The sequence below is a fragment of the Eucyclogobius newberryi genome, unplaced genomic scaffold (genome assembly GCF_026437365.1).
Source record: "Eucyclogobius newberryi isolate DKJ021-1_F unplaced genomic scaffold, fEucNew1.0.hap1 SCAF_3, whole genome shotgun sequence".
NCBI lineage: Eukaryota > Metazoa > Chordata > Actinopteri > Gobiiformes > Gobiidae > Eucyclogobius > Eucyclogobius newberryi.
This window is the reverse complement of record NW_027315945.1, coordinates 8,706,901-8,778,989: the sequence shown is the minus strand read 5'-3', so window position 1 is coordinate 8,778,989 and position 72,089 is coordinate 8,706,901. Positions and strand designations below refer to the sequence as shown.

The following is a 72,089-nucleotide window of genomic DNA, read 5'->3' as shown; positions in this document are numbered from 1 at the left end:
TGGATTTTTCCAGATGCAACACGTCTTGGTTTTGTCCTGGACATGAGTGAGTTTGACCCCTTTGAATTTGACATCCTCGGGGTTCTCAGAAGCCTGTTCTAGTCTGAAGACCGTCGTCGCCCTGCGGACATGCGCAGCTCCGCACGCTCTCCCGTTTTCAGACGCGGCGATCAGCAGGACCTTGTAAAGTCAACACAACATCCTACATTGTGTCATGCCGTTGTTGTCGACCGATTGACGAGTGATCAGTGCTTTTTTAGGCGTTTTGGTTATACAATTGAACAACATTTTTTGTATCGCAAAAGCTGCGAACAACAGCAGTTTTTTGTGACGAATGCATCGCATTTGAGAGAAATTGCATCGCATTTTGCGATGTGATACCGCTTATTCTGAGCCCTGCAGTATTATAGCATAGAAAAACGTTTGATGTTGCTGGCAATTTTTTTAAACAACCAGGGTTTCCCAAGAGAGTTTTCTGTAGGGCTGGGTATTGCCAAGACCCTCGCGATACGATACATATCCCGATACAGGGTCACGATACGTATCCCGATACGTATCGCCCGATACGTATCCCGATACTTATCGTGACCCCTGTATTGGACGATACGTATCCCGATACGTATCGTCCAGTACAGGGGTCACGATACGTATCGCCCGATACAGGGGTCACGATACGTATCGCCCGATACAGGGGTCACGATACGTATCGCCCGATACAGGGGTCACGATACGTATCCCGATACAGGGGTCACGATACGTATCCCGATACAGGGGTCACGATAAGTAACCCGATACAGGGGTCAGGATAAGTATCCCGATACAGGGGTCAGGATAAGTATCCCGATACAGGGGTCACGATAAGTATCCCAATACATGGATATTCCGATGCAATTCCCTTATTATTACGATACATTTCCCAATACATTTTTGAAAAAATGGTCTTAAAAATTTACCAAATGGGTAAGGCCGCAGTTATTTTTTTACTAGGTTTACGGATTTTTAAATGAAATATATTGAACAGGTGGACGAAATATAAATATAATTTCCATTCCAAGATTTTTTCTTCTGCGTTTGCCCAAAACGGACCATGGAAGGAGAGCGAGGAGACGCGGCGCGCAGGTGAGTGAAACAGTAGATTTAGCGTGTTTTGCATTGGTAGAACTGATGCTTCTAAGTGTGCAGCCTTAAAGGTTGAATGGACGATATTTTTGGCCCAAGTCAACAATGAGTGAATGGACTACGCCCATTCACTCATTGTTGACTATTTCTGTCATAGCAGGAGTAAGTATGCATGATCCATGCCTTCGGCATGGGCTAGTTCACTGTACTTGCCAGGGGCGACGGGGTACCAAACATGTTTGGTCAGACAGTTGCAACGCTGGTCAGACAGTTGCAACTGCAGTTTGCCCTGCTGGGGCTCGGGCCTAAAAACGGTACATTGGGAAACGGATATTAGAAAAAATAAATAAAAATAATAATCATATTGTGTTGCAAGTCGATGTTTGGCGAGTGTACCTGCCTAGTTTTTTTAAATAGTGCTGCGTTGGATTGTAGATAGTCATTCAAGATTATTAACCTAGAGCTCAAAGTAAACACAAACAGAGCCTAGCATAAGCTGCCATGTCCCGGTGACTTGTAGCCAATCCAAACCTCTCACTCCTTTGTGATTACTAAGCACATAGTTCAAATATGTTCAAATCTGTTCCAGCAGGCACACACCGAAACGTTTAACCAGCACACCCAGAGGCGAGGGCTTCTGGCCTTCAGGCAGTCCTATCAGCAACACCCACCAGTAATCTAATTCATTCCACAGTACACTCACATGGAATACGTTTGCACACAACATAACGCCTAAAATGGGATTAGCGTGCAAAGAAAAGTAAAACTAATATATTAAAGGGTGTTACATACAGCACTGATGTGTTCTTAAATTTTCCCATTTTAATTTTAAGCATAGCACTAAAACAGAATCACATCTATGTTATATTCCTGTGTAGAAAGAACGTCTTTAAGCAAGGGCAGCAACAATCAATCGGAATATCTGTGACTGGTTGACTTTTAAAATGAAAGTATTTTTGATCATTGTAATCATTATCTGGACAATGCAAACCCTAAAACACAGACGAAAGAATAAACCATTTCTGATTTTCATCCTAATACACTTTATTATCCAAGTATTATCCTTCGTCTAAAAGCCTTCAGTCAGCTTATTCCAACATTGAAATGTATTTGATTAAAAATATATATCTACACAAATCTCAATGTACAATCAAAATAATCATTTGACTAGTCGTCTACTAAAATAATTTAAAGTTTCAGCCCTTAAGCTTGGTCTCTCTCAGTTATTCTGTAATGGACTTGAATAATTTGCTATAATAGTAGGTTTGTTTGGACTGAACTGCGGACTGTGCATGTTAAAGAACATGGGACACACAAACACGTCACACAGTAATCTAGGACTAATTTCCACCTTTTTCACTCCAAACACACACTCACACAGCTAGTAAAGTGTCAATAATGCCAGAGCAGAGGGCAAACACATGGACACTTGTCTCCATATTGCTTGATCAGGAGTGTGTTTTATTGCTCAAAAACATGCATTTTATTTTATTTTATTTACAGACCTATATCTTGACCTGGTGCTTGTCCAAAGTGATAGTTTAATGCCATAGTGGGGAACATTCTAGACTAAGGAATATAATCAGCATGGAGAAAAACATTTTCCTCCACTAGAAAGGTTACATTGTGGACCGGTAAAATTAAACCCTGATTCCTCCATGCCTTTTTAAAGCAATGTATCCCCCCACTGAACTTTTTGATTTGTACATTTGAATGTTAGTTTTCTTTCCTTGCTTGCTCCCTGAAGCAGAGGCACTATTCCCCATGTGGACCTCATCTCGGGAGCCTCTGTAGTTAAAAATACACCTCACGGTAAACATGTCCCAGCCAACAAAGCATTCTGCAATGCTCCAGAAGAGACTTTGATCCATTGTTTTCTCACTTTTAGAAGAAACTAAACCCAACTTCCAGAGGTATAGCCTGCATCTATGAGCGCTGTGTGCCTGCGTGCAGGGGTTACATGGCACGCAGCTCTGAGCCAGATTTGGCACGGCCCAATCGCAGTTTAATCCTGGATTGAGCTGATATGGTTCTCAATGAGCAGGCTTTGTGTCCGGGCCCCAGTGCTCCACGCCTGCAATAGTCAACTGCCAGTCAAGTGCAAAAGCTGGGCAAGATGTGTCAAATAGGTGAGAACCCTCAACACAGACAACACGAGTCCTGTATTACTAGGGCAGCTGCTGGATTTCCCCCGCACTCTTTTCTATGTTTTTATGTGTTTGAATTTAGATTTTAATGTTTTTGTGCAATTCTGCTCTACAAATAAACTTGACTATAGGGCTGTAGTCGACTAAAGAAATTCTTGGTTGACAAAACAAATGCCCTATCGATCGATTAGTTGAATATTATTGTCAGCATTCTGAAAATTAAACTCATGATGTACTACAAAATCAGCTAATTCACTCCATATCCAATGTGATAAATGGAACCATGAATGTTGCAATCTACCAACAAATCCTGAAGGAGAACGTCCGGCCATCTGTTTGTGACCTCAGGCTGAAGCGAACTTGGGTTCTGCTGCAGGACAATGATCTAGAACACCAGCAGGTAAACCTTTCAATGAGGTCTAGTCAAAGTCATGACCTGAATCCTATTGAGATGCTGTGGCATGACCTTAAAAAGGCCTCATGCTCAAAAACCCTCCAATGTGATTGAATTACAACAATTTTGCAAAGATGAGAGGACCACCACAGCGCTGTAATAGAGACTCACTGCAAGTTATTGCAAACGCTTGATAGCAGTTGTTGTTGCTAAGGGAGGCTCAACCAGTTATTAGGTTTAGGGGGCAATTACTTTTTCACAAAGGGCCACTCAGGTTTGGATTTTGTTTTCCCTTAATAAAAAAAAACATTTATTCTAAAACTGCATTTTGTTTTTCCTTGGGTTGACTTTGACTAATATTTCAATTTGTTTGGTGATCTGAAACTTAAAGGTTGAATGGACGATTTTTTTGGCCCAAATTTTAGTCTTATTTCCTCGTGGCGTGGACTGCCAATTTGTCCTGCCACGTATCAATCATAAAACGCACCTACCGCTCACCTGCAGCCGCGTGTGGCTCGTCCCCCGAGAGCAGCACGGTTCCGCGTGTCTAAGCGCATTGATCTATCATAATATAGTTCTCTCAGTGTACGGGACAAAATGAAGACGGAGAAAGACAGTTCGAGTTGACTCATAAAAGACGGAAATCTACGGGAGACGAGAGATGCGATGCGATCCGTTGCGCTAATAAACAATGTAAAAAGAGTGTTTATTTTTCAGTGTTGTATCAGTCCGCACGGGGGAGTGCGCATGCGCACATCCGCCAGCGTTCTCAAATCGCCGAAAAAATCGTCCATTGAGCCTTTAAGAAAAAAATAAGAAATCAGAAAGGGGACAAACACTTTTTCCACACAGCTGTATGTACAATAGTATGCTGGTGCATGAAAGAGTGTGTTGTGAGAGTGAATGCGGGACAACCAATGGAAAGCATGCATTTCATGCATGTTCATTAACATGCACTGTCCTGACCAAATAAACAAACAAACATAAATGAAAATGTAAATAAGCTTGTACACTGTCATACTTTTTTTTTCACTCCATATCTCATTTCTTCTGCTGTGCCATATAAATCATTTTATCCTAAATAAAATAATTACCAGATTATTATTTTCCGGACTACAAGTAAGTTTTGGTCGGGGTGCGACTTATACTCCAGAGTGACTTATGTGATATTATTTATTTTCACACTGGCAACCGCATGCCACATGTTGATTATTTTCACACCGACAACGTAGAAGCGACGCAGAAGAAGAATCTGCACTTCCTCTGGAGTTTGTGGAGTTGTTTAGAAGTGACACAGAGGAAGAAGAATTCAATGAATTTAGTAATTTGGGGTAATACTGATGCTTTGGTAAACTTGTTAGCATGTTCTTTATGCTATAGTTATCTGAACTGTTAATATGTTACGTTAACATACCAGACACTTTCGACAGTTCGTTGTCTATGCATCATGTTCTCTAATCTATTACTACAGTATTTTAAATTGCATTTCAAGAATAAATGTCTGTTATTTTTCTTGGATTTTATCAAATAAATTTCCCCAAAAATGCTACTTAAACTCCAGTGTTTTTTTCTTCTCCATTATGCGTTTTTTTGACTGGTGCGACTTGTAGTCCGGAAAATATGGTTGTCAATAAATACAAACTTTGGTAGACTAAAACACCATCAACCGATTAATTGACTAAAACATCTAAAGGATTACAGCCCTACTTGACTTGCTTTGCATTGCCTTATTCTTTAAAAAGGTGCCAGTTGAGAACCAAAAGAGGTAGTGAAAACTGGCACCAAAGACTGATTAGTTTATGAACATTATAATTGTGTTTTGTCATTCTATGTAATAATTGATTAATATTATGAAAAGATACAAGTAACAAGTATTCTCCAAACAAATCTAAATTTAATAAAACTAGCACTATGAATTACTGACGTGGAATACTGCTGAAAATTGTACTGTTACTAAAATTATATTACTCAAGTAAAAGTACGAGTACAGGAAATTACTAGTACACGAGAGTAAACAAATATTTGGGGGAAACTAGTACTTAATGAAGACTAATTTGTAAAGTAAATATCTGCACATAATATTCATAATTGAAATGAATGTTATGGGACGGCTAAAACATTAAATAATGTACAAAATCTGATATTTTTAGTAAACCAAAATAACCGATTCAGTCTGACTCAATAAAAGTACATTCGACAAAATGTTACACATTCTTCTCTAAACACATTTCACACTACTGACAATAAAAAGTAAAGTAATTACAGTGATAATACCATACAATCAGATTTTGATAACATGACCAGTGGCCTTTCTGTGCAGAGATAGCATGCTTCTCCCCGTGTCTCCTTTACACACAATAGGTCAAATCCTCCAGCTACAGTGACCTAAGAGTGGAACAAGATCTGGAGACGGGACCCACGTTTTGGACGGCTAGCCCCGGCTGCATCGAAGGATGGGTTAAATGCAGAGAAAAAAATTCCCTATGGAGGACCAAAAAAGGCTAATGTAATCTATAGTGCCCATACACAAAAAGAGCAATAGATTTCGTCATCATAAACGAAAACATGATTGACTTTGAATCCGCTTTTCATGTTGCAGAAAGGGATGGAGAAAATATTTTGCAACTTTGTCATACAAAGTATCACGTTAGAAAATATTTACAGTCCATAAACCACTAACCACAACACAAATGGATCTAATATGGCTATTCTGAATTCTGAATGACTGCTCTCCATAACTCCCAGAGTACCAGCAGAAGAAGCCCATGCACCACTGTTATACACAATCCTTTGAGAACCAAAGCACAAGTTAAGTTGTATGTCATTTTGCAATTCAGAATTCCGATTGAAATATTGTATTTTTTTTAAGTTGTATAATTTTTTTAATCCATGCAAACTGAAAAAATGAAACCCCAATTGACAGATTAACAGAATGATCTTTAAGTTTATTCACTCAAAAACACACCATGAACTTTTCTCACTCACCTCTTCTCTTCACTTCCTAAAATGCCCAGTTTGAAGGCATTTTCTGACCTGAGAGACTCCATTGGCGGCTTCCCTCTAGGTGCCTCCGACCAGCGCGTGGAGAAGGCTACTATCCATAGTTGCATAATGGTAGAAACGTGCTTGGGAGCTGAAGCTAGCAGCCTAAAGGCAAACACGGTGACAAACCCTGTGTGCGCGAATGACAGGAGCTTTACAACCACAGCCGAGAGGAGTCGCAGGGAAATGTTCAGTCAATGAGTAACTGCTAGAATCAGGCACAAGTACTGGCTGTTATAAGGTTCATTTGAATAAAGGTTATGACACAATTTGAAAAAAGAGAGCTGATAACAACAAAAAAAGACATGTTGTTAAAAGACGCACTGTGCCTGCTTGTCCTTCATGGACCTGTTGTTTTGCCTGAGATGTTCCAGTATGGCATTAAATATTTGCTTCTCCATATACAAGCAGGTTAAAGTCATAGTTTCAGGTTAGATCTGTGGAGAGGCGAGCTAGCTCACAGTAAGAATGTACGGTTTCAAGGTATTTTGGAAAGGTGAAAAAACGTTGCCTAGGATGTTCAATCGTACAGTATTACACATCTATAAAGCATTGACTGATTTCACATTGAAGTGTGAAATGTTATGCAGTGAACAATATAAAAACAAACAAACTCACACTTAGTTGTTATAGCTAAACCAGTCACTGACTTAATCATAAAAAAATGAATTGATGCGCAGTATACTTTTTCATTTGCACAAGTGAACACTTATAATAGATTGTTTGTACCTTAACAGAGGGTCAAATGATTGACATCCTTAAACGCCACAGTGCCACTTTTGTTGACCTGTATATAACAAGTTATTTCAAAATGTGCTATTAGTGTGTTAAGGAAACAGATTGTCATGAAATACATCTGTATTGCTTGTGTTATTAAAGGTTTCCAATTCCAAGAAACCAATGCATTTTGTTGTTTTATGATGCATCATTGTTGGGCAATCTGAGGTAAGAAATTTGTCTTGCATTAATACAGTGACTGTGACAGCGTCACACAAAGACAATGACATTACAGACAAACAGAACATGTATGACATCTAACAACAATCTACTCCCATTAAGACATCAATGATGTATATGTGTATTTTAAAGATTAAGGTCCTCGTTTAGTTTTAGAAGGTCTCAACTAGTCCAAGAGTTGATCTTTAAAGGGGAAGTATGTGGTCAAGGACACAACAACGGTGTATACACAAAAGGATATGTGTGTACAATATTTGTGTACAATGTGATACAATATTTTTGTGACATTTTAATACACATGACACATAATGACAAATTACAATAAATTAAACACTAAAACCTTAAATTACTAAATTGCTAAATTACAAGTCAGTCACGACTTGATAAAAACATGAGCCAGAGTAACATAAGACTTAGTAACATTATGACTAAAATCTACATATTTATATTCTTGCTACAGTTGATCATTGAGCCAATATTGCATCTGTATTTTATACGATATATTGTGAAGCCCTACATTTTATCAATCATTTCTTGTTGTGCTCTATAATGATCAATGGCTTGGGTTCACATAGCTACTGATGTGCTAGCTTTAGCTTACTGAATCTACTGAACCCTGCATCTATGATTTAGCTACATCCAGCTAAACAAGCCTTCCATGTTTGGCAACAAACACTGCACTGACATTGTATTCTATATAAAATAATATACTTTAACTTAAGATAGCTTGAAGAATACACATTAAACAAGTCAATATAATATGCTAAAAGTAGCTATAGCATAAATTGAGTTTAAAGAACGGCTCATTGACTCTATTACTGATCTATTAGTGTTTTTACCCGGCAAAGCATGAAAACTAGGTTAAAATAGCGTGAAAATATCCATAGCATTGTAATATCGATGGATGATGCAAACGTTCCCATGCTGTCACTGCCATGCTAACTTAACATGCTAACAGCAGCTTCATTATTTGTAGCCAGCGAGCACTTGCCTGGATAAACTTTCAGAAGTTCCACACGATCAGCGGCTGGAAATGTCCTGTCCGGAGGTGTGGACTTGTCCCTGGGCAGTTAGACTCCAGCGGCTCACACAGTAACGTAATAATGTCATGCAGGAGAAAATCCCTTCCAAACCCGACTCAAAATCCTGCCTGTGTGAAACCTCTCCACTCCGACCCCTTACCTCCCACTGCACTGGGATCGTAGCAGCAGGACGCCATCTAGTGGGAATAAAGGGTGAAAGCGCAACTAGATTCTTGAGTCATTTTATCTCAGTTTGTTCAGGTGAAATGTTGCTTAAAGTCTATATATAATCTTCAAGCAGTCCTTATTGCACAGTTTTTTAAATGTTTAAGATGAATGGCAGTGTCCAAATCTGGGGAACAGGACAACAGACCCTGTATCAACTCCTCTGTACCTAGATATTATTTATTACCGTGTGAGAATTTTTTTTTAAATGCTATTTTGCTAAAATATGTTTACACGTCATCTACATTTTGTTTGGTCATTTATTTATAAGAAGCTATATGCAAATTATACATTATGCTAATTAAACAATAATCAGTGTGGGTTTTTTGAGTACTATATTTATATTATTTAGCAAAAAAGCATGCCAAAGAAGCAAAAAGAAATACCATAAATATTAGAAAATGACTTTTATTTTGTAAAAGGCAATACTAAGAGATTTTAATTTTCTTGACTTATTATTCACTTGTTCCATTGTTATGTCTCTTCCAAAATTAGAACACATTTTATTTTTGCTATAGAACTGCACTTGATGTTCCACGGGGAAAAAATGAGGCTCCTTTGTCGTGAACCTTGTACTGAAACAGTTTTTTGAGTGTGTTCTGTGCATCAGCCTGCTGCTTTCTCCAGCACAACTCCATCTGCAAAAGTAAATTTGATCATGTTTAGCAGCCGAAAGATCCTTTTTACACAAGAGATTTACCGTTACTTCTATTTGAATAAAAGGTCTGTTTCAATTCACCTGTCCATGGATGTCCCTGCAGTAGCCTGTGGGGAGACCCTGTACATGAAGGGCGAGCGAGCACTGGTGAGTCAGGCCTTTCAGGAGCAAATCGGTACCTTCTGTATCTCCGTCATCCTCCTCTTCATCACAGTGCAGTAACATCACCACGTTTCCCTAAAGTGGTAAACAAACCATTCACAGAGATGAGTGTATCACTCTGGATTACTTAAAGGTGCACTATGTCACGTCTGGTAGAGGGACCACCACCTGTTTGTCACCATGGAGAGGTTATTGCTATGCCTGGAATGTTTCACCGAACGGCATTAAACTCATCTTGCATTTATTCAATTATAGTTGTTTCTATTGCTGAAAAACTATCTTGAAAAACAAGTATTCAAACAGTGAGTAGTCACCTCCACAGATCTGACCTCTAACCGGGCCTGGTGGCATCACCTGACTGTCTCCGTGGCGATAGGTATGTTAAATGCCAAAGCTTGGAACATTTTAAGTAAAGCCTCTATATACACCTTTAAACTCACTTTAAGAATGAATAAAACATAGCACAACTGTTCTTTTTTTAAGATGTGCACCTGGGTATTGCATTAATGGGGATCTTCTAGTTAATCAGGTGGAGCAATATAATAATACAGAATAATAATATTACAATAATTGATCATCTTCAAAGTTCTTTATGCCACTGACACAATAACCAAAAGGCCAGATATTTCCATAAAATCCTTTTCCAAATGTATGAAGAAAAAATGAAGATGGCACCATGGACAGATTCCCTGGCATTTTTGTCACCAACTACAAGCTCAAAGCCCTCACTCTGCTGACGACCGAAAAGTGTAACAACTCAACATCTTTAATTCACCCACAGATGACACTCCAGGCCTACCCTGGACCAAGCTGCAGGACAAGCTCTCCAAGCTCAACGTGCCTGACTCAGGTGGATCACTGACTTCCTGACGGAACGGAGGCAGTGCATGCGGCAGGAACACTCGAACTACGGTACACAGGATCTCCACAGAGCACAAATTGCTACACCTCCAGCCACAACTCAGTAAAACTGATCAAGTTTGCAGACGACACCACCCTCATCTGGCTCATCTTGGACGGTGATGAGTCTGCCTACAGGAGGGAAGTGGAGCGGTAACAACCTGGAGCTCAACGCCCAGAAGACAGCGAAGATGATCGTGGACTTCAGGAAAGTCAAAGCCCCCCAACACCCCTCCAGACTGAGCTCCCTCATCAAGAAGGCCCAGCAGAGGATGTATTTCCTGCGGCAGCTGAGGAAAGCCAAGCTGCAAGTGCAGATGAAGGTGCAGTTCTACACGGCCATCATTGAGTCCATCCTCACCTCCTCCATCACCGTGTGGTACGCTGGAGCCACAGCCAGGGACGGACAGAGACTGCTGCAGACTTCCATCTCTGCAGGACCTGTACGTCTCCAGGACTCTGGGACGAGCAGGTTGGATTACAGTCGACCCTTCTCACCCTAGACACTGATCATTTGAGCCACTCCCCTCAGGCAGGAGACTACGGTCCATCGGGACCAGAACCTCCCACCACAAGAACAGTTTATTTATCTCTGCCTTTGGACTCATGAACACCTTAAATCACTCATGTCAAGTACACTTTGTCTAAAACGATACATACTGACACCCAAAAAATATTGTAACTGTGGTGATATGCTTGTATATCACCACAATTACAATTACATTTTTTTTCCCCCTCCATCCCTTGTTGGGAAATGGGAGGTTTTGTCTATGGGAGTTTTTGTTTATAAGAGATCTTCTACTGAGAGTGTTTTTCAAACTTCCTATAAGTGATCTGTTCTTTTCTTCTGTATCTACCTCTGTATCTACCTGCCTTGCATCAATGAAATTTCCCCATGTGGGACAATAAAGGAATATCTCATCTTATATCTTATCTTATATCCGACTTTTTTCCTGTAAATAAGCAAATGCTCCCCGCAGAGATTAAACTGTAAAAGCAGCACTTTGTGAAAATAATAATAATAATAATAAAACCCCTGCCGACTGTATGCACCAAAAACAATGGCTCTCTCATGAATCCAGAAGTAAAAGCAGAAAGCAGTGCTCTGATTGATTACACTTTGACGATCTGTCACAGTTTCACTTTGCTGTTCCATACACATCCCCGAAACAAGTTGCCGAAGGATTTGTGAGAGTTATTCGATAGATTTAAATACCAACTTCCCACTTTTGCAATTTGAAAATCAGGTCGCCCAGCTGTAACTGTGGGCTCTGGTGTATGACATGACGCTGTACCTGAAGCCTGGAGCAGACTGTGGCCCTGCAGTAGTGGCTGAAGTCCAGGACAGCACCCACACTCACACCCAGACTGAGCAGGACACTGAGGTCATCCACGAGTAGCACCGGGGGCCCCCACTCCACGGCCCCCTCACTGATGTCAGGAGCACCCACGGGACCCCTGCAACTGGTCTGCACAAACTGAAACAGATTCTGGAGGCCATCTGTGGGATCCCTGTGGTACAAAAGAAAAACATGACTAAAGCTTAAAATGTCAGCCTCTGTTAGAAAATGAGTAAAAATCAATAAAAATATCCTCAAAGTGGTACAACTTTGATACTAAATGTAAGGGCAGCAACTAAAAAAAGGTTGGGAATCAATTAATCTAGCTATTATTCTTTAGATTGATCAATTAGTTGTTTGGATTGAGAAAAGTCTGTGAATATGAGATTTTGAATACGTTGACCGAAATGAAGCTAAAGTAAAGTGGCATATTGTAAGCTCCATTTGCTTAATTAGCTTACATACAGTATAATAGGATAGGATAGGATATTCCTTTATTGTCCCACATGGGGAAATTTCATTGGTGCAACGCATAACAACAATGATTATAAGATCTCTGAATTAGTTGATGACCAGTCGATGACAGAAATGTGGGCAATACGGCTTTGATCATTTGAAACAAGAATAAGAATCACAACCAAGCGATTCTCTGTCCAACCTGAGAAAGTGAAGCGCATCACTTCCTGCATGGCCTGCTTGTGGAATTAGATGTGGCAAAGACTCCTGCAGAGCCTCCAGAAACACCAGCTGCCCTTTCTCCTTCGCTTGGATCAGGCTTACACCCTGAAGGGGGGAAAAATAAATACATTAAAAAAAAATAAACATTACATTATGCAGGATTAACTAGTTATGTTTTTCATTTTCAAATGTTATGATGGGATAATCATGGTTATTCACATGTTTATATGGTTCTACAGACAAAACAATAAAAAAAAAAAAAAAAAGAAGATTTGATAAAGTTTAAGCACCCTTCCAAACATGATATATATCTAATTTACATTATAGGAATCAAAGTGGGACATTCTTGTTGTAATGGTTTGGTTAAAAAAGTAAAGAACTACTACTACAATAACTGTCAAAGGGCTGTAAATACCGATTATTTTTGTGGTTGACAAGGCTGCGATTATTTATATTATACATCTAGGTACTTAAGTATAAGTATAACATAAATAGCTCATCAATGACCTAGTAATAGAAATAGGTCCGTGGACTTCCTGTTCCAAACTGCAGAACACTGACATTTCACTGTAACAAGTAAGTGGATTTTCATTTACACGTTTTAGAACCCTCATAGAACTGAGTGAATCCGTAACCGCGGCTGAAAACATATGTTTCTTGCACGAGTACAGACACGTTACAATTATTAAAAGACAACTCACTCTTTTTAATAGTCACGATTAGTCAATTCATCACTGCAGCCCTAGAAACGGCTTAATCTAGTTACATACCAATCTCTGGCTGACTGCGTGGTAATGACTGAAGGACTGCACCAGGCCTAGAAAACACACTTTACAGCGAGCTAGAAGAGACAGACACATAATAACAGTTAAAATATATATAAATATATATATATATATATATATATATATATATATATATATATATATATATATATATATATATTAACAAAATAACAAAATATAGACGGGGTCTAAGAGTTTTTTTTCTATTAAGAGTGTTATCTGGTCTTTTCTTCTGTAAAATTTCCCCATGTGTGGACAAATAAAGGCTTATCTTATCTAATATTTGTAATTATCTGTAGATGCAAGCGTATTTGTCCAATTATAATCCTTCAAATTTGCACAACTTTCTTTTTTTTTAGGGTGGAAGGTCTGTTACCTGCTTGTTCTTATGGAGATGTTATTTCTTTGATTAGAATGTTCCGCAGTACGACATTAAACTTATCTAGACGACCCTGTTCACAATAAGAATGCATGTTTTTCCAAGGGATTTTTGAGCAATAAAAATATAAATAATTAAATACATTTAAAGTCCACTTGTAGAACTTTAAACATTTTGAAAACAAATGCATTCTTAATTACACAATGGAGAAAAATTTAAGTAAATTGTACTGTGATTTCAATAGAGAAATTGGCATCAACTTCACACTACATAATTTACAATGAACAATCAAGATGGTTTTGTCAAATGAAAACCACTCAGATACATGTAGAGCGTTAGTTTGGAGGCATTCGTTATTATTTTTACGTTTTACTGGACAATTACCTACAAAAAGGATTAATTTATTTCATATGCAAGTTTATTACACTTACTTTTGTCAAGCTTAAATACAATTCTGAACTGAGAGTCTTTTTCTTGTGATAATAAAGCAAAATATCTGGTATTTTCCCCGGAAGTTACAAAGACTTAAAAACATCAGCATTTAGATTTGATATGTAGGTTAGTTTACAAACATTATACTCCAGTTGCCTCCATTCGATTATATTCCATTCAATATTATACATACATACATAACTTACCTCGAAGATAAAATGAGAGAAAGTGGTGGATGAGAAACGAGGCATTGCATCTTTTTTCTGAGATTATGATGAACTCTTCCTAAAACACAGTTTTCATTTTGATGAGCAGATTGTATTTGTAAACAGAGGCAATGCTAAATGCTAACAGCTAACACTACAGCTACAACCAGACATGCTTTAGTGACTTCATAGCTTTTATTCATTTTCTGTATAAACGCGGTATTTAAAGTCTAGTAGTGTTTAAAAAGTTAGTTACCTGCGAGAACTTGTCCGGGAAAGAGTTCAGGATGCTGTTGAGCTCTGCAAACATAGCTAACGCTAGTTACAAGAAAGCAGTCCCATTTAACATGAGTAGTGATCAAACAACATGTAAAGCTGAAAATGTGTGTAATGTAGGTATATTCATTTTACATATCTTTAAAATCTATAGAGAGAACGGATCGTTTCAAGGCAAATGGCAAATCAGTTTGGCCATGTGTGACACATGCAGTATAATAAAACCTAGAGAGGTGTGGATTATGTTGTTGTGGCGATTGCAGCGGCCATCTTGTGATTGTAAAAGCATCAAAATGTAACATTGTTTACAATAATGTATAAATAGGACAAGAAATGTATCGATCAAAAGGATTTAAATGAACATAGTGGTGTTTAGTGGTCCTAATAATACAAGGAACGTCACCAGCCATTTCCCCCTGAATTATGAAAGTTAATATTCACCGGAAAACACTGAACTGGCCAATATTTTTTTCTCAGAAATGGCCTGTTTGTGTCAATACACCATACGGACAAGAGTTCTGATTATTATTCTGTTTCTTTCATGCCATTTACTATAAAGTGTTGGTAGAACATGTACGTTAGATAAAGTACAAATATGAAAAATCCAATTATCTAGGTACTTATGAGAAAATTGTAGCCATAAAATTGCAGCTAAAATCTGTATTTTCTTCTTCTTTATTTTTCAGTACAATTTTACATCAGTGATGATGTCATAACTTCAGAGGGGGGCAAGTGCTATAAAGTCTAACTACAGTAGGTGGGGGTAATGTAACACTTAGATACCAACGGCCATAAAACACCAAAGAAGAAAAAGAAGAAATATTCAAAGGAGAATTCACAAATGCTGAACCCGGAGCTGAACCTGATTTCTCTTCGTGAAATAACTCATTGTATTGCAACAGAAATCTGCATTTAATATATAGTATATATATAATAATATATATTATTATATTCATTATTTTAGCTGCTCACCATCTACATTAAATATTGGAATGTTGTGTTAATTGCCATGACAATTGTCTCTAGTGTTCAATCTACTACCAAAGAAAATGTATGGAACAAAACACAGATGAGTTACTATGATGGTCATACATGTAATATTCAAGACTAAAATTATATTCAAAGCAATTATAGGTTTTAAAATAAAGTAATAGGATCTGAATGTTAATTTTATTAAATAAGGTTCAAAACTGAAAAGAAAAAAATTGCCGTGGATGTTTTATATTAGGTTCATGGCACTAGTGGGCTCTCTTTACAGACGATCTTTGGGCTGCAGTGTATTTCCTCGCTGGCGTGTTAAGTGGACAAAGGTCGGTACTTGACGTCCTCTTCTGGTGACAGTGAACAGTGCATGACCAAACAGTAGTGTGGGCATAAGGGAATAATCTATCAGGGACCCCTTATCTGTATGAAAATATCCCAACGAGCCCCCATCGTTTTCCACAATGTCATTACAATAACATTAAGAAGTTAAAACCAATTTTAAAGACATTTTAAGATGAAGATACATTTTTCATAGTGGTTATGTTATAAGTGTAGTTGTTTCCATCGAAAACAACAACACAAAACATATGTTTTGTATGTGTATCACAATAAATAGTTTGACCACTAGGAGTCCCCACTTTGAGAACCATTGATTTATGCTGTGGATTGTAGTTTTATTTTGGCAACTTGTTTTATTTTTTATTTTACATCATATATCAAAATAACAAACATGGCATCATAAAGATGTGCATATAGAACAAAGTGCAAAGAGAGCAAAGTACAAAGAGATCAAGGGGGTTCAAATTGAGCTCGAGTCCAGAGAGTCCAAGGGGATTTCACACATATGGGAGTACATTGTTTGGACTTTAGGTCCATTCATACATTTCAAAGATTTAACATATCATTTTAGCTCATTTTTAAAGAAAGCAAAGTTGGGGTCACACTTTAGGATTTTACATTTGTGGATAAAGAATTTAGCAATACATAAAATTGAATTTATACAGAGTTCCCCTTTTTTACATTTAATTAACATACCAAATATTATGTCATCCCTAGTTAATGAAAATGATGATGATGGAAATATGGAATTGATCCAATTTTGTATTTCCAGCCAGAAAAAATTGACTGCTGCGCAATACAAAAAAGATGATCAGTGCTTTCAATGTCCTCCTCACAGAAACTACAAGTGTTTTCTTGAATTTTTAATCATAACTGAAGTAATTCTTTGGAGGGTAGATCCATCCATCCATTTTCTGCCGCTTTATCCGGGGCCGGGTCGCGGGGGCAGCAGTCTGAGCAGGGATTCCCAGACTTCCTTCTCCCCAAACACTTCCTCTAACTCCTCCGGGGGGATCCCGAGGCGTTCCCAGGCCAGCCGAGAGACATAGTCTCTCCAGCGTGTCCTGGGTCTTCCCCGGGGCCTCTTCCCGGTGGGACATGCCTGAAACACCTCCCGAGGGAGGCGCCCAGGAGGCATCCGGAACAGATGCCCGAGCCACCTCAGCTGGCTCCTCTCGACGTGGAGGAGCAGCGGCTCTACTTCGAGCTCCCCCCGTGTGGCCGAGCTCCTCACCTTATCTCTAAGGGAAGCGCCCAGCCACATGGCGGAGGAAACTCATTTCGACCGCTTGTATCCGCGATCTTGTTCTTTCGGTCATTACCCAAAGCTCATGACCATAGGTGAGGGTAGGAACGTAGACCGACCGGTAAATAGAGAGCTTTGCCTTTCGGCTCAGCTCCCTCTTTACCACAACGGTCCGATGCACCGATCCGCCTGTCGATCTCACGCTCCATCCTTCCCTCACTCGTGAACAAGACCCCGAGATACTTGAACTCCTCCACTTGGGGCAAGGACTCCCCACCCACCTGAAGAGGGCAAGCCACCTTTTTCCGGTCGAGAACCATGGCCTCGGATTTGGAGGTGCTGATTCTCATCCCAGCCGCTTCACACTCGGCTGCAAACCGTCCCAGTGCATGTTGCAGGTCCGGGTTTGATGGAGCCATCAGGACAACATCGTCTGCAAACAGCAGAGATGGAATCCTTTGGTCCCCAAACCGGACCCCCTCCGATCCCTGACTGCGCCTAGAAATTCTGTCCATAAAAACTATGAACAGAACCGGTGACAAAGGGCAGCCCTGGCGGAGTCCAACATGCACCGGGAATAGGTCTGACTTACTGCCGGCAATGTGAACACAGCTCCTGCTCCGGTCATACAGGGACAGGACAGCCCTGAGCAAAGGGCCCCGGACCCCGTACTCCCGGAGCACCCCCCAAAGGACACCCCGAGGGACACGGTCGAAAGCCTTCTCCAGATCCACAAAGCACATGTGGACTGGTTGGGCAAACTCCCATGAACCCTCGAGCACCCGATGGAGGGTATAGAGCTGGTCCAGTGTTCCACGACCGGGACGAAAACCACTCTGCTCCTCCTGAATCCGAGGTTCGACTATCGGTCGGATTCTCCTCTCCAGTACCTTGGAATAGACCTTACCCGGGAGGCTGAGGAGTGTGATCCCTCTGTAGTTGGAACACACCCTCCGGTCCCCCTTCTTGAACAGAGAGTCCAGAGGCACGGTCCCCGACCGCCACGCGATGTTGCAGGGACGTGTCAACCAAGACAGCCCTACAACATCCAGATACTTTAGGTACTCAGGACGGATCTCATCCACCCCCGGAGCCCTGCCACCGAGGAGTTTGCGAACAACCTCAGTGACTTCAGCTTGGGTGATGGATGAGCCAGCCTCCGAGTCCCCGGTCTCTACTTCCTCTTCGGAAGACGTGACTGAGGGATTAAGGAGGTCCTCAAAGTATTCCTTCCACCGTCCGACGACATCCCCAGTTGAGGTCAGCAGGCCTCCACCCGCACCGTAAACGGTGTTGGTGAGACACCGCTTCCCCCTCCTGAGGCGCCGGACGGTTTGCCAGAATTTCTTTGGTGCCGACCGATAGTCCTCCTCCATGGCCTCCCCAAACTCCTCCCAGGCCCGGGTTTTTGCCTCTGCGACAGCACGAGCCGCAGCTCGCTTTGCCTGCCAATACCTGTCGATGACCTCCGGAGACCCACAAGCCAGAGTGGCCTGATAGGCCTCCTTCTTCAGTCTGACGGCATCCCTTACTTCCGGTGTCCACCACCGGGTTCGGGGGTTGCCGCCACGACAGGCACCGGAGACCTTGCGACCACAGCTCCGAGCAGCCGCATCAACAATGGAGGCGGAGAACATGGTCCACTCGGACTCAATGTCCCCAACCTCCCCCGGGACATGGGAGAAGCTCTCCCGGAGGTACGAGTTGAATACCCTACTGGAAGGGTAGATATTGTTCATTATTTTATAATGTGTTTCTTTTACTTTAGGAGCGACAGGAACATGTACATAGTGCTAAGTTTTATTACGGTCTTTTTATTGAATTTATTAATAATATTTTTTTTATTTTGCAGACCTGAGTTTGTTCACATAAGCACTTTCTAATAAAAAGCTACTAATTTTTTTGTCTATAATCAAGATTCCTTGTATTTAAATGGTTGGTAAATATGGGTTTATGGTTTGGTTTGCAAAAGTATTACTTGATTTAAAAAAAACAAGTTCTTCAGGGAGGGCTTTGAGTAGACGCTTTGAGTTCGCTTTGAATCATGTTTTATGCGAATTGATTGTAAATTTCCATCATCGTTCATGAGGTGTGCTATAGACCAAATATTTCTTTCAAACCAGTCTTTGTAAAATAATGATTTGTTACAATTTAGAATATATCTGTTATTCCAGATTATTGTAGAATGCGGAGAGAGGTTATGAACATATAACATTCTCCAGTACCATAAAGAGTTAACATGTTTAATCCAGTTGATCTTTAGGGTTGCATTAAGGCATTCTAAAAACATGCAAAGGTCGTTGGAGAGTAAACAGACATTTTGAATTATTTATTTAAGGTACTTTAAATGGGTAGACACAACGGGAACACAGGGTTAGAAGAGAACAGATAGTCCTTTGTCAAAGCCTCCCCACATGTGTTTTATTCAGGGTATTATTTTCTTTTGCAGAAATAAGTCTTTCATAATCAGGATGATCATTTGCTATATGGGTAATAGGCTAACCAGCAGGTAGCAGCAAAGCCACGTACAACAAAGATGACAAAAATAAATACAATTTTATCATATTAAAAGCAGCATAATGATATAATCTGAGACTTTTACTCTACTATCTATCCATTTTACTATTCAATTTCAAGCACATTTTGCCATAAACATTTCTGAAATAGCAGTAAAAGGGTGTGAGACTTTATTTAAGAGAAGAGTGCTGACTTTACTGTCTGTCTTTGCTTTGAATGAGTAATACCTAGAGTTTTAAATTTGCTGTTTGACTTCTTGTCTGTCAGTAGAAATGAACAAAGTGAAATTTATTTGTTAAATGGTCACATTTATATAGCGCTTTTAGCGTCAAGGTACTCAAAGCGCTTTACACCAATTCACATTCACAGGGGTGAGTTGAGTTAAGTGTCTTGCCCAAGGACACAACAGCAGTATTCACATGAGGCAGCTGCGATCGCACCACCAACCTGCGCCTAGGCCAGTGGATCTGACCGCTCGGGGAGTCGAACCACTGACCTTTGGATCAGAAGACGAGCGCTCTACCACTGAGCTACTGCCACCCCCAATTTGTTCAACAATGTTGTTGAAAACAACATAAGGTTCAACAATGTTGTTGAACAAATTGGGAACAACAATCATGCTTTTCATCTCCAAAAGCATGATTGTTGTTCGTTGAAAGGACTTTAAGAGGACCAAAAGATTATGATATTGTGAAAAGATATTTGCGCCAAAACAAAACAACATAAGGTTCAACATTTGTGAATTTATATTTTGGATATTTCTTTCAAAAATAATGAAATAAAAAGGCCCTTGCCCACCATTTGAAATTATGACATAATTGAATTCTAGAATGTGAACGCAACCTTGATCCCCAGTGTTGCCAGGTCTACAAAAATGATGCTGCTCCTTCTCTCACTGGAAGAACAAATAATAAATTCTTTCTCCATTTCCTTCATAATTACCGGTGCTGTAAAGGCAACTGGGCCTTGGAACACAACACATGGTTATACCACATGAAGGAAGGTATGTGTTGGCGCTCCCTGTACACTCCCATTTATTCCAAAAAGGTTTGCTGCTGCTGCTGCTGCTGCTGCTGTTGTATTCAAAATTGGATATGAAGATGAAATCTGACACATATTTTCAGCAATAAACTAATAAAATAATTGCTGCCTGTGGTTGTATTTGGGCTGTGGAAATAATTTAGAACAATTATAGCATAATATTGAAAAAAATAACTGAACGTGAGTGACCCCACTCACAGCAAAGGGCACACTCTGGATCTGTTAATCACAAAGTGGGATAATATATCAAACGTTAATGTGGTCGATGTTGCTCTGTCTGATCATTTCTATGTCTTCTTTGATCTGCTTGTCACTCCTAAACCACCAGCTGACGCAGTCCTTGTTCAGAGGAGACACATAAATGACAGTACGCATTTATGGAAATGATCAAGTTTGAAAATGTCCCATGTTCGAATGTCAATGATTTGTTGAACTTTGTTTTTGTTGAAAGTGTTTTGAATGTTCTGGACAACATTGCCCCTACGAAGGTTAAAGTGGTTAGGAATAAGTAGACGGCTCCATGGAGACTGGATTCAGTCAGGTCACAGAATAGAGAATACCGCCGAGCGGAGCGAAAATGTCAACGCTCCAAGTTCATTATGAAATATACACAGGGAAAAATTCTGCATACTACCAATTATTATGTAGAACAAGCAAAATTGATTTCTCAGAAATAATTGGAAATAGTAATAACTCCTGCACAAACCCTCCTGCTCAAATGCCGCCGGAACTCATTTCCACGTCCAAGTGCAATGAGTTTGCCACATTCTTCAAGGACAAGGTCCAGAACATTAAGAACACCATCAATCCCACAGTGCAAATACTAATTCAAAGGCCAGTTAAACACAAGCTGACTCAGTTTGTACGTGTGGCTGAAAAAACTGTCCAAGAGACCATCACCAGCCTGAGTTCTTCTACTGCCCGGGTCATCGTGGCTGCTTTCCCGGAGCCTGCGCATGTCCCGGAGCCTGCATGGGTCCTGGAGCCTGTACGGGACGTGGCAGCCCCTGATGAACATGCCCCTGATGATGCCATTCCAGGGATAAACCAGTATTTGGGTGATTTAGGCGAGAGTGCTAAACCAAGTCTTAGAAACATGGGGGTTGTCTTTGACAAAGACATGTCTTTAGAGCACCACTCTAAGCTGTTGACTAGTAACTGTTCCTTTCAGTTGAGATAAATCTCTAAACTCTCTAAATGGTGTCTCAAAATTATCTGGAACTCATAATTCATGCTTTTGTCTCTTCACGTTTAGACTATTGTAACAGTTTGTTTTCCTGTTTAAACAAGAAGGAACTCAAGGGGGCCCACATTTCACCCATTCTTAAAGCCCTTCACTGGCTGCCGGTCTCCTACCGGATACAGTTTAAAACTCTAGTCCTGACTTTTAGAGCTTTGCATGGTCAGGTCCCTCTGTACATCAGCGATCTGATCACACCGTACACTCCCCCTCGCTCACTGAGGTCTTTGGATCAGAACCTGCTGTTGTTTACTCGCACTCGTTTTCGGACCAGAGGAGATGGATCCTTCAGGCTGTTGCGCCCAGACTCTGGAATGATCTTCCGTTCTCCCTACGGTCACTGGACTCTGTTGTTGCTTTTAAGGGTCAGCTCAAAACCTTCTTATTTAGTCAAGCCTTTTAATTGCATTTGCTTTAGGGACTGATTTGACTGTATATTGTTGTATGTGTATTGCTCACTGTAAGTTTTTTGTGTTTTTATTGTTTTATTCTGTGTTTTTGTAAAGCACTTTGTGACTTCTGTCTGTGAAAGGTGCTATACAAATAAAATTCACCTACATACTTACTTGCTGCCTTGACATGTTACCCACTACTAGACTTTTAAAGTCTGTGCTGAGTAGTTTGTTGACTCCACTCACTGAAATAGTCAACATGACACTTAAATCTGAAACATTCCCAACAGCCTCTTCTGTTCAATCTGTACATGCTGCCGTTGGGACAGCTCATACGAAACAGTGTTGTGTCCTATCACAATTATGCAGACGACACTCAGATCTATGTTTCACTGGCAGCAGGTGAATATGGACCAGTCAATTCACTCTGTCATTGAGTAGACAGATCAGTGAGTGGTTGCAAAACAACTTTCTTCAGCTGAACTCAGACAAGACTGAAGTCATGGTCTTTGTAAGTAAGTAAGTAAGTACATTTTATTTATATAGCACCTTTCACAGACAGAGTCACAAAGTGCTTCACAAAACACAGAATAAAACAATAAAAACACACAAAAATTACAGTGAGCAATACATATACAACACTATACAGTAAAGTCCCTAAAACAAGTGCATTTAAAAGGCTTGACTAAATAAAAAGGTTTTAAGCTGACCCTTAAAAGCAGTAACTGAGTCCGGTGACCATAGGGAGAACGGGAGATCGTTCCAGAGTCTGGGGGCAACAGCCTGGAAGGATCGGTCTCCTCTGGTCTGAAAACGGGTACGAGGAACCAACAACAGTTTCTGGTCCAAGGACCTTAGTGAGCGAGAGGGAGTGTATGGTTCTATCAGATCGCTGATGTACAGAGGGACCTGTACCCCAAAGCTCTAAAAGTCAAAACAAGAATTTTAAACTATATCCGGTAGGAGACCGGCAGCCAGTGAAGGGCTTTAAGAATGGGTGAAATGTGGGCCCTTCTATTTGTGCGGGTCAAGATCCTCGCTGCAGAGTTCTGGACCAGCTGCAGACGAGAGAGTTCCTTCTTGTTAAGACAGGAAAACAAACTATTACAATAGTCTAAACGTGAAGACACAAATGCATGAATTATAACTTCCAGGTCATTTTGAGACACCATTTTCCTGAGCTTAGAGATTTTCCTCAACTGAAAGAAACAGTTCCTCGTCAACAGCTTAGAGTGGTGCTCTAAAGACATGTCTTTGTCAAAGATAACACCCAAATGTCTAAGATTTAGTTTTGCAGTCTGGCCTAAAACACCCAAGTACTGGTTTATCCCTGTAATGGCATCATCAGGGGAAATAATCAAAGTCTGTTTTGTCAGCGTTTAGCTGCAAGAAGTTTTGACTCAGCCATTGTTTTATTTGCACTAGACAACTGACCAAGGAGTTCAGCTTCTGGATCTCAGAAGGTTTAAAAGAGCAATAGAGCTGAATATTGTCAGCGAACAGGTGATAGGACACATCACTAAACTCTTTAATGATCATTCCCAGGGGAATTATATAAAGCAGAAATAGGATGGGACCCAAAACGGAGCCCTGAGGAATTCCACACAACAGATCAGCTGAATCAGACATTATTTGGTTTGCAGCAACACTAAAGCTCCGACTGGATAAATATGAGGAAAACCAATGAAGAACTGACCCTGATAGTCCAATCAGGTCCCTCAGTCTGTTCAACAGGATATGATGGTCGACAGTGTCAAAGGCTGCAGACAGATCCAACAGAACTAAAACCGTGCATTTTCCAGAATCAGCAGACATCATAATGTCACTGGACACTTTCAACAATGCGGTTTCCGTAGAATGATGTTTGCGGAAACCAGATTGAAAAGAGTTGTGAATGTTAGATTGATCAAGGAAATCTGACAATTGTTCAGAGACCACCTTCTCAAGGATCTTGGACATGAACGGGAGCTTTGATATGGGTCTGAAACTTTTGGGGTCTGTCAGGTCCAAGTTTGTTTTTTTCAGTAATGGCTCAACTATGGCATGTTTAAATGGACCAGGAAACACACCAGTAGAAAGAGAGAGATTTCCCATTTTGGTAACCCAGGGGCCAATAACATCAAACACTTTGAGGAAGAGCCTGCAGGGAAGGGCATCTGATGTACAAGAAGAGGGTTTCATCTTGGTCACCAGAGCTGAGATGTCTCCTAGAGTAACAGGCTTAAAAGACCAGTTTTGGGAAAACAGGCTCCACAGAAACAGGTTTATCACACAAAAGGAGTGGGATTTGGTCTTTGATCATCTTGATCTTATCGATAAAGAACCTGAGGATTTTTTGCTGTCAGCTTTGCAGGAAACAGGAGTACCTGCAGCTGCAGGACAAACAATAGAATTTATAGTGTCAAACAACACTTTGGGGTTTTTCTTGTTGGATGTTATTAGCTGGCGGAAGAAATCAGCTCTGGAACTTTCCATCATTTCATTGTAAGATGACACAAGATCTCTGAGGTGTGACCTTTGACCTCAAGACTGGAGGTTTTCCACAGACGCTCAGTTTTCCGACATAGTCTCTTTAGGTTTAGGATATCTTCATTTATCCAAGGACAAGCTTTTTTCTGTGATGACAAAGTGGATTTTACAGGTGCCACCTGATCTAAAATGGATAAACATTGGCTGTTAAAGGAATGAATGAAACTGTCCACATCAAGACAATTCATAAACAAATGAGGATCGCTCATATGGACATCCTCCACACAGAGGTTAGCAACACTCAGGCCAAGTGAAAACACCAGGTCTAAAGTGTGTCCCTTTTGGTGAGTGGGACCTGAAACATGCTGCTCAAAGTTAAATGTTTCAGTCAAGGTTAAAAGATCCTTTGCAGGGCATGATGAGCCATCGACCCAAATGTTAAAATCCCCAAGAATTAAAACATTTTCCAGCTTTATAATAGAAGATAAATAGTCACTAAAGTCAGCAGCAGGACCAGGGGGCCGGTAGACTAAAACACAGTAAAAAGGACTTGAAGAACCAACCTTAATCATCTGTGATTCAAAGGAAGTGAAAGTGTGCGAGTCGATGACTTTACACATGTGACGGTCTTTGGCCCACAAAAACAAAGAGAAAGTGTTAGCAATCAACTCCCGTCTATCTCTCTAAAACCTGTAAACAAGGTAAAAAATGTTAGGAGTAATAATGGACTCAGACCTGAATTTCAACCGCTACATCAATTCAATAACATCAAAAAATTAAAAAATATATTGTCCCAACCAGACTTGGAGAGACTTATCCACGCATTTGTCTCCAGCAGACTAGACTACTGTAACAGCCTGCTCACTGGCCTCTCCAAACAAGCTGTAAAATGGCTGCAGTTAATTCAGAACACTACTGCTCGGGTCCTGACTAGAACCAGGAAGTATGAGCACATTAGTCCTGTTCTCAGGTCTCTGCACAGGTGTGGCTCAGAGAATAGACTTTAAAACAGCTGTGATGTAAGAATGTAATGTCTTTGTCTGATGCCATAAAACTTAGGTCAACATGTGTGTAACATCCGGGTCACACATATTATGGTATGGCTCTGCATGTGTCGTGGCTACGATAGGGATATGATGTTTAGGTGGATGTCTTCCACATGAATTCCAATTTATGGGTTAAATTAATAATTATTGACTGTATTAGTTTCCAACAACGCCACCCTTGATTGGTGCCAGGGACACATACACAGGTAAGGCAAGCGCAAATTCTGTGGACCAGGAGACTCAGATATAGGAAAACAAGTTCACAATGTATTAAATTTAAGGACAGAATAAATAAAACATTTGTATTTTTACTAATAAAACCACTACTACTTTCACTACTACTACTTTTTGCACTTGGAGGGAAGTTCTGGGTTTGGGGTCGGAGGAGAGACCCGCGGGGTTACCAATCCTATAATGTACAATACATGCGTTCTCACTTCCGGCAAATTACCAGTACATCCGGGAACTTGTACCCGCCGCCATTTTGACCGGGTGACGATTGCAACAGCTGGACAGCACGTCATTTTCTATGTCATACTGAGCGCGGCCTAATGAGCTACGAATATTATAATTCTTTAGACGATGACGGCAGAAAAAGGTACATGACAAAGCTGTCATTCCTTGGTCTGATACCAGTGGAATGTCCCTATAGAATGCCGCAGGGTTTTTGGAAGGACAGCCCGACTGACTGGCCTGATGTGGATTGGCCCAGTATCTACGACTATTTGATTGAAAGCCCCTGGAATTTTCACCCAGCAATCCAAGTTTCTGACTATCCAATACGCGAACATTGCATCCAAAAACAACGCAGTATTTTGTCATTTTGGTGATTATAGTAGCCGTGCGGTTGTAAAGTACTATGCCGCGCTCAGTATGATGTAGAAAATGACGTGCTGTCCAGCTGTTGCAAGCGTCACCCGGTCAAAATGGCGGTGGGTACAAGTTCCCGGATGTACTGGTAATTTGCCGGAAGTGAGAACGCATGTATAGTTTGGGAAATTAACTCTCATATGGATGTCCAGAACCGAGCGCAACATGCGAGGGAGAGAGGAAAAGAGATACACACCAGTGCTCGAATCTGTGCACTATGCGCGCCGCGACTGGAAGGAATCCCGGCGCACAAAGCCTGCACGTAACGTCACGCACTACAAACAGTGCTAAATTAGAGCGAGTTTGATTACAATATAAATCTATGGAAGCGAGACAGCTTACCGGGGCGTTAAACCTGGGGAGCGTGCTGCACAAGTCATACAGCAAGGTGAGCGCACGATGCGCAAACCAACCTGGTTAACACGCTGGTGTGATCGCTGGCTTTAAGCCTAAACTTTGGGGTGTTTTTGAGGCGATCAGAACGAATGCTCCGGTCCTCGTGCCGCTTGCACTACTCCCAGTTGGCGGGTGACGTCAGAGGCGAGAAGGGCCAGCGCAGGTGCACACATGCAGACATCCCTGTGAAAACAGACAGACAGCTGCGGATCCAAGGATGTCTCGCATGCGGTGGAACATTGAGTGGGTTTTTCTGCAATATGTTTAGACTGGTTTTGTGCATACGTGGCACCTGCTATGCCTTAATAAGCTTAACTCAATGTGTGCTATGGTCAGACCAGGGAGGGAAAGACGAAAACTGTCAGGGAGACCTTTTTGGCTGTGCACGGCTAAAATAAAGAACCACTTTTGAACAAGACAACTTGGTTATATTTCGCCTCATTTTCTCTGTCATTGTTACAGTATAGTTTTTTCCACAACACAGCTCCACTTCTCCCCATGGCCTTGCATCAAAATACATCTCAGACTTGAGATGCCATTATGAACCATCTCGGACTCTGAGGACCTCAGGGACCGGCCTCCTGCTGGTCCCGAAGTTGTGAGGTAGGCCCCCACCCCGGCTGTGTTTAAATCTAAGCTAAAGACTGTTTAGTTTAGCCTATGACTCTATGACTGAAATACTTTTATCTGGTTTTTAATATTTTAAATACCGCATTCATTTGTTTTTAAGTTTTAATTTATTTAGTTTGACATTCACTGTTTTATATTCTTATAAACTGCACTGTGTTTTTATTTATTTTTCTAGATTTGTCTTAACATTGTAAAGCAATTTGAATTGCGCTTTGTACCAATTGTGCTCTATAAAAAAGTGTGATTGATTTGCATAGCAGACAATTTTATGTTCCGTCCCATCAATTGTAGCACTGTAAATTGTTTTTGATTGTCTAATATATTAGGCCAATGGTTCCAAATATAAAGCAAACAGGATCAAAGGATCAAAACAGGATCGAAGGTTGGAGGGGGAACCATTTTTAAACAAAGAAAAAAAGGCTCTTTGGTACCGTTTTTGGAACCTTTTCATTGGAACATTTCCATGGCTAAGCTTGTACCCCACCGTTAATATTGTAAGGGTAAGGGGGCATTAAGTTGAGGTATGCTGTGCTCATTTTCTGGATTTACTCCCCTAAATAATATCTATTTATATTTAATTTATGTTATATAGACCCGTTTTAACTCTAGATCTAGATTGATAATAAAAGTCGGTTCACTGATCCAGCCAGTTCAGACAGTCTTATTCATTGTTTGTAGGGCTGTGAAAGTATCTGCCATAGAGGGGTCATGGGTCCTCGACCGAGATCTTCTTGCCCTCATTGAAGGCGAATGCCCTCCTGAAGCCTGCCTTCTTTCCTTAATTTATTGCCTTTTAGACCACAGGCCACAGCTGGTTTCTGGCGTTGTGTCAGGTCCTCGGAGAGCGTCATGTTCCTCTCTTTGTGGATCGCTCCTGTGCAGGCGTCTCTTCACCCACCGGAAGATGATGTGGTGGCTGGATCGTGCATCTTCCGAGTGGGGTGCCAACCGGTGTGCCACGTCCAGGGTGAGAGGCAGCTGGCCTGTGACGGCTGGGGAAATCATCCCGTTCCAGGAACCCTGAGCTGTGGAGGTTCAGTCTCCTAGAATAGGCGTCTAGCTCGTTGTACTTGTTACGGAGGGTAAGATTCTCCTTTTACAGATGGTCCACTTTAGACAAATTGAAAATTGTCCAATTGCTTCCCCATAGCATCCGCGCTATTGGAAAGGGATTGAATTTTCCTGCTGTTTTTGTCCACTGATTTTTCAAACTAGCCCAACTCCTCCCAGCATCCTCCTCCCAACATTTTGTATTGCTGCAAGCAAAGCCATCGCTGGGGACAGCCTCTTCAACTCTTAGCAGCATTTTGAATTTTTTAGCCGGTCTCCTCCGAACGTCAGCCACAGGGGCTTCGGTTCTGCCCAAGTTTCACTTAGTATTTGGTTCATGATGCGTATTTGCTCGTAAAAAACTGTGCAAGCATTTGAGTGCATATCCAGGACAGCTTTCCCAACGAAATAAATCACTTTCCGAAATGGTCATTAAGGGTCATTAAGCAGGCTGGCATTAAACCTCAATTGTGAGTTTTTTCATCTTTCCTCCAAGTCTACAGTAATGTAGATAGGAGCATGATCACTGCCTATATCTGCCTCATTGATTTTGGATTAGTCTTTATTGAAGATTAAGAAATAATCTATTCTGGAATAAATTGCATGCATCAGTCCTATATTCTTCATCAATTTACTTACGTATTGTTCCTCCAGTGCCTATCAAATTTTACACATCCAATGTAGGTTGGATGCGAAAATCACAGCCACAAATTAGGGTTCCCTCAGAGTGGTTAACAATTCAGCAGAATGACCTTTCCATTAATACTTTCTTTAATCAGGCTATTTGGTTTGAACAACTCCCCGCTTATGTTTGCCTCCTTAAAATAAATAATATTTCTTTATTACATTTGGTTAGTTTATGATGTTCAATATTATTCAAATTGGTCTTTATTTTCTAATTTTTGTTAAAATGTTAATCGTTTGATTGTATTCAGTATGTCCTTGATGTTAAAGGATGCTACTTGTAAATAATCCAATGCAATTGGATTTTTTGTGTTGATTTTGCATTGATCGATTTAGACTCTCTGGTCGAACACAACAAATTAACATAAGAACCACAGAACTAGGAATTAGATAAAAAGATAATATAGAAAACAAAAAAGGGTTCATGCTGAAAACGTGCACCGGACCCAAAACCTGATCATACAAATGTTCAAAAAGTGGGAGGAAGCCATGCAAATCTTTATTCTTTACTTTGGAGCACTGGCTCTGACAAGTCAGGCTGAAGAAGCGCTGCGTTTTCCTTGGCTCTGAGACATTCATCAGATACAAAAAGGCTGTTGCACTGATTCACCAATAATGCTGATTTGAAGAGTGTCCTTGATAAAACTTTTGTTGTAGACTTGAAAAGTTGCAAAAAATCTATTGCTTGAGTTTGCCTGTTGCAGTTTAAAGTAAAAATCATATCCAAAGACGGGCACAGAGAGTTAAGTTGTCTGGGATGTCTTTGTTCCCTCTTAGCTTAACTAGCATATCTTAAACAAGCTTAAACATGCTAGTGCGTGAGTCAGCTGACAGAGATGGATCTGGAATATATCCAATTCAGCCATTGTTTCAACATTAACTAGGCCACAGAGTTACACAGGTAAAAATGTCAGTGTGATCCCTCATTGGTCCAGGAGTGTTCCACTGTAGAAAAAAGATTTAGTGGTAGTCATCTCGACTCCCATCCAATAGTCATTCTCAATCTGTGAAGTGAGTCTGGGAACACCAATATTAATCCTACTCTGAGAAAGCCCTGCCCACCGGACGGGCACTCCTGTTGAATAGAGTATTTGGCTTAACTTTAAAAATACCCTCTTTGTTAACTAATAGCCCTGTAAAATCTACATCCTATTGTAAACTGACTTTCACTCCCTCCTCCCTGAGTACCTGAGTAGCATCAGAATGCCGTGGGCATCTACCGCTCCAGGGTTTCAAGACACTATTATATACGACTGGAAGGTTGAATCTTAAACCTCCATGTCCATCTCCAATCACAGGACATCCCCATGTCCTTCTGGTTAATGGCCTACGCGTGGCTCAGCTCCTGGACACTGGGCTGGACACTGACAGCGGCAGGTGAGGGAGTCTCGGACGATTTTCACCAATAACCTGAATAATCTGCTCCCTTGACTTCTGCCTCTTCACCTTGTACAAAGTCACTGTTCATATGATTTTTTTGTGTGCATAGGTTTTACAACAGAGCACTACAGGCTTGTGGAGCTGTGCGCACTGTGCAGCCAGAGCCTCAGTTAGGATATAGTGACATACTTCGGTGCACTTGTGTTGTTGGAGCTGCACTATATACTGTATGTTTTTATAGTATCCTCTCATTATAGTTATCAGCCTAGGCTACATGGGTGTGTCAGGCTGTAGTTGTGTTACTCTGCTGTAAAAGGTGGAATGAGTTGTATGGTTGATGGCGTGTGCGTAAAACACTGCTTTTTAACCGTGCCAAAGACGATCCAAGCGTTAGCCATGAGGAGCTAAGTGGAAGCCCTTACTGCAGACAGCTGTTTAGGTGTTCTGTGTGTTTTACCGAGTTTGTCCAAGGGATGCCAAAAAGGTTAGAATCGGTGCATAAAACCTTAGCTTCCCATGGCTCCTCGGGCCACTACAGGGGCTGAAGTAAAATCCACAATGAGCACGAAAGAACAATGATTGTGCGCAAAGTGCTCACGTAGAAAAACAACTTAGAGGAGCAGAACATGCGTGAATATAACACCGAGGCTGCTCCACCTGTCTGTGGGCGGCTGTGGCATGGAGCACGACTGGTGTTTGAACCCAAGGTGCACTACGGCTACCCCATGGAGAAAGTAAAGGGTTTATTCAACAGTCTCTGAATGATGCGTAACAGGAAAGGTGCTGCTAAACTGCAGTGTATTGTCTGCTAATCAGCACACACGTTTATTGTAGACTTTTATGTAGTTCTAAGCTGTTTACTCATCCAAAGCCCATTCTTTTGCGTCCTGGCCGTGGTGGCCAAAGTGAACTGCTCACATCACTTTGAATTGGAACATTGATACCGGCGCCTAAACTACAACTTTATTCTCATAAATGTATGATATTATTTTCTTTAAATTACTGGTTTATTCTCATTAAATTACTAGTCTATTCTCGTAAATGTAGGACTTGTTTCTGTTTTTGACTTTAATCTCATAAAATTATGACTTTAAAGTTGAAATGTTGAATTTTTTTTATTTGGGTTGGCCATTATTGGTGCAATATTCTCCGTCCATATAACTGCTGTAAATAAGAGGGTTACGTTTGCTACTATTATTATTATTATTTTTATCTTATTTAATTTTTTTCATTTTTTAACTTTATTTTTATTTTTTTTTACTTTTTATTAAGAATATAGGAGGTTTTGTCTATAAGAGTTTTGTTTATAAGAGTGTTTCTATTAAGAGTGGGTTTTTTTCTTAAAGCTTTCTATAAGTTATCTGTTCTGTACCTACTTGCGTTGCAACACCGAAATTTCCCCATCGTGTGGACAAATAAAGGCTTATCTTATCTTATACTCCGTCGTACTTATTGGCTTCAGCTTCACTGGAGGTGTTTTTGGAGGAGCTGTGATCTTGTTCAGCTCTGCAGACAGTGTTACATATTTAGTCAAAGTCATAGCTCCAGTCTGATCGGTCCAGAAAATAAATCTCAGCTCCATGTTTTGGGTCAAATGTTTGTATAGCTTTATTTTTGTTTAAAGTTTGACTTGTTACTAACAGTGGACATCTTCGTTTCAATTTCACTCTTTTCTATCTTCAAGGTCCGTTTCTCTGTGGAATGAGAAAATGGGGGTAGAAATGTACTCGGTTTGGCATGTTTTGGTACTTGACTATTTTTCTTTTGGGGGAAAATATTGTGTAGTTTCTTATCAGTGACAACAGCAGGTTTAGAGCTGGTCCTCTTTGATAGTAACTTTGGAGAAAATTTAGGCTGTGGCAGTTCTTTACATTTTGGGAGAACCTCTCGATGGAAAACATCTTCCTTTGGTGAGATGGGACGCAGTGGAGTTGAGGGGCTCACTAGCGGCACACAGCCCTGAGCCCAGGAGTCTGGTTCAGCTGGAGGAGGCTCACAGTCCTCAGGCAGATCCTCCTCAGCTCTGTCTCGCTCGTGTCTGCACAGGAAACGCTGCTCCACCATTTGGATCAGGCACTTCTTCACCCAGTTTGCTGTATATGGGAACAACTGTTGTCTGATGTCTGCCCTGAAACAAGCGTCCATGACTTCCTTGAGTAACCTTTCCATTTGTTCAACCACTGCCTCCTCTGCCTCCTCTTGTGCCAGTATGTCTGTCCATTGTGCCTCAGTCAAACAGCCTGGGACCAGCACCTCTGGCTCTCTGTCCTGAGACACTGACTTCCAGGTAGGAACTGATTGGGTTTTTATTGGATTCATAAAAACACTGACCAAATGTTATTTTTGAAGATATGCAAGAAGGAAAATCTGCTCATCTGCGTGCTTTGTTGGGATGGAAGTCTGACTTTTTACTCTCAAAGAGAAACGCTCCAGTGACTGGGCTTGTTGTTTTGAAACCCCACTTCAGACAGAATTACAAGCATCCAATTCTCGCTAATATTTACATTATTTTCTTCTTCTTCTTTGGCGTTTTATGGTGACTGGTATCCAAGTGTTACATTACCGCCACAATTTATTCTTTGGACTTGTTGTTGGTGTTGTTACTTTTTAATCGCGGCTGGCACCAACTGAAAAGGTGCATTTACCACCTTTATTCTTCTTCTTCTTCTATGGTGTTTTATGGCAGCTGGTATCCAAGCGTTACATTATCGCCAGACTTTATTCTTCTTCTTCTTCTTCTTTGGTGTTGTTGTTGTTTTATGACAGTTGGTATCCAAGTGTTACATTACTGCCAGACTTTATTCCTTAGACTTTATTTCTTAGACTTTATCCAATAGACCCTTCTTCTTCTTCTTCTCTGGTGTTATATGGCGGCTGGTATCCAAGTGTTACATTACCGCCAGACTTTATTTTTTAGACGTTATTCCAGCTGGCCTTCTTCCACGCCAGACTCCATTCTTCAAAGTTGTTGTTGTTGTTGTTTTATGGCAGTAATGATGACATCTTCATTCTAATGAGGATGACATCGATGACATCTTCATTCTAATGGGGATGACATCGATGACATCATCATTCTAATGATGATGTTATCAAGCAACAAAGCAATAACAGATCATCTGGGCGCTAACCACGGCCAGCAGCCATAAAACAGAAGAGAGACAGGAGCCTGCTGGAATAAAGTCTGGCGGTAATGTAACGCTTGGATACCAACCGCCATAAAACACCAAAGAAGAAGATAAAACAGAAGATGGCCAGCTGGAATAAAGTCTAAGGAATAAACTCTGGCGGTAATGTAACACTTGGATATCAGCTGCCATAAAACACCATAGAAGAAGAAGAACAGTGTTCTTTTCATATCACCATGAGCCAAACACTGGACACCAGAGAGCGCGTTATTAAGACCCGTGAAATCCAGGAGAGCATCACCAATGTGGAAAAGTACTTTGGAGAAATGTGCCAACTCTTCGCTGGTTACGGGCGCAAGGCCGCCAGATTGCGAGATAAGGGAGATCTTTTGGTGAGAGTGATTGGTCAGTATGCAGACACTGAAACACCAAATCTGAAAAGGGGCATGAAGCAGCTTACAGATAAATTGGCCAAGATTCAAGACTGTCGCCATGCTGAGGTGGAAAGACTGGAAGCCAAAGTCATTGAGCCATTAAAAACGTATGGTGCTATAGTGCAAAGACAGAGGGAAGATCTGAAATTGGTGCAGAAGGTCATAGAGCAAGAGTCCAAACAAGTTGTCAAGCTTGAGAAGGCCAGGAAGAGAAACCCCTCTGACAGTTTTATTTTACAGGCTAAAAGTGAGCTGGAGAGAGCTCAAATGGAAACCACCAGGATCACCAGACACCTGGAAGAAAATATAAATCATTTTGAGAAACAGAAAATTAAAGATATTAAGAAGATTTTTGGAGAGTTTGTGCACATGGAGATGGCATTTCACGCCAAGGCTTTGGAGCTGTACACAATGGCCTTCCAGCGTATTCAGAGTGTGGATGAGGAGGCGGACCGGAAGGTGTTCAGGACTACTCTGCACCCCCTAAAAAAACAGTCCCGCTTAGACACATTGCGAGCTAATTCCCAAATGTCCCTCAATTGCACTGAGTCCTCCATGGGAACCTCAGGGTCCACACAGCAACATCGAGCTAATCTTCGACAAATGAGGGAAGAGGCAGAGGACAATGAGGAGGACTCTGAAGACAAGTCAGAGGAGGAGTCGGAGGATGATTACCAAAGTCATGGCGACTTTGACAATGAGTCATAATGATGACTGTAGTGACTTAAAGTCATTAAATTACTTTCGCTCAGTCTCTCCTGTCTTGGATCATGTTTGGCACAGCCTAAAAGCAATGTTTTAAGCACATGCCGTCTCCATACAACCCGGTCCACCTCCTGGCCTACAGCAGACTAACACAACCACAGTGTCTCTCTTGCTCCCTCTCTCTTTCTCCTTTTCTCGCGCTTTATCTTTCTTTCTCTTTACAGACTTGATAAATAATCCGGCAAAATGCCAACTAGAGCCTTATAAACAAACAAAGCTTTAGCCTGATTTTCCTTGCATTTTCAACAGTGTGCAGTTAGAGGGTGCTCTTGGTCTGGAGCAAGGTAAGAACATGTGTGGATCTTGCGCTGTGTTGCATTGTTGGAGCTGCCCTCGTGCCATGGCTATGTGTAAGCCCCAGATGTTTTGATGAACTACAGAGTCCTCTGATTGTAGTTTTCAGCCTGGGCTACATGGGTGTGTTAGACTGTTGTTGTTGTTGTTGTTGTTGTTGTTGTGTTACTTTTAATGGCGGTTGGTTGCCAACTGTAAAGGTGCACTTACTGCCACCTGCTGTAGTTGTACGTCTTCTTTAGTTGTACGTCTTCAAAGTCTGTTATACGCTATACCGTAAAAAAAAAAAAAAGAAGGAGGAGAGAAAAAGAGTGAAAGAGCCCCCCTTTTCAGATGGCTGCCAACCGCCATTAAACTGTTCCTCTCTCTTCCACTCTATTTCTCTTGTTCTTTCTCTCTTTTTTCTCTCTTTTTTCTTTTTTACAGTATGGCATAAAACACATACTTTGAAGACGTACAACTACATTAGGTGGCGGTAAATGCACTTCCTCCTCCCCAGACACTTCCTCCAACTCCTCCGGGGGGATCCCGAGGCGTTCCCAGGCCAGCCAAGAGACATAGTCTCTCCAGCGTGTCCTGGGTCTTCCCCGGGGCCTCTTCCCGGTGGGACATGCCTGAAACACCTCCCGAGGGAGGTGCCCAGGAGGCTTCCGGAACAGATGCCCGAGCCACCTCAGCTGGCTCCTCTCGACGTGGAGGAGCAGCGGCTCTACTCCCAGCCCCCCCGGTGTGGCCGAGCTCCTCACCTTATCTCTAAGGGAGCGTCCAGCCACCCGGCGGAGGAAACTCATTTCGACCGCTTGTATCCGCAATCTTGTTCTTTCGGTCATTACCCAAAGCTCATGACCATAGGTGAGGGTAGGAACGTAGACCGACCGGTAATTTGAGAGCTTTGCCTTTCGGCTCAGCTCCCTCTTCACCACATCAGTCCGATGCAGCGACTACATCACTGCAGCCGCTGCATCGATCCGCCTGTCGATCTCCCGCTCCATCCTTCCCTCACTCGTGAACAAGACCCCGAGATAATTGAACTCCGCCACTTGGGGCAAGGACTCCCCACCCACCTGAAGAGGGCAAGCCACCTTTTTCCGGTCGAGAACCATGGCCTCGGATTTGGAGGTGCTGATTCTCATCCCAGCCGCTTCACAGTCGGCTGCAAACCGTCCCAATGCATGTTGCTGACTGCCCTGCGCCTAGAAATTCTGTTCATAAAAATTATGAACAGAACCGGTGACAAAGGGCAGCCCTGGCGGAGTCCAACATGCACTGGGAACAGGTCTGACTTACTGCCGGCAATGCGAACACAGCTCTGAGCAAAGGGCCCCGGACCACGTACTCCCGGAGCACCCCCCAAAGGACACCCCGAGGGACACGGTCGAAAGCCTTCTCCAGATCCACAAAGCACATGTGGACTGGTTGGGCAAACTCCCATGAGCCCTCGAGCACCCGATGGAGGGTATAGAGCTGGTCCAGTGTTCCACGACCGGGATGAAAACCACTCTGCTCCTCCTGAATCCCAGGTTCGACTATTGGTCGGATTCTCCTCTCCAGTACCTTGGAATATACCTTACCCGGGAGGCTGAGGAGTGTGATCCCTCTGTAGTTGGAACACACCCTCCGGTCCCCCTTCTTGAACAGAGGGACCACCACCCCGGTCTGCCAGTCCAGAGGCACGGTCCCCGACCGCCACGCGATGTTGCAGAGACGTGTCAGCCAAGACAGTCCTACAACATCCAGAGACTTTAGGTACTCAGGGCGGATCTCATCAACCCCTGGAGCCCTGCCACCGAGGAGTTTGCGAACAACCTCATTGACTTTAGCTTGGGTGATGGATGAGCCAGCCTCCGAGTCCCCGGTCTCTCCTTCCTCTTCGGAAGACGTGACTGAGGGATTAAGGAGGTCCTCAAAGTATTCCTTCCACTGTCCGACGACATCCCCTGTCGAGGTCAGCAGGCCTCCACCCGCACCGTAAACGATGTTGGTGAGGCACTGCTTCCCCCTCCTGAGGCGCCGGACGGTTTGCCAGAATTTCTTTGGTGCCGACCGATAGTCCTGCTCCATGGCCTCCCCAAACTCCTCCCAGGCCCGGGTTTTTGCCTCTGCGACAGCACGAGCCGCGGCTCGCTTGGCCTGCCGATACCTGTCGATGACCTCAGGAGACTCACAAGCCAGAGTGGCCTGATAGGCCTCCTTCTTCAGTCTGACGGCATCCCTTACTTCCGGTGTCCACCACCGGGTTCGGGGGTTGCCGCCACGACAAGCACCCAGGCTGCTCGGAGCTGTGGTCGCAGACCTTGCGACCACAGCTCCAAGCAGCCGCATCAACAATGGAGGCGGAGAACATGGTCCACTCGGACTCAATGTCCCCTGCCTCCCCAGGGACATGGGAGAAGCTCTCCCGGAGGTGCGAGTTGAATACCCTACTGGGCGCCACAAGACGTTCCCAACAGACTCTTACGATGCGTTTGGGTCTGCCAAGTCTGTCCGGCTTCCTCCTCCGCCAGCGGATCCAACTCACCACCAGGTGGTGATCGGTTGACAACTCTGCCCCTCTCTTCACCCGAGTATCCAAGACACGCGGCCGGAGGTCAGATGACACGACAACAAAGTCGATCATTGACCTCCGGCCTAGGATGTCCTGGTGCCATGTGCACTGATGGACACCTTTGTGCTTGAACATGGTGTTCGTTATGGACAATCCGTGGCTAGCACAGAAGTCCAATAACTGAACACCGCTTGGGTTCAGATCGGGTAAGCCGTTCTTCCCTACCACCCCTCTCCAGGTGTCACTGTCATTGCCCACGTGGGCAATGCCGATGCGTTGCCGATGAATTGAGTTTATTTACCCATTTAGCACACTGTATGTCAGTTTGGCTCATTAAGATAGGTATTCGCCCTTCATGCGGATGACACAGGTTCAAAGCCCACCCTCGCATTTTTTACCCTTTTTTATTATCCACTAAATGTTAGTGGAGCCCAGGTCTGCTTGCCCATCCATAAAAGTCATTGCACACCACTGCTAAAAAGGGAAGACAACTCATACTAAAGACCTGACATGTGCGAAGGTTGCCAAGGTTCCCGTCTACGCCACAAAATCTAAGCAGAAACTCACAAACTCACAAGTTCAATGGATGCAAGAATTGTGAAACTCCTATAAAATAAGGGGTCCTATGTTACAATGTAACTTGTTGAGATGTTTTGATTGAAGCGTTTTCATAGCGTTTTCATTTCAGTAAATATGATCTGCAAATGACTATTTTCAGTTCTTTGCAACAATAACAATAATATGGTTTGGAACAGTGCATTTTAAGTTTTTATTTTTTGAAAAACACACTTTTATCATTGGAAGGTTTGTTCAATAGCATTCAAATTGCACTCTAAAGGTTGATGGATTGAAAATTATGATGACTCATTTATATTGACTATTTGGCTAAATCAAAGAAAAATATAATTTGCCTATTAATTTGGAAGGCAGTGCTGTTTAGGTGCTCCTGGTAATACTTGAGCAGAAGGACTCTTTATCGTGGAACCAGGTAGACACAATTTTATAAAATGTATGCCATACCTCTTTGATCAAACCCCCAGACCTTACCTAAATCCACTCTCAATAAAACTGGTCCTTTTTCACTCAGCATCGACACCTCGACCATCACCCCCTCTACCCTGGTACGCAATCTCGGTGTCATCATGGACCCCACCCTCTCCTTCACTCCCCATGTCAGCCACATTGTCAAGACCTCATACTTCCACCTCCGCCGCATCGCCAAAATCCGACACTGCCTCACCCTCCCCGCTGCTGAATCCCTCATCCATGCCTTCATCTCCTCCCGCCTTGACTACTGCAACTCCCTCCTCACTGGCATCTCCTCCCATTCCCTCCATAGACTCCAAATGGTCCAAAACTCCGCTGCCCGCCTCCTCACCCACACCCGGTCCCGTGATCACATCACTCCCGTTCTCCGCTCTCTCCACTGGCTCCCCATCAAGCAGCGCATAAACTTTAAAATACTCCTCCTCACCTTCAAAGCTCTTCACCACCTTGCCCCCCCCTACCTGTCTGACCTCCTCATCCCCCACCGCCCCACCCGAGCTCTCCGATCCTCCTCCTCTCTCACCCTGGCTGCACCAACATCCCGACTCAAAACTTTTGGCGACAGAGCATTCTCCCGAACAGCACCCCGACTCTGGAACTCCCTCCCCCAACCTGTCCGCCACTCTCCCTCACTCACAACATTCAAATCCCGCCTAAAAACATACCTCTTCACCCAAGCCTATGACCTCCCCTACCCCTAGCCTCCTCTACCCCATTGCCTACACTTCTACCCCGTTACATCCCCATCTTTTTCTCTCTACTTCTTCTGTCTTGTTCATTTTATCTGTATATTAATGTGTTCTGTACGTGTTGTCCCCCCTGTCTGTAAATACCCCCCCCCCCCCTTTTTTTTATTATGTTCAGCGTCTTTGGGTCACTGAAAAGCGCTATATAAATAAAAGTTATTATTATTATTATTACCGTCATTATACTACAGGTAGAGGACTAAATAAAAGGAATTCATTCATCTAATGTATTGTGGTGTTTAGTTAATGGAGCAACATATCTGCACCTCTTTTCAAAACCAGATCTGATTATGACAATAGTATAAATATGTCCTCCTTTACCAAAGACTTAGGTAAAGGAGGACAATTCTAACACCTCCCTGGAGTCATGCCATGTCCTAGCCTGTTTCAAATCTTCGATCATTGTCCCTGTCCCCAAGAAGCCCCGGATCAACTTAACTGACTTAATAACTACAGGCCTGTCGCTGACGTCTGTTTTCATGAAGTTATTTGAGCGCCTGGTCTTGCCCCGCATCAAGTCCTTCACCTCCCCCCTGATGGACCCCCTGCAGTTTGCATACAGAGCCAACATGTCTGCAGATGACGCCATAAATCTGGAACTCCCCTACAGCTTGACTCCCCGGCAACCTACGCCAGGATCTAGTTTGTGGACTTCAGCTCTGCATTCAACACCATCCCTCACAAATGAGGGCGTAATAACTAGAGCGTGCTCTTGTGCTCATTCTCTCTCTTTCTCTCTCCCCTTTATTTTTATTTTTTACGGTATCGCGTAAAACACATACTTTGAAGATGTACAACTACAGTAGGTGGCGGTAAATGCATCTTTTCAGTTGGCTGCCAACTGCCATTAAAAACAACAACAACAACAACAACAACAACAACAACAACAACAACAACAACAGGACCTGCAGGTGGATCACTGACTTCCTGAGAGATCGGAGGCAGTGCGTGCGGCTGGGGAAGAATGTCTCAGCACTCGGACTATCAGCACTGGAGTTCCACAGGGTTGTATACTTTCTCCCCTGCTCTTCTCCCTGTACACAAACTGCTGCACCTCCAGCCATGACTCCGTAAAACTGATCAAGTTTGTGGACGACGCCACCCTCACTGGGCTCATCTTGGATACCCAGAAGTGGAGATGATTGTGGACTTCAGGAGAGCCACACATGATTGCACATGAAATAGGCAGGATAGGTCCTGCCTATTTCATGTGCAATCTATGTGCTGTCGTGACACATATTCATGTGCAATTACTGTCGTGATCACATGCAATGGTATTTATTTATTTATTTGTCTATGGGAGTTTTTATTTATTTATAGGAGATCTTCTACTGAAAGTGTTTTTCAGACTTCCTATAAGTGATCTGTTCTTCTGTATCTACCTCTGTATCTTCCTGCGTTGCACCAATGAAATTTCCCCATGTGGGACAATAAAGGAATATCTTATCTTATCTTATCTAATAAAGCCTACAGGCCAAAAGATTATCCAGGACTAAAAAACTTGGCAGGTGAGCCACAGCATCCGAAAACTTTCAACAAAGCTGGGAGAATAAAGCTTCACCATGCACATTGCTCCCTGGCTCCCAAGCCGGCCAGTCTTTAACGAAAGGAGAAGTGTAAAACTAAAAGCTTTGGGTGGACCATATTGCAGTCTGCCACCTACTTTCAGGAGGACGCCCCCCTATTAGCTCGATGGTGCCATTACGAACGTTCCCCCTTTAGTTGATTCCTGATGGAGTGACAGATGATGCCTTGTTGGAGAGGAAACATAATGATACAAAATTTATATTGAACAAACAAACAGTTCAATTGCATATTAAATGTTACTTTGGGTATGTGCAAATATATGAAGATTAATCAAAATTTCAGATGGGAGGATGGGAGGATATGGGTGATATTTGCACAACACTTGTTATTATCAAATATACCCTTAGAGTAGTCTACGAAGCGGGAAAAATAGCATGATATGGGATCTTTAAATAAATTGTAGACTTACCGGTACTCAGAGTGGGAAGAGGAACCAACACGTTTACTCCAATAAGAGTACTGTTACACTGTTAAATAAGATAAGATAATCCTTATCCTTATAATAAGCCCAGTCCCACTGAAACTAGTCTGAAACTTGCTGTGCTAAATGTCAGATCCTTATGTAACAAATCTCTCTTAATTAATAATTTTATTTCTTCTTATAATCTTGATTTTATGTTTTTAACTGAAACATGGCTTGACAAAAACACAGGAAATGTAGTTCTGATAGAATCTGCTCCACCCAACTTTAAGTTTGAATCCGAAACACGAGAAAACAAAAAAGGGGCTGGAGTCTGTGCTGTCTTTAGAGAGGAAATAATTACCCGCAGGTTGTCTTTTGGGGTGTTTTCATCATTTGAGTATGTATCCTTTAAAATGGAGCTAAAACGGTCTCCATCCATTCTCTTCATTGTTTTATACAAGCCTCCCCAGCACTGCCAAAGTTTTATTGATGATTTTACTGAGATGCTTTCAGTCGTATGCCCAGACTTTGGTGGTTTCAATGTGCATGTTGATAATATTTGTGACAGAAACGCTAAAGAGCTTGATGCTGTCCTTGAAACCTTCAGTCTTACTCAGCATGTGAGAGGCCCAACCCACAGCAAAGGACACACTCTAGATCTCATAATTACAAAGGGGGTAAATATTTCAAATGTTAATGTGATCGATGTTGCTCTGTCTGATCATTTCTGTGTCTTCTTTGACCTGTCTGTTTCTCCCAAACCACCGGATTGTCCTGCAGTTGTTCAGAGGAGACACATAAGTGATGGCACAGGTGCACTGTTTATGGAAATGATAAACTTTGAAAATGTCTCATGTTCTAATGTAAATGATTTGTTGAACTCTGTTACATCTAGTGTTTTGAATGTTCTGGACACCATCGCCCCTATAAAGGCTAAAATGGTTAAAAATAAGCAGAAAGCGCCGTGGAGAAATGATGATTCGGTCAGGGCACAGAAAAGGGAGTGCCGGGCCGAACGGAAATGGCGCAAGTCAAAGCTCCAGGTTCAAAAAGAGATTTACAAAGAGAAGCTGAACATGTACAACCTAATCTTAGGTAGAACTAGGGAAAGATATTTTTCTGAAATAATTGGAAGCTGCAGTAACAACTCGCGTGTCCTGTTTGCCACAGTAAACAGATTAACAAACCCTCCAGCTCAGCTGTCGTTAGAACTCATTTCCACATCCAAGTGTAATGAGTTTGCATTATTCTTTAATGACAAAGTCCAGGGCATTTAAAATGCTATAAATCCCACAATGCAAAAAATTACCCTAAAACCACCAAGACACTTAGAGCTAACTCACTTTGCACCAGTAACTGACAAAACTGTCCATGAGATCATCACCAGTCATCTACAGTTCATCTACATGCTGCCTCGATGTGTTACCCACCAGATTTCTAAAGTCTGTGCTGAACAGTTTGTTAGCACCATTCACTCACATAGTTAGCATGTCGCTTCAATCTGGAACATTCCCAATGTCTTTGAAAACTGCGGTCATAAAGCCTCTCCTAAAGAAGAGCAGTCTTGATGCCGCAGTACATTACCGGCCCATCTCTAATCTGCCATTTTGGGGCAAAGTCCTTGAAAAGGTTGTTTACCAACAGCTCACAGATTTCCTCTCAATAAACAACTCATTTGATGTTTTTCAGTCAGGTTTTAGACCTCATCACAGCACTGAGTCTGCTCTTGTCAAGGTGACAAATGACATCCGCCTGAACACTGACACGGGCAAAGCCTCAGTTTTAATTCTGTTAGATCTGAGTGCTGCTTTTGACACTGTCGATCATGGGATCCTCTTACAGAGACTAGAGGACTGGGTGGGCATCACTGGCACTGCCCTAAACTGGTTAAGGTCCTATCTGGAAGACAGGAAGTACTTTGTTGAAATTGGTAGCTGTGTCTCAGACCACATGACCCTGACCTGTGGAGTGCCCCAAGGGTCAGTCCTGGGTCCCCTTCTGTTCAACCTCTACATGCTGCCGTTAGGTCAGTTGATACGCAGTGAAAATGTGTCCTATCACAATTATGCAGACGACACTCAGATCTATGTTTCACTGTCGGCAGGTGAATATGGACCAGTGGATTCACTCTGTCACTGCATCCAACAGATCAGTTTGTGGATGCAAAACAACTTTCTCCAGCTGAACTCAGACAAGACTGAAATAATCGTGTTTGGCCCACAGAAACAAAGAGAAAGTGTTAGCGGTCATCTCCAGAGTCTCGCTCTAAAACCTACAAACCAAGTTAGAAATCTGGGGGTAATAATGGACTCAGACTTGAACTTTAATAGCCACATCAAATCAATAACATCAGCAGCTTTTTACCATCTAAAAAACATTGCCAAAATCAAAAATATAGTGTCAAAACCAGATTTAGAGAGACTTATCCATGCGTTTGTCTCCAGTAGATTAGACTACTGTAACGGCCTGCTCACTGGCCTCTCCAAACGAGTTGTAAAACAGCTGCAGTACATCCAGAACGCTGCTGCTCGGGTCCTGACTAGAACCAGGAAGTATGATCACATTAGTCCTGTTCTCAGGTCTCTGCACTGGCTCCCTGTGGCTCAGAGAATAGACTTTAAAGCAGCTCTGCTTGTGTACAAGTCTCTCCATGGCCTAGCACCAAAGTACATCTTGGATATGTTAGTGCCTTATGAACCATCTCGGACTCTGAGGACCTCAGGGACCGGCCTCCTGCTGGTGCCAGAGTCAGGACAAAACATGGAGAATCTGCATTTCAGTTTTATGCAGCTAAAATCTGGAACAGTCTTCCTGAAGATGTGAGACAGGCTTCTACTCTGACAATGTTCAAATCTAAGCTAAAAACTGTTTTGTTTAGCTACGCATATGACTGAAAGGATTTTTTCTTTGCACTCTTCTCTTTTGTTTGTGATTTTATTAGTTTAGACAATCAGGTGGATTGATAATTTTTAATTTAGTTAATTTTATTGTATTTCTGTTTCTGTAATTTCTTTGTGATTTGAATGCATTTTTCCTGCTGTGTGAAACACTTTGAATTGCCTTGTGTATGAAATGTGCTCTACAAATAAACTTGCCTTGCCTTGCCTTTAATGTCCACACATGGGGAAATTTCGTTGTTACAACGCAGTAGATACAGGGGGAAAGGACAGATTATAGAAGATAATAGAAGAACTCTTATGAACAAAAACAAAAAAAACTCTTATTAACAAAACTCCTCTCCTATCTAAATAGGGATAAATGGATAAATGAAATAAAAAGATAAAGATAAAAATAAGATAATAATAATAATAAAAGAAAGTAAAGTAAAAATAGCCAGCATAAGACTAAATAATACTAATAGTAAGTAAGTAAACAAAAACAAAAAAACACTCTTATTTACATCATTTGTATGCACATGAATATGGCCTTAATTGCTTGTGAGTATGACAGTAATTGCACATGAATATGACGATATTGCACATGGTTAATTCAGTATTGCACATGAATATGACAGGATTGCACATGGTTAAGTCAGTATTGCACGTGTTCGGGGCTAGCAGTGTTTGTTATACAGTCTGACAGCAGCAGGAAGGAGAGACCTGCGAAACCTTTCCTTCACACAGCGAGAATGGATCAGTCTCTCACTGAAGCTGCTCTCCAGAGTGGACAGAGTGTCCTGCAGGGGGTGAGACTCATGGAGACTCAAATATTTGACTCATGTAGGAGGAAATGCATATGGTGCATATGTTTTTTTTTAAAAACAATTTCATAAAGTTAGTCAAGTAAATGTACTTGATCAAGAATATATGTTTGTGGCCAAGCGTTTGGCTTTGTTGAAAGGGACATCCAATCAATTCCTCTGATGAACCTGGACAATCAAACTCAAGGTAAATTTACAATTCCTGTATACTTTTTTTTTCATCAATTCAATATGCATTTCAACTGTATCCTAGTTATACTGAATGTGTTATCAATTCCAAGTGGAAACTGTTTTTTAAACTTGTTTGTTTCCAGTCCAGTGATATTTTGTATATTTGGTGTAACACATTGATATTATTTTTCGTTCATTTTCTACCGCTTCTTCCCATTAGGGGAATCGGAGTGTCCACAGGAAGTGTGAGTGTCTCTGTCCTCCACAGAAACAGTGAGGAGGTTTTTGTAGCAGCGTGTGCACAAACTGAAGCACTGTGGTATTCGGACCAGGCACCAGGCTCTCTGTCACCAGTAAGACTCTTCACACTGCACATTTACTCTCAAACTCAAACAAGATTAATTCAATGTTCACAAATTGATCTGCTTACAGCAATTGATGTGTCTTTTTTTTGTGTTTTGGTAAATTATAAACTCTTAATATTACACTATTTACTTGCTCTTTTAAGTGGCTGTGTATTCTTTGTTATATAAAATAAGGGTATATTTTTTACACCATACTTTTTAATTCTTGAGTAATAATATTCAAATAGTTTACTTGGTCTCAAGTCTGTAAGTGTCATAAACGTCATGCTGATTACATTAAATGATTCAAACAGTTGTAGTATGATTACATTTTTCAAATTTTGTATTCATTCTTCTCAGGTTATTTTCCTTAATTTTATATCAGTACTTTATTGGCATTTTCATCAGTAGTTTTTTTTTTAAATTAGTTTTATTTATGGCTGCTCAAGACACGTTTGTATTTATTAATGCAGTGAAAGTTATACGTTTGTGTGAAAATAATTTATCTGCACATTTTACCATTCTTAAAATATTTTTCAAATCATTAATATTTATACTTCATGTTTTCTAAGGCTAAAGATTTGTGAGTGGTAACATGAGATATAATGATTATCTTAACTCGTCATATTGACAGGTAATAATGGTATATTTCCCTGCAGAGTAACGTGTGTTTGTGTGGCATGTTTCAGATGACTCTCCTCCAGTGGTGACAGTGTTCCCTCCGTCCCCTGCACAGCTCCAGTCCCACAGTCACTCTGCTCTGTGTCTCCCCTCAGTCGGGGCCCTTTGCTCAGGTGAGCTGGTTGGCTGATGGGAGTCCAGTGAGCAGTGGCGTCTGGAGCAGCAGCGCCGTCCTGGGAGAGGAGCACACTTTTCACATGAGCAGCTCTCTGTCCATCCCCACGTCCCACTGGAACACAACCCAGCAGCTGTACACATGCCGAGTGTCCCTGGGCCCTCAGACACAGGCACAGGACACCATCAGGAGTGGTGTGTATGGCTCAGACTAGTGCAGCACTGAAGACCTGCAGTGTGCTCCTGTTTGTCCTCCAAAGTGTCAACTGTCCACGCCTCTGAACACAGGACACACATCTGCTGAAGGCCACATGGCATTTCTGTTTTGTCATGAAATATTTGGAGATAAACTCAGAAATAAACTTTTGCATGTAGAAAAAGATGTTCTTTGATTTAACAGACAATTTCTTTTTGTGAATTGTGAATTACGAGTGAGCTTAATGTAGCAACATGGTCAATGAAACAGGGCAGACACATACTTAATCATGATACATGCACAATTATACATTGCAAGTCAATGTCCGTATCAAAGTTTATTCATAAAGCACACTTATAACTTAAAAAGTCAAAGTTCTGTACAGAAAAGTGCAATAATACATATAAACAATCAATTAAAAATACAAATAAAGTTAATAACAAATAATAACTCCGCTCAGTTTGCGTCAAAAGGACAGAGAGAAAAGGTAGGTTTTTAACAAAGATTTTAATTGCTCTAGTGTCTCAGCAGCTATAACATGCAGAGGCTGTTCCAGAGCTTGGACCACAGAGAAAGCTCGGTCTCCTCTGCTTTTCAGCATTGATCTGAGCACATCCAAGAGGAGCTGAGAGGAGAACCGCATGGTGGAGCAACATTTTAAATTGGATTCTCTGGATAACTGGAAGCCAGTGCAGCGCCAGGACTGGAGTATTGTGTTGGTGACGCCTTTTACCTGTGAGCAGCCGGGTCGTCGCATTTTGCACTAACTGCAAGCATTTAAGAGAGGTCGAGACCAAAATAAAAAATAAAAAGTAAGTTACTACAGAGTGATAAGGGAAAAGTAGATATAACTTTTTTCCTTTAACTTCATTGAGAGTAGGAAATCAAAATAACATTAAACTTTCATAATTATGATGACCTCAAAACAATCAGCCAACAAGGATCAAAAATTCCATTGCTCAAGTGAAAATGACAGGTGATTTGAGTGATAGTTATTATAGTTTCTACATAACCTTGAAGGCAAAATTAAAATTTAAATGTTTGGTGCAATTGTAATCTTCTTTTTTAAGTGTTGTATAAAATGAAAGCACAAAAAAGAGTCAGTGAAACTGAATGTTTGGGTTGAGCTGTGAAGCAGCACTTTCTGTTCCATATTCTGTTTATCCTTAAAGTATCTGTTCAAGACTTCCTAAACTCACATAAATAAAATGGTATGGCTGTTTACTGTGAACATTAAAGGGGCTAAAACTGTCTCTTGATGGATCCCTGTTGTATTGTGATAAGTATTCAAGCCTTTTGTCATAAGAGGCTCATCTCTGGGTCAAAACTTATAAAGCTGAACAGAAAACTGACCTGATCAAATACCTATTTAAAAAAATCCTTTATCACTTTTGTATTTGGGTCTAATGCTTTTTTATACATGCATACAGTTCAGTAAGGAAGAGTGAACAAAATGAAGACAATCAAACATATAGAGGTAAAGATCTCCTCTGATCCACAGAAGATGATGTGTTTTCTGCCATGCGTCAGAGTGAAAGTTAATGGTTGATCAGTGAAGCGATACTTCTCTGTTCTTATCCATCATGCACCTGTGCTCCTGGTGTGGGAAATGAGGTGAAATTACTCAGATGAACTGAACCCTGCCTGACACAGAGCTGTCATGGGGAGCACAGGGAGTTGAAAAGAAAAAGTATGACAGAAATTTCCCCGATGCATTAAGTAACAATTTGACAAATATCCAATTTTCCTGCATTTATTCATTATCATCATGACGTAATATACAAACAAACAAAAAAAGAAATCCATACTTTTAAACTTAGTAGAGCCACACGTCAAGGATGCCCTTTCTTTTCAACCATAGATTTAGATTTATTGAAGATGAACCTGGCAGGAGAGAACACTAAATGCTTATCCTGAATTTTGTCACTCAAAACATCACAAAAGTGTATCTCACATTACTTTCAGGTGTCAGAGTGGTGCTGGTTTGTATTCAAACTCCAACCTGCACATATCATATCCAGCTCAGAAATGACTGTTGCTTCTGTGCTCTAGCATAGAAGCATCCAAATTAATTTAAAATATACCACACTCTGGAACATTCCTGACAAAGTAATAACATTATTTGCAACTGTCTTTCATTTCAACTGTATATTGCATGATTGGTCACTATAGTCGGTGTAACCCCTCCAGCAGTGTTCCATTGTAGTAGGAAAAGATTCAAGTGGTGCTGCTCCGTGGTGGAGTGGATAGCACATGTGAACTCCATTTGAGCAACCCGCTTTAGCGTGAGTTCAAAATCCGGACCTAAACAATTTGCTTTCTTTGTTTCCTTTCTCATTCCTATTTCAAAACAATCCTGTCTAATAAAGCCTACGGGACGAAAAAATCCTTTTCATGCATAGACCTAGAGGATCCTTTAGCCTGAGAAGGATTCTGTACAGGCAGCTCTTTTCGGACTATGTGTGTACGTGTGTTCATATGGATTCAACTGTGAAGAAGGCCGGTAGAACTAGTGATCTAAAATCAAATATATAATGTACCTAAGCTGATGTTACAAGAGGATTTGGCTTCACTTGAAATGTCCAGATCATGCTGTTTGGACCATGGGCCTGGCTTCTGTGTCAAGAGCATAAAAACTATTGTCCTGAGCACAAACAGGTAAATATTCTTGCACAATTGTAAGGTGGGGTGAGGTGGAGAGCAGAAATAACCTTCCGGAACACTATTGACTTTAGTCTGTGCTGTAGAACACTATATAAATCTAATGTTTTATCATTATTGTTATTGTTATTATTATTATTATTATCTATTTTTAATGTATTATTATTGTCAGCATAATCATAAATGCCCAGTTCAAATGGGCATTTACAACATGAACAGTGTAGCAGAGGACTTCACTGTTGAATTGGTCAGGAATGTTCTATTAATTGCAGCATTGTTCAAACTTTGGGGTTAGAGGAAGCACGCTGAAGTCTGAACTGTCAAAATAAGAGGCTGAATGTTATATACTGGCCCCATCTTCTGGCCAGCACGAGAAGAGCATGTTTAAAAGTCAATAAGAGAACAAATAATGCATGATATTGGTCTCTAAACTTGTTCTTCTGTTGGATTGTTGGATAACATCTAATGATCATTATAAGGACTCCAAAAAAAAAAGTTTGATTGGCAATATTGCCCACCCTTACTCTTAATCCTATTGGGGACATTACGTTGACTTCCAGCATACTGATCCTAACCTTAACCACTGTTACTACTTGTCTAACCTAAACTCTAACCAAATTTATCCCATGTCTTCTTCTTCATGGAGAACCTGTTTTTTGTCTCCATAACGGAGGCCCACAATGTGATGGCACCGCCCACACGCACCTGAAATGTTACATAGTGCATATTTTAAACCTTTACAATAGAAGTAATCAAAACAATTTTCAGACTTTCTGGTTCTGGATTCTCAGAGACTCACTGTGAAGTTGTAACATCAGTTCTTAAATCCAGTCCCTCTCACCTGAAACTGTTGGACCTGAGCATGAACCCAGAAGTTGACTCAGAGGTTGAGGTCTTATGTGAGGGACTACGGAGCCCGAACTGTCAACTGGAGATTCTGAGGTCACTGCAGGCTGAAGTGGTTGGAACGTCCACAGAGCTAAAGGTTGGCGGTGAATCGAGCCCATTTACAACTAGGGAAAACTCTCATCGTGTCCATGGGAACAACACTCCAATCACTTTTCCTGAATTAATGTGGTGTGTGAGTGGTTTTGGTCAGAGAGACTGTAGAGGCTGATTGGAAGACCATACTTCTGCTAGTTTACGCCAACGCAGTTATGATTACATGAGTAATTCACCACTACCGAGAATACTTGGAAGTGAATAAGTGAAGGGCCTTCTGTAGTGCTTGTAAAAGCCCATGTCCGGTTTTTACTTACATACATTTTCAGATTGTCTAGATGCAAGTCCAGTCTGCTCTGGTTGTGGCTCTGAAGTCCAATCTGTCTCATCTGAGAGAACTGATCCTGGAGTGTAACAAGGACCTGTTAGACTCTGGAGTGAAACATCTGTGTGGAGTCCAGTCTGCTCCCTTAAGACTGTTGGGTCAGTTAGTCCTCCCCCTTGTGGGATCTATTTCCCTGTTGCAGTACTGATTTTCATAATGCACAGTAATGAGTAAAATTAAATACAACAACACAATATATTAAAATGCTTTAAATGTTTGCATCTATTTGGGAAAATATATGATGAAGTAATTGAATTCCCTTGCATTGTGCTGCACTCTTTTCAGATTGCGAGACTGTGATCTGACAAAATCCAGTTGTGGTGTTCGGGCCCTCACTTTGAAAGCACTGGTTGGGAATCATCTGCTGGAGTCTGAAGATCAGGAGCTGAGGGACCTCCATCAGTGTCCTGACTGTCCACTAGAAGATCTCAGGTCTGTTTGGTGGAGACAGTGGCAGCTGCAGGGTTACGCACCTTGATTTTCCCCATTGTATCTAAATTCACCGCTCAAGGCACACACAGAGCAGCGCAACAGCAACTACACACCGAACTGTTCTCCTAAAACTCTGCTCTTTAGTCAGGGCAGATCTACTTGACTTTCTTTCCTTTCTATCCTGTCCTACCACCATGTTTTTTTTTCGCTCAAATTGATGTGTACACAGTGGAGACCTATGAAGCAAAGAGCACCCACTTCTCCCAGAGACACCTCAGACACCTGCTCCGTGATAAGTTATACAAGTTATAAAATGACTCTATTACGGGCCTGATTGTTGCAAATGTGCGCAGATCAGTCAGGCGCTGCGAAATAAATTCCTGTGTGCAAAGTGAGAACTCTAAACCTTAATCGTATCGAAAATAATGTAACAATAAACGGCAAGACTAAACAACAGCTCTTTGGACACTAAATGACATGCTTCGGAATGAGATGTCAGACGAGGAACACTGACAGCGAGAGAAAAAAAAGGGACACGCAGACCTCGAGAGCCAGTAGTGTCAGGTAAGTGTGCAAATAGAGAGCGGGAGAGAGGCTCAGAGAAGGGAGAGCTCAAAGAATCGTGACACTGATGGAGGAGCAACAACGGAAAACGAAGGCACAGCACACGTATGCCGGGCTCCAAGTGCAGACGGCCGCAGTATGTATCGTGAGTTCAAATCCAGACTCTGCCAATTTACTGTATGTCCTCCCTTCTCTCTCATCCCCCATTGCACACTCTGCAACAAAATCTTTGGAAAAATATGAAAACGGAAAGGTAATTTGTGTCATTGGCCAGCCACCGTCTCAAATCTCGTTATTTCGTGATAGTAACAGGTTAAAATGTGAAACTGGCAAATAATAATAACTTTCATTCAAGCACAATTGACAGCGCAACACTTCCATAGAAAACAAGAATGACTTATTATTAGGCCCGAGCGCCACAAGCTGGCGAGAGGCCTATTAATCTCGTAAGGCCGTGCGAAGCACGGCTGCGAAAGTGCGCACGTAGTGCGCACGAAATCGAGCGCGAAGTGCTCGCCCACTTCCAAACACTCACTAACGCACTCCTTCACTCACGCACGCCCCGTGCATACTAATTAATAGTAGGAAAATGGAACATTACCGTTGTAAACGGGCGAAGCCCGTGCAAAAGTGCGCACTAAACGAGCACTTTACATTGGGATGACGACCGCGAAGCCATATAAAGCACTCATTTGCCCTAAGTAGCTCACGAATACGTTCCCTATCTCTTGCATGTTCCGTGCATATAAGCATGTAATGCAAAAATTGAACATTATTACTGTATAGAGGGCCAAAAACACAAAGTGGGCGGAGCCCACTCAAAATTAACGAAAGTACCCGTCAGTGACCAGGGACCCACACCATGAGGTAGGAAAGCGCGAGCGCTTTCCGAAAATGTATAGTTTATGATATTTGAAAAATGGGAAACATTGTTTTTGCATCGGAATATTATTAGGCCCGAGCCCCAGCAGGGCGGAGGGCCTATTGCTCCCGCAACGCTGCCGAAGGCAGCGTTGCAACTGTCTGACCAAACATGCGGGCGCAGCCCGCATGTTTGGTACCCCGTCGCCCCTGGCAAGTACAGTGAACTAGCCCATGCCGAAGGCATGGATCATGCATACTTACTCCTGCTATGACAGAAATAGTCAACAATTAGTGAATGGGCGTAGCCCATTCACTAATAGTTGACAACAGCAGCGCGAAGCGCTGCATTCCTCCAAAAACCCTCCTGGCATCGTCCCGTACGCGAGAATCCATGCCGCAGGCATGGGCCATGCTTGTATCTGCTCAAATCAATGGAAGTCTATGGGGAGTGGGCGGGGCATCCCGACGGAATAGGGAGTGACGAGCGCGTAAGCGCTCGTAATGATGATTCCACCCCATGGCGGCATCGGGAAGGCTTAGAGCTTTCAAACGATGTATAATTTGTTGTTATAGTGGAAACGGCTATATTGTTTTTGCTAAAAATATTATTATTTTTATTTTTATTATTTTTCTTGTTCTTCTGCTTTTTGAGCTCTAATTTGACCCCCTGAACATGCTCAAAAACTCACCAAACTTTGCCCAAAATTCAGAATCGGCGAAAAATTAGATTTTTTCAGGGCCATTTTTTTTTTCGTCAAAAAATGGCGCGACAGCGCCACCGACAAAAGTCAAAATACATTGCGCCTATGGGAGACGCCCCGAGGTCAACTTTGTCGTAAAGCTACGAAATTCGGGACACGCATTCCTCTCGTGAGGACAAAAAAAAAAAATCATTGTGACCACGCCCCCAGACCCTATGGCCGCCATCTTCCTTTGAAAATGAAAACACGCTGTGTTAGCCATTTTGTTCACGTCAAACTTTGACGAACTCCTCCTAGGGCGTTTTGCCCACCGACTTCAAAATCGGCGTACGTTCTCTGGACAAGTGGGGCATCTAAAGTTATCCAATTTTTTGAGATACCTTTTACGGTCTGTGTGCGGCGCAGCCGCAAAGTTGGACAACTTATTTTGGAATATTGCAGATCTAAAAATTGCTCCCATTTGATCAAAACGAGTCCGATTAGGACCAAATTTGAATCAGTTGTTAAACTTTCCGGTTTGGACCAGTTTATGATGACAAAATTGAAATGGGCGCGATAGCGCCCCCTACAGAGTGACCTTGAAATTAACATTGAAGGTCAAAAATTTGTTTTACCAAAATGTTCTAAACTTTACCCAAAATTCTATTTTGGCGTCCCGATCAAAAAAGCCAATCAGACAAATGCCTTATTTTTTACGGCGTAGTCGTAGCGATGACAGAAACCTCCCATGTTATCCCTATGGGAAAACCGCAAAATCTCTCAAATATCCACATTTTTATGTTTCACACTTTAACGAACTCCTCCTAGTGCGTTTTGCCCACGAACCTCAAAATCGGTGTACGTCCTCTAGACAAGTGGGGCATCTAAATTTATTCAAATTTTAAGGATAACCTTAAAGGAGATACCTTTTACGGTCTCTGTGCGACGGAGCCGGCAACGTTTCCCAGAATTCTGACTATTTGGCCTTCAGAGTGGCCTATAAACAATAGAGTTTTTTCCAAATGACATGATATTTTGAACAAAATTCTAATTTGCCATCCTGATCATAAAAGTATGAGAGCCAAAGTCATATTTTGTACGGCGTAACCGAAGCGTTGACAGAAACATCCCATGTTATCCTTATGGGAAAATTGTAGAATCGCTCAAATCACCACATTTTTACGCTTCACACTTTAACAAACTCCTCCTAGGGCGATTGCCCGATCAAGCCCATATTTGGGGAAAATCATCTTCACAAACGGGGCATCAAAAGTTAGTCATATTTTGATTTTAAGTGGTACGGTCTCTTTGCCGTGGAGCTGCAAATATACTGTCACAAATGGGAAAAACGCCAAATCCTTGAAATGTTCACATTTACGCTTCACACTTTAACAAACTCCTCCGTGGGCAATAGCTCGATCAAGCTTTACTTTGGGAAATATCATCTACACAGGCGGGGCATCAAAAGTTATCCATATTTTTATTCCAAGTGCTACGGTCTCTGTGCGGCGGAGCAGCAAATTTGACTGACACTTGTGTTCATTTGCACTGGATTGGCCATGTCCAATGTGTCGCCGTCTGTCAAGTTCTTTTTTAATTCAACACACAATAAGGGCGCCATCTTTATCAAGTCGAAAGCGCAGAGTCGGAAGGCCGGCGGCTTTAATTCTTCTTCTTCTTCTTCTTCTTCTTCTTCTCGGGACCAACCCCCCTATTTTTCACCCAGTGAACATTGACGAAAAGTCACAAAAATTTGCACACCTCTAAAAATCGTGCCTCTCTACATTCTGGCTATTTCCCTTTTCTAAAATAAAAAAAATTGGCGCGTCAGCGCCCCCAAATGTACCAAAAATGCATTGAGAGATGGGAAATGACCCAAAAAAAACCTGATCGTAGAATCATGAAATTTGGCGCAGAGGTAGATGGTGACAAGAGAAGTAAAAAATATTTTTACGGCAACGCCGTCCGCCCAACCAAATGTCGGCCATATTGCTTCAAAAATGGCTAAACATGATTTTGGAGTTTTTCCAAACGTCGTACTTTTACGAACTCCTCCCAGGGCGTTGGCCCTAAAAAGCTGAAATTTGGTGAAAATGCTACTGAGGAGTGGGACATCAAAAGTTATCCAAATTACATTGATACCTCTCACGGTCTCTGTGCGGCGAAGCCGCAAACTGTAGCTAGAATTTCAGAAATCTCCCATATTTAAAATTTCTGCCGTTTGCGCAGATAAAGTCCGAATTGCGTCAAATTAGAATCAGTTGTTAAACTCTTTGCCCTAAACTCACTTGAAGTGAAATAAATTCATTTGGCGCCACAGCGCCCCCTACAGATTTTATATGGAGGTTAAATGTTTAGTTTTGCGAAATTATATGAAATTTGACACACAACTCAATTTTAGCATCCCCATCAAAAAAGTCAATGAGAGCCATGTCATAATTGTTATGGCGTTGCCGTAACGATGACCGAAACCTTCCATGTTATTCCAATGGGGAAATCGCCAGAACATGTTTACACTTTATACTTTCACAAACTCCTCTTAGGGCGTTAGCCCTATCAACCTGAAATTTGGTGAGACTCATCTTCAGGGGTGGACCATCAAAAGTGATCCACATTTTTATTCAAAGAGTCACGGTGTCTGTGCGGCAAAGCCGCACATTGTGCCAAGAATTCAAAATAAAATTGCTTTTTGATGGTAAAACAAAGGGGAGAAGATGTGACAGCGTCACAGATTCAGCAGTAGGCGCAATAAAAGGACAATTGGGGCGCGTTAGCGCCCCCTCCTCTTGCGGCGTGGCGGCGGCGTGGTGAGGGCCGATCATTGCCGCTTGCGGCTATATTTATTATTATTTTTATTATTACATTAAGATATTAAAAACAAATGTATACAATTCACATAAAATTAGTCATACACGCATGTCATACACAACTTGAGGCAACATAATATTATAAAACAAACGAAACAATACAAAAAAAATTATAATTGTGATTAATTTAAACGTTCCATTTTCCTTTCATTTTGAAAGGAACGTGTAACAAGTGACGGACAAGGGGCGGCAACGTATGACAAGGGGGCGGCAACGTATGCGTATCACGTGGTTTTGTGACGTCGGTGAATGCTCTCTATTGCGGATACTTCCAGTTTGCGCATGCGCAGTCTTGATCCCGTTTCCTGGTACGGATTTCGTTGCTACACGCGTGGATCTGTTGGCTACACGATACGGTGGCGGTGAACGCTTTCTTCCATCTGGGCATATCGCACAGCACTCGACTCGTGTTTGTGTTTACGTCGTGACCTGGTCGTATTAGCATGTTTCCCTAGTAACGTGGCATCTTTTAACCAGGTAAGCTCCTGCGTGTTAGCACTGTCCGGATGAATGAACGTGAGAAAATGTTAATCATTAAGAGCATTCTCCCGAACAGCACCCCGACTCTGGAACTCCCTCCCCCAACCTGTCCGCCACTCTCCCTCACTCACAACATTCAAATCCCGCCTAAAAACATACCTCTTCACCCAAGCCTATGACCTCCCCTACCCCTAGCCTCCTCTACCCCATTGCCTACTCTTCTACCCCCTGTTACATCCCCATCTTTTTCTCTCTACTTCTTCTGTCTTGTTCATTTTATCTGTATATTAATGTGTATTGTACGTGTTGTCCCCCCCTGTCTGTAAATACCCCCCCCCCCCTTTTTTATTATGTTCAGCGTCTTTGGGTCACTGAAAAGCGTTATATAAATAAAAGTTATTATTATTATTATTATTATTATTATTATTATTATTATTATTATTTAATGTGGCGTCAAACTATCCAGTCAGACTGGCAAATAATGTCAACACTGAGTTGTATTTTCATTCATCTCTAGTCGCTAGATATTATTCCACTCCACTGCCCATACCTCATCTAGATTATTTAATTTGTCTGAATGAATAGGTACATCAGAAACATAGTCAAAAGGGTCAAATTTACAATTGGTTTACACCACCAGAAAGGTCATTTTGGAATAATTATTCAAAAAAACAAGGGAGATATTCAGGCTTTAAGAGTGTCAAAATGAGGCAAGTGTCCTCTGACCTCTGCTGGTCAATGGTCAGTGCTGCTGCTGCTGTGCAGGGGAGCGGTCATCTGTGTGTATACAACCACCACGTGTCCAGTCAATGTTACTGGTTTCATGCATCTAACCACATCATATTATTTTCTGATATGTTAAAAAGTTATTGAAGGGGTTTCATTAAATGTTGATATTCCAAGTTATAAATGTATTAATTAAGGAGGTAACAGAGTTTCTGGGCACGTATTTTCACAACAAATTTTACAACCTGTATAGCCATGCAAATATTTCTCATCCGACGGCCGACGTGAACCTCTACTGCCTCGACTAGACAAGCAATATTGGGACCGCTAAAAAACATACTTATCCTGAAACAAAATGTCATGAGGTTTGTTGCATTAGATCACAAATCTTCTGTAGTTAATCTTTACTTAAGATCATTTGTCACCCTAATTTTCTTTATCTGTTTATTTTCAGCATTTCTGTGAAATACATGGGCATGACTTAGGTGGTATTGGTTTGTGTCGCAAGAGGAGCAATTTCTGTAAAAGTTGTCAAACGCAGTCCAGCGGAAGGCGGACACAAGCTCTACTGCAGGACTGAGTTTGCAGTGCGCCTCTATTCTGACATACCTAGAATGAACAGTGAAGATGGATGACTCATTCCTTATTCATTCATTTTCTAAGGGTCGCGCATGAGTCTATCCCAGTGACTTTGGGCCTTAGGCGGTGTACACCCTGGACTGGACTGGAAGAATAAAGTCATAATTTAACAAGAATAAAGTCATAAATGTATTAGAATAAAGAATAATAGGGGCCGATGTCAGTGCTCCGATTCAAAGAGCAATTCATTTTGGCCACCACGGCCAGGACGCAAAAGAATGTGCTTGGATGTGTAAAAAGCTTAGGAAAAACATACATAAAAGCCTGCAATAGATGAAATGTTTGCTGGCCTTTAAAACGATGTCCCAGATCGTCACTGCAGTTTAGCGACACATTTCCTGTTAGGCATCATTCACAAACTGTTGAATCAACCCTATACTTTCTTCGTAGCCGTTTTGCACCTTGGAAAAGGGCTGTCGAGCTCAGCGCTCCCCGGGGCGCAGACACCAGCCATGCCACAGCCGCCCGCAGACAGTTGGAGGAGCCCCAGTGTGATATTGACACATGTTCCTCTCTCATCTATTGCTTTGTTTCTCTACGTGGGCTCTTTGGTCACATTCACTGTTCTGACTCATTGTGGATAACATTTACAGCCCTTGTAGTGGCCTGAGGAGCCGTGTGCACCGGGAAGCTACTGTTTTGTGCACCGATTCTAACCTTTTTGGCATCCCTTTGACAAACACCAGCCCACACTGGACAGCAGAGTGGCAATTGATGGTGATACATGTTTTGGGGCATGCACCAATTGTGTTAATGTTTGTTAGTTTTTGGTATTTAAAAAATATATATATTGTTTATTCACACACATTGTTTATTCACTAAACAGCTGTCTGCAGTCTGCTTATCTACCGGTACTCAGACCACAGGCTGTGACACAGTGCTGTGCCAGAGTAAAACTGAATCATTACAGTCACTATTGGATGAGCTGTGTTGAATGAATCCAAATATTTTTTTATTTCACTCAGTCTTTCCTGTCTAACACTTGGATCGTGTTATGCACAGCCTAAAAGCTACGTTTTACGCACAAGCCATCTTCATACAACCTCACACACCCATGTAGCCCAGGCTGAACAACGATGAGAGGATACTTTAGTTAATCAAAGCATATAGTGCTTACACAAGCAATGGCATGAGCACAGCTCTATCAACACACATGCACCCAACACCGGAGTACATTTTACACATCTAGCCTAGGCGGTGGCGTGTATGGGGGAAAAAAAAAACCTAACCCCAAAAAAATTCTAACAAAAGATTTCTCATCTATTTCTTGTAGTATTAGGTATCCTTAGTAACATACTAAAAGTTTACCAACGTTTGACCTCTAGAAAGGTGTAATTTTCAACATGGTGTCCAAGATGGGCAGGAAGTCCTTAAAATATGCTAACTCTTTAATGTTGTGACCTCGCCAAGTATTATTGGTGTCTAACCCCATGTTTTCTGTGTCTATGAATTCATTGGACTTAAATGATCACTGGCATAATTATATAGTTATGGAATACATGATTTTATGAGATTACTAGGGCTGTAACGATAAACCAAAACTCAATTTGGTGTGTATCACGATGTTTGACCTACGGTTCGACACACCTTGATGTTTTTTTGGGTGGAGGGGTGGGGTGGGGTGCAAGACTTTTGAGTCTTGGAAAACATTGATACTGAGATGATCAGTCAACTACAATAGTGCTAAACAAATGCTAACTACCTGAAATCAGTGTATCTCTACCTCCAAAAAATGTGCCAACTCGACACCAGACACCCTTATGTATATGATACGTTTTCCTGGGGTTTCCATGTGATCCACAGCAGAAGCCAGTCTGGGCAGACCTGACCTCTGACCTTGTCATTGAGCAGACACTGATGAGATCCTTGAAAAGCAGTGGAGGTTTGACCCATGGAAGTGGAATGACTGAGGAAATGCGAGCATTGTGGACCATGTCTATACCCATCACATCGGAATACAACAACGCCATGCAGGAATTCAATGACCTCACCTACACGACCAGCGAGCAGCACCGAGAATCCTCAGAAGCATGGGTGAAAAGATCAAGGAAAATCTAAGCACTTGCACACCATTCTCTCCCGACCACGTCTGAAAAACATTGTAACTGGTGTTGCCAAAGAGGATGTGAATGAGTTTGACACTGTTGGCAATGAGATAATTGAAAAGATGATTGAAAAACCTGTTTTTGGCATATCTTTCAAACGGGAAAAACCGGGCAAAAACTCTTGCTGATGACTCCACCATCAAAGTTGCCCAAGACTGAACCATTGATCCTGCTTTGCTGTTCCAACGGCTCCTGATCATGTCGAAAACTGGGCAGTTTTCACTTGAAGATGTAATGAGTATGAGCGCTGCTCATTTCCTGCAGCCCTGTTCCAAGGCAAGGAAATCTTCAGTAAAGCCAAGAAGCCCCAACTAGTCATTGAGTTCTCAAGCAAGGAATCTGACCTGTCCTGGATTCCATCCCACCAACTGAGCATTATGTCCTTGATGGTGGTTCTTTGGTTCACTGCTTGGCGTGAAAAAGGGTCATATGCCAGGCTGCGAAATAGACGGGGGCCTGCAAGCAGTTGAATCTCCGGCGAGCCCGTGGTTTGAAATGGGAGGGGGCCCGCCGTGAAAATCAAGATTTAACTAGTAATTTGGCCATGTTCGGGGCATTTTCATCGCTTAAGTTTCGTTTTGACAGACATGCCCACTTCGCACGTCTTCTCGCTTCTCATTGGCCGAGCGGTCTCCGTGATGTAATATCGATGAAAGCGGGCATCTGATTGGCAGCTGCGTTCGTGTTGCGTTCACGTGTCCTCGGAATCCGTGTCCATTGTTTTTGATGGTTATAGAGAAGGTCTATCCATCAAAGACAATACGCATCAGAGACATGGTGAAAACCCCATTGTTAACTTCAATGGAGAGACTGAGTTTGTGGGAAGAAAGGATGATTTCCTTTCCAGATCTTGCAACAAACTTATCAATCTTATGACTGAGAAGCTGGAGAAGAAGGGCTGTTCTGTTATCAATGCATCAGGTGAGGCAGACGTGGACATGGTCAAAGCTGCAGTCAAGGCCTCAGAACATCGGCCCACAACCTTGATAGGGGAGAATACACACGTGCTCATTCTTCCCCTCTACTAATAGAGGCCTCTATTTTCGGTCAGACAAGTCCAAAGCTACGAAAGTGTACAACATTAGTGAGATGAAACAAGTCCTGAATAGTGAGTTGTGTTGTGATGTGATACAACTTCACGCATTTGTAGTGTTGGCAAACAGACAGCATTCCAGAAACTTGTGAATGGCGAGTCAACCATCAAGTCCTTTGCAAATGTGTTCCTGCTCCCACATCAAGCAAGGAATGTCATAGAGGAGCACGGGACCAAGGCAATGGCAGTGTTGTTTGGCAGAAAGAGTAGCGATTCACTTGCCTCTTTGCGCTACAACCTTTTTAGCAAGAAAATCGTTACCGCCAAATCATTTGTTGCCCCAGAACGTGTGTGGATTGGAAAGGAAGGAGACATGAACACAGTGGATTGGGGATGGAAAGTGGTGGACAACCGGTTCCTGCCAGTTATGACCAGTAAGACTGCTGCTCCAGAATGTTTCCTGCTGATGATCCACTGTCCGCTGGCACAACTGCCAAACACAAGGTGCAGTTGCAGGGCATATGGACCATGCGTGCCTGCTTGTGGACCATGCGTGCCTGCTTGTGGACCATGCGTGCCTGCTTGTGGACCATGCGTGCCTGCTTGTGGACCATGCGTGCCTGCTTGTGGACCATGCGTGCCTGCTTGTGGACCATGCGTGCCTGCTTGTGGACCATGCGTGCCTGCTTGTGGACCATGCCTGCCTGCTTGTGGACCATGCGTGCCTGCTTGTGGACCAGGCGTGCCTGCTTGTGGACCAGGCGTGCCTGCTTGTGGACCATGCGTGCCTGCTTGTGGACCATGTCAAGTTGGGAATTGTGAGAATCGCTATAATCAACCTCTATGGGGGCAAGAGTGTGACGACTAATGGTTAACTAAGGTCACACTCTAAGGTGTGTAAATAAGAAAAGTGTTTAAAAAACATATAAATATATATTAAGAAATATATTTTTTTTTAAAATGCATAGTAAAAAATCTTATTTAAAAGAAAATATTTAAAAGTAAAATACAAACAAATAAAAGGGGTTAGTGGTACTGAGCCTTCACGTGTCAGCCCTGTACAGTACCACACAGTTCTAATGGATTGAGTCTTGAGTAATTGGAATAAAAAATGGTTGTGAACCACAGGAACAACCAACACAAGGAAAAACAATATGAAAAAGGAGAAATATGCAATGACTTATGGGAAATGTTACTTATTTTTTGCATATATATGCTTGTAACCAATTACTTTAATATATAATTGTACTTTTACCCACTTATCCATCATGGAAATATGTTAATTAGAATATTACAAGGCCAAAACATGTAGCAGGCACCAGTATTCCTGGACTAGCAGGTAAACAAAGGAGTAATGGTCATTATAAGGACCTGACGTCCGCCATTTTGAAAATGGGGTCTTTCTTGGAGTCAAACTTTGTTAAACTTTTAGTATGTTTTCAAGTACATCAGATACTATTGTAAACCACTGAAAAACCTTTTCTTAGAATTTTAACTGTGAGGTGGCAACACACTAATAATGGATGGTGACTTTGTAAAAGTTTAGATGGGTGAAGAGGCAGAAGTCGAGAGAGCAGATTATTGGTGAAAATGGTCCGAGACACCCTCACCTGCTGCGGCTCTGAGCGCGGTCAGTGTCCTGCCCAGTGTCCAGGAGCTGACCTCCGCACGCAGGCCATTAACCAGAAGGACATGGGGACACCGCACAGGGGAAATTATTGTTTGTGATGTTTAAAAGACCCGCATTATAAAGGTCGACATCTGTTGTGGGCTTTTTTGTTCCTGGCCGTGGTGCTGAAAGTGAATCGTGTTTCTGCGTCACTTTGGAAAGATTTGACGTCCCTGAATCTTTAAAATGTTGACCTTATTCTCATATTACAAATTTATTATCGTAAATGTATGATTTTTAATCTCATAAAATTATATATTGCTTTAATCTGATAATATTACAATTTTCTGACTTTGAGTTTATTTTCATAAAATTACGACTTTAATTTTTAGAAATGTTATGAGTTTATTCTCGTAGTGCCTGCATTTATTTATTTTTTTAATTTGGAATGGCCCTTATACTCTGTCTAAATAATACACTTATTATTACTATGTTGTTAATGATTAGTTATGTTTTAAAGCCATTAATTAGATAAAGTGACTTTGCTCCATGGACAGAACAAGTATTCACAATATAATAATAATGTTTTTTTTTTTTTTTTCATTTTTTCTCGATTGTCATCATGTGTGTGAATTGAATGGAGCAATAATTGTACTCACAATTACAATTTGACCAGCCACATGATACCAAAATGATATGTTTGTTAATAGCAGTAGTATCCAACACAATATATTTCTTAATTGTTCCCACTCAACCTAAGAAAATGGCGTTCAATATTAATTTACACAACATATAAAGACAGACTTTAACTAGTGCCATTTAACACAAAAATACATCATTTTGTGAAACTTCCTCCTCCAAAGTCTGAATTCTTCTCAAAAACATTGAATTGGCTGTGGACCGCTTAGTAGAGATGTAAGGATTATTTTAATATTCAACTAGTCAAATTATTATTTCTATTGTAAATTAAGACATTATCCACCAAATAAAGGTTGAAATATTATAACTGGTGGCTTCTAGATAGCATTTTTTACAAATAAAGTGTATTATTAATTTTTGACATTTTGATTTAATAATGCCAGTGTTAATGCCTTTTGTTATAAAAAACATATTTTTGAATGTGTTTTGGAGTCTGTACAGTCCAGATAACAATTACAATTCTCAAAAGTATAGCTGATTAGTCACAATTATGCGATTCCTTTTTCACAGCCCTATGTCTTTGTCTAAACTGGACTTTAATTGTCGCCGTAGAGATGAAAGCAGAGTACCAGGAGCTCATTCTGAGGTCGTGTGGAGCTACGTCGCTGCGAATGGGGACTACGATCCAGACTTTGTGGAGCGGGTATGGTGAGATCGTGAGAGTGCACCTGGAGGGCTGTGAGCGATCCTCGGTGGTGGTCAAACACGTCAAGTTTCCAGCAGCGGCGGACCAGAGCACGGACCTGTCCCACACACGCAAGGTCCGCTCCTACCACGTGGAAACGCACTGGTACCAGAACTACTCCACAAGTCCCAGCTGCCGGACCCCTGCCTGCCTGGCCTCCTGTTCCCACGGCGACGAGATGCTGATAATGTTAGAAGACCTGGATGTGGCAGGATATGACCAGAGGAGGTAAAGAAAGTTGGACAGGAAGCAGTATATTTTACGTGCAGAAAAAAAGTATGGTATTAAATGGAAAGTTCATAAATCTGTGTTTAAAAAAAGGGCTGCTTGATATAGGAAAAGACAAGATAAGATAAGATGAGCCTTTATTGTCCCACATGGGGAAATTTCATTGATGCAACGCAGGTAGATACAGAGGAAAAGAACAGATAACTTATAGGAAGTTTGAAAATCACTCTCAGTAGAAGATCTCTTATAAACGTAAAAATGACGGAAATAGCGAGCCTCATGTGGTCCCAGAGGATTTATAGGGACAGCAGCATCATTATTTCATGTGCAATTACTGTGAAATTCATGTGCAATCCATGTGCCGTCGTGACACATATTCATGTGCAATTACTGTCGTGATCACATGCAATGGTATTTATGTATGTATTTATTTATTTTTATCTTTATTATTTTTTCCCCTCCATCCCTTGTTGGGAAATGGGAGGTTTTGTCTATGGGAGTTTTTGTTTATAAGATATCTTCTACTGAGAGTGATTTTCAAACTTCCTATAAGTGATCTGTTCTTTTCTTCTGTATCTACCTCTGTATCTACCTGCGTTGCATCAATGAAATTTCCCCATGTGGGACAATAAAGGAATATCTTATCTTATCTTAAACAAAAACTAATAGACAAAACCTCCCATTTCCCAACAAGGGATGGAGGGGAAAAATAATAAAGATAAAAATAAATAGATAAATACCATTGCATGTGATCACGACAATAATTGCACATGAATTGCACATGAATCATGACAGTAATTGCACAGTAGGACTAACAGTGTTTGTTATAAAGTCTGACAGCAGCAGGAAGGAAAGACCTGCTATGTCTGCAATTGTGATTTATTGAGACATCACAATAAATAATCAAAAAGTTAAATTGAAACTAAAATGTGCAAGCCTTAATGTACAAGTTTGATTCTGTAAATAAAATTGTTTGTTCTGTTAAGTGAGTATATTTTGTGTTTTCCCCCAATTAGTGTGTTGTAAAAGCAGCACTTTGTGACATACTTAGACCATTTGTGCCCGTTGCCCTGCGCGTGTTCATTGAGCTGTATATCCACTCGTCCCCAAAAGTTTTCCAACGCACTATTGCTTGTAAGTACCCAGCCGTACTTTGGCGTCTCGTTGACCAAATCGATCACTTTCTCATAGGTATTTCCAGCAGTACAGTTTGCAGTGCTTCTCGGAGCCTGTGATCCATTGATAGCGCTCGTAGTTGGAACTTTGAAAGTGGCGAACGAACAAGCCTGTGACAGGCTTTGCAGCGTCGGCATCGGACGACCTCTCCTTATAATTACTACTTTTCTTGAAAAGTTCGTCTTCAGAAAGGAGTTATAATTATATCCTCAACCAAATTGATATATTTTCCTCCTTCCGCCATTGTGGGTTGAAAAAACAGCTTAGTAGTATGCAAATTAATTTGTTTATCAAATTCAGTTTCCTAGTTCTCAGGTTCTGCATGGACCCGCCCATAGGACCTGCCTCTCAATATTGGTAATCCAATCAAAAGTCGTGCTACACCTGCTAGCTGGTGTACAATAGCCAACTCTAAAGCTGATTGGTTGACACATAATTTTCATTTCCATTCACTTTAAGCTACAAGCACCAGCTCTGTTGAGTCTGAAGGCCTGAGGGCAGAATTTAGATCCCTGGCAACACATGATGGCTGAATATGATTGGATAAAATATCTAACATAAAGACCTGCCTTCCAAATCTCAACCTGGGGCAGAAGCAGTGCAACCAAGAGGAAAGCCATGAAATAAAATAAATAAAAAATAATAAAAAATATTTAAAGTATAAATATTTGTGGGAAAATATATTTATTTTTAAATTATATTCTGATTATGTTAATGCCAGCAGAGAAGGCCTTGCTGGCCCTGACGACCTACCACTTAAGGTTGGTTAGAGCTAGGAACTAGTTAGATATTGTTTAATACAAATTTAAATCAAAGCTAATTTAGGACTTTATTAATATAAAAAAATAAATATGCCTCTTTTATTTAAAACAAACTGTCCTGTCAAATAAAGCATACAGGCCAAAGCATACAGGCCAAAACCAGCAGCCCTCTACCCAACCTTTTATTTAGCATGTTAAATATTAATAAGGGCTGCGCAATATCAAAAAAGTATAGATATCGCAATATTGGTTGACGCAAGAATCAATATTGCTACAAACTAAATATATTGCAATCACTTCAAGGTTCTTTATCAGACTGAAATGTACAGTTTTTATGTAATGAGTCAATAAAAATCTAATGGTTTAGTCAATGTTATGCTTTTAAATTTGTCAATTAAGGCTTGTACATTTTTGTTTCAATATGACTGAAATTATTGTGCCACATTTTGTGTTATCGCAATAACACAATGTTCTTTGATTGGTAGTCTAAATTTGCTTTGATTAAGTTTTGTTCTGTCACGGTCAAGTTTGTATTTTATTTTAGTGATTTATTGTGTCTAAAAGTATATTAAAACCGTACTATAGCTGCACTTAACTGCATTGCATATCACAAACATTTCCAATTCCCTGTAGCCGTAATACTCCATCCGAAATTGTAAAAAAAAATCTCCTTCCTTCTCCTTTTACCTAACCTTTTCCTTCTCCTTAACCTTTGAGAGCGTCATGAGGTCAACACTAGATCGAGGAAGTGTGAGGAGCAGTGAGGAGAACTACAGCTGGTCAGGAAAAAGAACTACAACTCCCAGAAAATGGACTACAAAAAGCACATGCATTTTTCTCGGCTGAGCTTAACCTTTTAATCTTTACAAATACAACAGTACATAAATAACACCAGTGACTGTACGTGAGTGAAATTATTGCTACTGCAACAAACTGTACAGCTCTGTTATCTCCTGGGCTTAAGTTTCGTTTTTATAAAACTTAAACAAAAGTGCGTGAACATCAACCTGTTTGATTTGGCTCGATAACAGTTATGCTTTTTAGGATTTTAAATTTGAGTTTATTTATATGCTGAGGATTTTGTAAAATAATCTTATTCTTCAGGTCGGCTGTATTTGGAAACTTGAAGCTGGTCTGCGCAGTGAGGTGCCTACGCTAAAGGAGCTCCTTACTCCTTCCTAACTTGATCAATTTGTTTGTCAATTGGGACGGTCCTTGTCATGGTTGACGGTGACACACGTCCGGGTCAATGAGGAGCGTCCTAGGCTTATTTAACCAATTCGGGTGGAGCCTAAGACACAACCTAATCTTCAATCAATAAAAATGTTCTCTCTGCCTAGGACCAGTGTTGGAGACAAAGAGATGAGGGCCTGCCTGAGCTGGCTGGCCCACTTCCACGCTCTCTTCTTGGGTAGGGAGCCGGCTGGACTGTGGCCTGTGGGGACCTACTGGCACCTGGAGACTCGACCGAACGAACTGGAAGCTATGGACGACGCTGAGCTCAAAGCAGCGGCTGAGCACATCGACAGAATCCTCAGCAACTGTCATTTTCAAACCGTAGTCCATGGAGACGCCAAACTGGCCAACTTTTGCTTCTCCAAAAGCGGCAAAGAGGTGGCTGCCGTGGACTTCCAGTACGTGGGAGGGGGCTGCGGCATGAAGGATGTGGTGTACTTCTTAGGCAGCTGCATGGAGGAGAGGGAGTGCGAGAAGAAGGTGCCGGCACTGCTGGAGTATTATTTTTCGGAACTGGAGGACGCTGTGGATAAGGACGTGGATTTTGCGGCTCTGGAGAAAGAATGGAGGGAGATGTTTGCGTTCGCCTGGACAGACTTCCACCGCTTCCTGCTGGGGTGGATGCCCGGACACTGGAAGATCAACCGCTACTCTAAGATGCTCACCAAAGAGGTCCTGCACAAGCTCCGAAGCACCCACTAAAAAGATTAACACTTACCGTATTTTCCGGACTATAAGTCGCACTTTTTTCATAGTTTTGGCCGGGGTGCGACTTATACTTATATTTATGCTTATATACTTATATACTCCGGCGCAACTTATATGTGATATTATTTATATTTTCACACTTGCAACCGAATTTTGTACTCCAGTGTAACTTATATATATTTTGGGGTGGTGTGACTTATACACTGGTGCGACTTATAGTCCAGAAAATACGGTAAACAGGCAGAAACGTCTAGTGTAATATCCAAACAAGAGTATGAAATTATTTTTTTCTGCCCTTTTGTGGTTAATTTTCCAACCCTTTTATGTCTTATGTGACTTGAACCTCAACCAAAGACTTTACTGGCACATTTTAGCACATTCCTGATGCATTGGTAACAATATTCAGACAATATTATCGAGCAAATAAAAAATAAATATTGAGATGTAAAATTTTTGACAATATTGCCCATCGTTATCTAATTGTACGGGGTTATCAAGCTTTTATCTTGCATCGCATCACTGTGCGGAATGTCACTATATTTAAAGGTTTATGTCACTCTCTTAAAATCAAAGATGTGATTTGAGAATATGCTTCTGTTTATAAGAACAATAGAGGAAAAACAATAGAATAAAAAAACAAGAAGCCAAACTATAGCGTGTTCTGTCTATCTAGAGTAGTGGTCCTGCCCGTTTCCCTGTCCAGCCAAAACCACACGGTTTGTAAATACTTCACAAAGACATTTTGGTTAGAAATCATATCCTGTTTCCATGATTTCCAAAGACCGGAAACAGAAATAACACAGAGGACTGAGAAGCGGTGTTGATTTCTGCACAATCAACAAGCAAAGCACTACACACTAGAAATCTGAGGCAAATGAAGATATTTGTTCTGAAAGTTATGAGAATAATTGAGAGGAGATGTCTTCTGCATTTGAGAGACACGTGCTACAAATTAGCGGCTGTGGTTGGACCGTCACTATCCAATCCAACTTTATTAGTATAGCACGTTTTACCAACACAAAGTATCCAAAGTGCTGCACAGAGTACAAAACAAGCACAAGTAAAATATGTTAAAAAATAAAAACAATTAATACCGGTATAGAGTAAAAGAGGTTTTATGATGCCCTTTATAGCCCAATCCCAGACCTTTCTGCGTTTGAACAGGATGTAGGAGGGACTGTAGGCTCATGATATAGTGAATGACTTCAAATGGTCCAAAACTCCGCTGCCCGCCTCCTCACCCACATCCGGTCCCGTGAACACATCAGTCCCGTGAACATATCAGTCCCGTGGACACATCACTCCCGTTCTCCGCTCTCTCCTCAAACAGCGCATAAAGTTCAAAATACTCCTCCTCACCTTCAAAGCTCTTCACCATCTAGCCCCCCCACCTGTCTGACCTCCTCATCCCCCACCGCCCCTCCCGAGCCCTCCGCTCCTCCTTCACTCTCACCCTGGCTGCACCAACATCCCGACTCAAAACTTTTGGTGACAGAGCATTCTCCCGAACAGCACCCCGACTCTGGAACTCCCTCCCCCAACCTGTCCACCACTTGCCCTCACTCACAACATTTAAATCCTGCCTAAAAACATACCTCTTCACCCAAGCCTATGACCTACCCTACCCCTAGCCTCCTCTACCCCAATGACTACTCTTCTACCCCCTGTTACATCCCCATCATTTTCTTTCTACTTCTTCTGTCTTGTTTATTTTATCTGTACGTTATTGTGTATTGTACGTGCTGTCCCCCTGTCTGTAAATACCCCCCCCCCCTTTTTGTATATGTCAAAGCGTCTTTGGGTCTCTGAAAAGTGCTATATAAATAAAATATTTATTATTATTATTATTAATGTACCAGGGATTGTATTTAAAGTATCCAAAAATATAAATAAACAAATCAATGATTTACCTCGTACAGTGCTATAGTGTGTAAACTCAACATCACTGAATGCAGGATAATCAATGACATCTTATGTGCAAAAAAAAACTTTAAACAATCCAAAAAGCGTCAAAGAGCAGGAAGGAGCATTAAAATGGGAAATGGCATTTTACTTAATCAAATATATGATTTATCCTTTTTATAGTATGCCTCTTTCACATTTTCCAACATGGTTTCATATGTCTCTTAAAATGTATGTAGAGACAGATATTATGGAGTTTCTAATCATATTTTGTGCATTTTTGGATTCATTTTAGGCTTCTTTGTGGAAAGTTGGCATGACCTCTCATAAAACTCTTTTTATGAGAGGTCATGTCAAACTTACTTTTATCTGTGAACATTCACAAATATGGTCAGGTTGTATGGAATTAATTTAAACTAAAAGACCTGAACAATAAATCATCATGCAATCATACAATGACATTGAAAAAAAAATGCAAATTGTCTTGTAATTTGTGAAACACTGCAAATGTGCAATTTTAAAATAAAGATAATTTTCTTAGATGATTGTGGAAGCGTGTTGCTTTATTAAAAAGTAATGATTGTCAATTTGTCATTGTAGTGACAATTAGTTTAGAGAAAACTAAATCTAGGGAGGGGGCAGACGAGACTGGGTCCGTTGTTAAAGATACAAAAGCGCCACACATAAGGTGGAGGCGTCGACGAGAGGGTTGTCGTAAAAGATACATATGCTCAGCACAGACCTGTGCAGAGGCAGATAGCGGGTTGACGTCTAGGGACTGTCAAACATTGGAAAGAATCAATCTAAAAGCGATGCGCCCATCCCGGAGACGCCTGTCACGCTGGCAATTTCAAATAAATATGGGAAAGAGTGTCTGCCAGTGGTCCAATAGATTTGGTTTTCCATCTGGCGGATCACTAAGCACGGACAAAATGTATGATTCGTGTCAGCAAAGTTGTTAAATTTAATGAACAGAAATGAGGGTTTTGAGATTTCTGTCATGTCTTTGGTTTTGTCCTGTTGTGTGAAGAACTTTGAATTGCCTTGTGTACAAATGGTGCTCTACAAATAAACTTGCCTTGCCTTGCCTAGTATTGTAAATACTGTACTAAAACGGTCCGATGTTAATTATGTTAAATGTATTATCTGGTAACGATTGTTGAATCGTTCATTCTCTTGTACCTTTTTTCCATCACGGGCAGACTAAAGGTAAAAGGATGTAACTTTTCTGATGTAGGGTCCATTTGTTTTCTATGGCTCAATAATATCTTGAACATGGTCGCCTCTCCACAGATTGGACCTGTAACTTATCCTGGTGGCATGACATGCTTGTGTCCATGGAGATCTATACTTTAAAACAAATTGGGCCATGTTTGGATAATTCTGGCATATTTACAGAAATATTTATTAAAGGTGGTATGGACGATTTTTTTCAGCAAATTTTTTATATTTCCTCGTGGCGTGGATAAATCATTTGTCCTGCCACGTATCAATCATAAAACGCACCTACCGCTCACCTGCAGCCGCGTCAGGCTCGTCCCCACGTTTC

The 72,089-nt window shown here is 41.5% G+C and overlaps 3 protein-coding genes and 1 pseudogene across 5 annotated transcripts in view; 2 read left to right on the top strand and 2 right to left on the bottom strand.

Moving 5' to 3' along the window:
• The window catches only part of scap (SREBF chaperone), a 58,022-nt gene extending 49,188 nt beyond the window's left edge, over positions 1 to 8,834 (bottom strand). For 2 of the 3 annotated variants that reach the window (XM_072459919.1, XM_072459920.1), the window contains exon 1: positions 6,646 to 6,668. The gene's annotated coding sequence lies outside the window, so the exon portion shown is untranslated. Of the gene's footprint in view, positions 1 to 6,645; positions 6,669 to 8,650 lie in introns of those variants that run through there. The other variant, XM_072459921.1, reaches the window with a different exon arrangement.
• A 524-nt stretch (positions 8,835 to 9,358) lies between these two features.
• On the bottom strand, positions 9,359 to 14,872 carry elp6 (elongator acetyltransferase complex subunit 6). Its single transcript, XM_072460396.1, has 7 exons — positions 14,703 to 14,872; positions 14,447 to 14,525; positions 13,415 to 13,485; positions 12,625 to 12,749; positions 11,922 to 12,138; positions 9,646 to 9,801; positions 9,359 to 9,544 (listed from the first exon to the last, which is right to left on the bottom strand). The coding sequence occupies exons 1-7, from the start codon at positions 14,754 to 14,756 to the stop codon at positions 9,419 to 9,421; spliced, it is 828 nt and encodes a 275-aa protein (XP_072316497.1). The 5' UTR covers positions 14,757 to 14,872; the 3' UTR covers positions 9,359 to 9,418.
• Positions 14,873 to 34,351: 19,479 nt separating this feature from the next.
• On the top strand, positions 34,352 to 35,352 carry LOC140373897 (CBY1-interacting BAR domain-containing protein 1 pseudogene; annotated as a pseudogene).
• A 21,554-nt stretch (positions 35,353 to 56,906) lies between these two features.
• On the top strand, positions 56,907 to 68,666 carry pkdc (protein kinase-like domain containing). Its single transcript, XM_072461256.1, has 3 exons — positions 56,907 to 57,030; positions 64,397 to 64,757; positions 68,035 to 68,666. The coding sequence occupies exons 2-3, from the start codon at positions 64,399 to 64,401 to the stop codon at positions 68,630 to 68,632; spliced, it is 957 nt and encodes a 318-aa protein (XP_072317357.1). The 5' UTR covers positions 56,907 to 57,030; positions 64,397 to 64,398; the 3' UTR covers positions 68,633 to 68,666.
• Positions 68,667 to 72,089: the final 3,423 nt, after the last annotated feature.

Excerpts from the sequence above, each read along its gene's own strand:
- elp6 (XM_072460396.1), bottom strand. The coding sequence starts at position 14,756 with ATGTTTGCAGAGCTCAACAGCATCCTGAACTCTTTCCCGGACAAGTTC. Across the intron at positions 13,486-14,446 it reads TCTCTCATTTTATCTTCGAG|CTCGCTGTAAAGTGTGTTTT; the intron begins GTAAGTTATGTA and ends TGTCTCTTCTAG. Across the intron at positions 9,802-11,921 it reads CAGTCTGCTCCAGGCTTCAG|GGAAACGTGGTGATGTTACT; the intron begins GTACAGCGTCAT and ends TTACCACTTTAG.
- pkdc (XM_072461256.1), top strand. The coding sequence starts at position 64,399 with ATGAAAGCAGAGTACCAGGAGCTCATTCTGAGGTCGTGTGGAGCTACG. Across the intron at positions 64,758-68,034 it reads GCAGGATATGACCAGAGGAG|GACCAGTGTTGGAGACAAAG; the intron begins GTAAAGAAAGTT and ends CTCTCTGCCTAG.